This window comes from Chlamydotis macqueenii, chromosome Z (assembly GCF_036417535.1).
Source record: "Chlamydotis macqueenii isolate bChlMac1 chromosome Z, bChlMac1.mat, whole genome shotgun sequence".
Classification (NCBI taxonomy): Eukaryota; Metazoa; Chordata; class Aves; order Otidiformes; family Otididae; genus Chlamydotis; species Chlamydotis macqueenii.
Genome location: NC_141593.1, coordinates 63,124,921 through 63,185,868, shown reverse-complemented (window position 1 = coordinate 63,185,868; position 60,948 = coordinate 63,124,921). Strand labels below are relative to the sequence as shown.

The 60,948-nt window shown below is 37.6% G+C and overlaps 1 protein-coding gene across 6 annotated transcripts; it reads right to left on the bottom strand.

Annotated features, from left to right (window-relative positions):
* Positions 1-15,382: 15,382 nt before the first annotated feature.
* Positions 15,383-55,496, bottom strand: CEP120 (centrosomal protein 120). Of its 6 annotated transcripts, XM_086770261.1 has the most exons (23): positions 55,284-55,496; positions 53,830-53,986; positions 52,792-52,906; positions 51,742-51,883; positions 49,424-49,572; positions 48,032-48,229; positions 45,694-45,921; positions 45,237-45,441; positions 43,958-44,071; positions 42,532-42,709; positions 39,993-40,142; positions 38,951-39,133; positions 37,528-37,624; positions 37,293-37,445; positions 36,458-36,547; positions 35,874-35,966; positions 34,086-34,247; positions 30,294-30,416; positions 28,733-28,831; positions 22,082-22,201; positions 18,190-18,335; positions 17,313-17,493; positions 15,383-16,913 (listed from the first exon to the last, which is right to left on the bottom strand). In XM_086770261.1, the coding sequence occupies exons 1-23, from the start codon at positions 55,333-55,335 to the stop codon at positions 16,905-16,907; spliced, it is 3,144 nt and encodes a 1,047-aa protein (XP_086626387.1). In that variant the 5' UTR covers positions 55,336-55,496; the 3' UTR covers positions 15,383-16,904. The 6 variants fall into 6 exon arrangements, with proteins under 6 accessions (XP_086626387.1, XP_086626386.1, XP_086626389.1 ...); XM_086770260.1 differs by having other exon boundaries at positions 15,383-17,493; XM_086770263.1 differs by lacking the exon at positions 22,082-22,201 and having other exon boundaries at positions 15,383-17,493.
* Positions 55,497-60,948: the final 5,452 nt, after the last annotated feature.

Genomic DNA, 60,948 nt, shown 5'->3' with positions numbered 1-60,948 from the left:
AAAGAGGCTACTGGGCCCCATCCAGACATAGCTGGATGAAATGTAAAGCCCTCCAAAACACAAAAATGAGATTGCATGATCTAACGGTCCCTTCTGGACTCAAACATTCCACCAAAACTGGCGTATTTAGTGGGTTCTTTTCTGTTTATCAGATGCACTGTTAAGTGGAATAGTTCTACAAGGAATAGGAGTAAACTATGAACATAGGATTTTGCCCTGAGCAAAGCAGATTTGTATTTGATTTCTCAGCTTTGTTCTTGTATCTGATATCCGTCCAAAAGAATTTCATGGGGCCTGCAGGAGTTGTGCTAATCAATGGGCAGTAAATACGCTTTTAAACAGCTTTGTTGTCCCCATACCCAGCGCAGTCTTCACTTACGTCAGCATGCACAGGAGTGGTTTTGGCACAACCTCTTTTTCAGGAAAGCCCTGGAAGTAGGTTGCTATTGTTAAATGTATAGTCCCAGTTTGTTTCAGAGCAGAACAGAAATACAGATACCCAGCAGGACAAGCAGCTCCTCGAGGTCGCAGGGAAACATCTTTGCATCTCATTGAGTTGCACTGATTTCTGTTCCCTCAGTCAGGAATACAGGCAAGTGGTTTTTAGTGAGACTAATTATGTTTGGCTTGTAACAGCATCTGCTCATTCCTGATTGCTGCTTTCTGCCTTTCTTTCACTTGAAATTGCTGAGCTTTCCTGCTTCTCTTTATATGTACTGAGCTCATACTTTTAGTTTAGATGGGGGGGGAAACACTTTTCAAAACCTACTCCTCCCCTCTAATGAAAGCCCCGAGTTTGGTGCTGTATCTAAAATTTCTAAGAGCACATTTCCTGTGCTGTGAAGACAGAGACTTTATTAACTGTGGAAGAGGTACCTTCTGCCAAAAGTCCCTAGGGAATCTCTCAGAAGGGCTGACATAGCTCAGATCAAGGGTTTTCTATGAGAATTTCTTAAAATAACCCTGGTGACTCTCAGAAATCATTCACCTGGGTCCCTTCAGCTGCAAGAGGTATTACTGTGTATGACTTATTTCTCTCTTCTGCATTTGTTCTACTGGGCCTGTTTAGCACCCATTTGTTTCCCAACATCATGTCCCTAGGACTCAAACTACTAGAGGAGGATCTTGCTGCATTGACAACAATGCAAACCTAGTTTTCTAGGGTTTTTTTCCTATCGAGAGACTGATCATTGCACTGATAAAAAGCAGCTGCTGGTTCCTTCCATGCAAAATGACATCCTGTTTGTATCCTTGGACGTGTAGAGGGAGCTGTAGGGTGCTGCAAGCACCATACCAGTATGAGTTACCAGGGTCTTATCTCATTCTTTCCTCATTTTTTTTTCTGAAATTCTCCAGGTGGCACGAAATCAGCAAGGAGCATCTAAGTTGCAGATATTTGTACTTGTTTAACCAGACAAAGTGCTAGCAGCACTGAGCAAACAGCCTGGCATCTCTCACCAGCCTGGCCTGCACTCCTGTGAGGGATGTAAACTACTGAACATTTTGTTTAATGCTCAGCTTAGTGTGCAAAGGAGGTTCTGTAAATGATAAGGTTTTCACCCGGGGTGTCACCAAAGTACCTTGGGCTTTTCACACTGACCATAGTCTAAAGGGGCCTCCTAGGAACTCAAAGAAGCCTCTAGGGGGGTAAGACACTGGCACTTGAGCTATAGACTTCTGCTGCAGTCCAAGAAAAAGTCATTTAATGCTCAACCTCCACTTCTCTGTCATAAAAAGCTTACTCTCCTCTGACCGTGGGCAGGATGCAAAAATACAGCAGAGAGGAACCACGCGCTATCAGCACAAGGTAACAGGGGTAGTGGGTTCTGAAAACCAAATGTCAGCTGGAGCCACGCTGCCAAAGGCATCCCAATGACAGCTGTGTGGAAGCACTGGTCTTGCTGCATCCCTCACCTCACCTGTGCGACGCTCAGCATCATTTTGGCAACAGGGTCAGCCCCTGCTCTGAGTTTTTAAGAAGATGCAAAGAAGTCAAGACTAATCACTTCCCTCCCCAGCAAACAGTTCCTTGCTGAATAGGAAAGACCCAAGGCAGGAGCACCCTTCCACATGAGTAATCAACCCTAAGCCATGCTGGGCAATCTCTTGAAGCTAATACCTTTTAGCCTAGTGAAGAATAAATGAGACTGTCCCAGCAATGCTCCATATGTTTAAAGTCAGGTGTGCACTTAAGGGGTTTCCTAAATAATGAGTCTTAAGGAGGCTGATAGTGGCTGAAAGATTCATTCGCCAATCACAAGTGTGTTCTGCTAATGCAGTATTTCTTCTCTCCTTGGAAAAAAGGCCTGTCTGATATCACATGAAACTCATTTTAAACCTTTAAACAGTGATAGGCTGATCTGTTGACCATTGTTTTGTACTGAAAAACACAGGCATATCACAGAATTACAGAATCACGGAATTATTATCAAGATTGGAAAAGACCTAAAAGATCATCCAGTCCAACCATCACCAATACTTCTCAGCTAAATCATATCCCTCAACACAACATCCAAACGTTTCTTGAACACCCCCATGGTCGGTGACTCCACCACCCCCCTGGGCAGTGCATTCCAGTGCCTGACTACCCTTTCCGAGAAGTAATATTTCCTAATGTCCAGCCTGAATCTCCCCTGGCGCAGCTTGAAACCATTGCCTCTAGTTCTATCACTGTCTACACGAGAGAAAAGGCCGACCCCTAGCTCACTACAACCTCCCTTCAGGAAGTTATAGAGAGCTATAAGGTCTCCCCTGAGCCTCCTCTTCTCCAGACTGAACAATCCCAGCTCCCTCAGCCGCTCCTCATAAGGCCTGTGCTCCAGACCCCTCACCAGCTTCGTAGCCCTCCTCTGAACGCGTTCCAGGGCCTCAATGTCTTTCTTGCACTGAGGGGCCCAAAACTGAACACAGTACTCGAGGTGAGGCCTCACCAGTGCCGAGTACAGGGGGACAATTACCTCCCTGTTCCTGCTAGTAACACTGTTTTTGATGCAAGCCAGGATGCCGTTGGCCTTCTTGGCCACCCGGGCACACTGTCGGCTCATGCTCAGCCGAGCATCAATCAGTACCCCCAGGTCCGTTTCCTCCGCACAGTCCTCCAGCCACTCCGCCCCAAGCCTATAGCGCTGCCTGGGGTTGTTGTGGCCGAAGTGCAGGACTCGGCATTTGGTCTTGTTGAACCTCATCCCATTGGCTTCAGCCCAGCTCTCCAGCCTGTCCAGATGCCTCTGTAGGGCCTCGCTACCCCCAGGCAGATCCACACTCCCAGCCAATTTGGTGTCATCTGCGAACTTAATGAGGGTGCACTCAATGCCCTCATCCAGATCATCAATAAAGATATTGAAGAGGACAGGGCCCAGCACCGACCCCTGGGGAACACCACTTGTGACTGGTAGCCAGCTGGATTTAACTCCATTCACCACCACTCTCTGAGCCCGGCCCTCCAGCCAGCTCCTTACCCAGCTAAGAGTGTACCCATCCAAGCCATGGGCTGCCAGCTTCTGCAGGAGAATACCGGTGGGAGACAGTGTCAAAGGCTTTGCTGAAGTCTAGGTAGACCACATCAACAGCCTGTATGTACCGTATGTACCATATGTACCTGCAGGACTGTTCTTTCTAATTGATTCTTTCCTAAAGGTATTTCCCACTCCTCCACCTCCTTCTTTCGCTCTGATTAACAATCGTAGCATGATCTCATCAGGCCTCGACAAGTATTGATGGGCTGCAGTATCATGAGGCTAATAAAGTGTGTTACCCAGTATTTTCTGGTGACACATAAAAACTCCCTTATGAAAGATGCAGGAGATGATAGAATATGATATAAATGCCTTTCTAGTAACAGCAGAGTATTGTGGGCCCCGTGGTGCCGGGCGCAAGTGCACTATTTAATGGAGATCAGCGGGGCAGCAGCCTCCCAGCATGTGGCAGGGGGAGGCAGAGGTGACGGTGGGCCCCGGGGCTGGGCACCCTGCTGTGCTGCAGCCATAGCAGAGGGGACAGGGTCCACCAGGACCAGAAACACTTTGTGGGAAAGCAAAATCCCCAGGCACCCTCCTGGTGATGCCCCAGCATGTGAGCAAAGCCCCCTGAGATCAGCAGACCTTTGAGAATCAGTGTGCTGCCTCCACTTGCTGTTGGTGTTTTATTTCCTCTGTTACATCCACATTGCCCTGTTAATACAAGAACATTATTAGTGTACAATGTCAAACATTTGCTGTGTAAGTCCATTCCTTTAAAAAGGATGGATGGAAACATACATCAGGTATTTTGCTCAATTAACCATCCTCTATTTACAGTTATTCCCTGAGTGTGTGTCAAACATTAAACAACAGGAGTTAAAAGGCTGAACTATTTTCCCCTCTCTGCCATGTCAGGACACTAGTGTCAAGCCCAGCAAAGCCACATGGTGTGAGGACAGCAGCGTCACTTCAAGACCATGAGCAAAGCCATGGTCCCAGCTCTGCAGTTCTCTGCTGATGCCTTGGGACCCTCAACTGGTGGATGCTGGTGATGGGGCAGCCCCCCTCCCCCCAAAGACTGGGCGAGCACCTGGTACTTCTGCAGGTGCCCTGTTTGCAACAGCTTCCCTGGGGTGATGTGTTTTGGGGTGATGTGCTCATGGGCTGGGCTGGGCTGGGCTGAGCTGCCCTCCCTGGACCCCCCCTTGGCCAGGAGCCTCGCAGCTCCACCTTGCAGGTAACCCCAACCCTCTCCCTTTCCTTCCCTTCATTTGCCCCTGAACAGATTGCTCCTTATTTTAAAAAAGTGCAGATTCTGAAATTCCCGCGGCTGAGTGGAAGGCGGAGGAAAGTCACAAGGTTAACAACTCAGGGGGCTTGCTGGGGCCACTCTTGTAATGGAAGAAAAGAGAAAAAAAATCCAACAAGAGGTGCAGCAACAAAGAAAATCCCTTTTCTATCTATCAAGCCCTCTTTCCCCAGCCTCTGTGAATGCCTCACCTCCTGCACAGTCTCCAAATATAAACTTTGCTCAGCACACTCAGGGTAATCTTTTCACATCATAAAACTTATAATCCTCCTAAAGTGGTTTCCTAGGGTTTGAGGTATGATGCACTTATCAAATAACTGAAACAAATAAATCAGCTTATTTAGGCTGTGGTCAGTGTGTGTGTAGCTCTGTGTACGCAGGGAGGAAGCCAGCGCCATACCAGCATTTGTATACATTAGCAACAAAGCTGTCTGTGACAAGCTGTCCTCTGCACAACTAAATATTTAGTTGCGTATCATAAGTAACCTCTTAAGCGATTAAAGCAGGAGGGTGCTCTCTGTCCGCGCCGGCGCGGGGAGCTGGGGTATGGGGGTGAGCAGCGTGGCAGGCTGGGGAGGAGAGCCCTTGGCACTGGGATGTGGATGCAGGAAGGTTGCCCATGGCGGCCTCCGTGCCCCTGCGCGGGACCTGGGGTGCAGCTGTGATGCGTAGGACAACCCCGGCTCTGGCTGTGGGCACGCTCTGGTGTCACTTGTCTCTGCCTAGAAGCTGGCCCCAACCAGGGTCCATGCGGCTTCCTTGCATATTTGTAGAGGGTTCAAGTTTTGAAATATTTGTTGTTAGCTTTTATTGGTGTTAGAGCAAAGTTTATTTTTAACTGGGCCTGTATTTATGGATTCCCGCGGTTGCATATTTTTTGCATGTGCAAAATTGAACTAATAAAACAATTTCATATTTAAGAATTATAGAAAAAATGCTTCCCATTCACTATAAACACATTGTTAATAAACTGAAAACCCATTAGTTTGTAAGGACAAACTTTAAACAACAACAAAAAAAGCTATCCTAAACTTGCTCCCTCTGTTTTAGTACGTATACAATAAATGCTTTCATCAGGGTTCAAGTACCATCACAACAGTGTTCACTTAAAATGTTAGGGTCCTTGTGTTTTACACAGGCACTTAACAGTATATTTTTAATTTGTTATTTTACCTAGGGAAAAAGAGAAGGAAACCAGCCTGCGTTGGGGACATAGGCCCAGTTTTTGGATGTGGGGGTCCCTCCTCTTCCTGCTGCCTCCCGCCCCTTCCCCCAGGCCATTGCTGCCTGGCTTTTGCTCTCTGGAAGGTATTTCAGCTTTTCCTTTCTCTGAGGGGGGAAAATGCAGGGGCAATCTGAACTATTTTCAAGAATACTGACGTTTCTATTTCAGTATGTGTGATGTGCAGGCAAAGGGCAGAGCAGGATGGGGCTGTTGCCCCCCGTAGATGAACCATGTATATGAAGAAGGTTGGAGGGGTCCGATGGCTATGGTGCCTGGGGAGCAGGGATGGGGCTCCCCTGCACCCTCTGGTACCTGGTACATCATCCTGGCTCCCAGCCACCCCCAGAGTGGACCCCTTTCCCATCCCAGCCCTCCCTCGGGTGCCTCAGCCACCAAGGATGCTGCAGCTGTGCCAGGGCCGTCCTGGGCACCTGGGGTGCATTTTGTAAGGGTCAGTCTGGGGTTTTGTTTGCAGATCCCACAGGGAGAGCAGAAACCCAACCCTCTCTGTTCCTTGTAGATGTGTTTGTTTACAGCCAGATGCTGGACTGACAAAATGGTTTCAGATACTAAAAAAAAATGCCAGGAGTTTGCTCTGATGCCGATGGTGTGGAGAAACGCTTAAGACTTTGCTTCCATGAAATGTTTCTCAGAGATTTTGTTACTTGCATTCATCTGGCAGAGCAGCTTGAGGAAGATAGTAGCATCACAATCTTCTTTTCTAGAACATACTGGGTTAATAAGAAAATTAAAGCTCAAATAAATATTCACCAGAAAGTAATTTCAGTCTGTCATGGAAATAATCTACATTTATAAGTTATCTAAAGTAAAGCGAGCCATACTAGCCTCCAGCAGCTCTGAAACCATTATGAATTATTGAATAAGTCATCTTTTTTTTATTGTTATTGACATAATAAATATATTTGCTTGAAAACATCCGGAGCTGCATAGGCATATTTATGAGCCTGTGCTCTTTACAGCACTGTTTTACAGGGTGCTGTCAACTGGGGAGGGGAAACAGAAAGGGAGAAGGTTTCACCTCTGACGTTCTTCTCACCAGATATCATGCTTCAGTCAGCCCCATCTCTACAGGCCCTTGTCCACATGGGCCACAAAATAAAATTTGTTAAAAAAAATCCAGGTGCCATTCATGTGTCTGGATTTACTACTTTTTTAATAGTTAATTCTTGAACCTCTGACAAATCCGTGGTCCTGCAAACTGAAATAATACTGTTTTGAGTAACAGAACAGTTTAGGCTTTAAGTTGCCATGAGCTCAGCTCTGGAAGTCATAAAAAATTAGAGAGCTTGAGACTTAAATGCACTGTCAAAGTGATGGGAGGTTTGTCAGGCAGTGTTGAAGATACTTGCATGCAGCAACTGGGGAGAGGGACTGCATCTGCAGCCAGAGCAGAAGCTGCCACTGCCAAAGACACAGGAGATCTCCTGTGCCACAGACGTGCTTTTCCACAGGGGAAGATCTGCCCAGATGACACCGAAGCGCTAGGTAAAAAACACTGCAGTGGGAATTGCTGTGCGAAAGAGCACGCCCACGCACAGTGAAGGCTGAATCTGTCCTGGTGGGGCACATTTGCAATTGGGACATTGTAGCTAAACTCTGTCCCAGCACCTGATGGGTGCTTGGCCATCCCTGGGGCCAAAAGCTGACATCGTCTGGGAGACTATGGGCTCTACTCTGGACAATCCAGGGTGCAAAGAACTTGGGGAAAAGAACTCCTTCTGCAGTTAAAACTGCATTATATTTTTTGTTTGTCTCCTTAGGTAGTAAATATATCGTTAGTGGCTCTTCAATTTCCTGTAAGTAAAAAAAATTAGCAATTACTAGCCATGAATTCACTGCAGTGCTTGCTATAAGTGAGAAAAAACAGCAGCATATTTTAAAAAGCGCTTCTCCCTGGAATGCAAGCCCAGACGAAGATTTAGCCTGGTTTTTTTTTTTTAATTTAAGTCTGGTGGAGCAACATGTCATACCTCGGACGTTGACAACAAATCAGCCTTTATTCAAGTGTGAAAATTAAGGCATAAATTGCTGGCTGCTTAGCTCTCAAAACAATGTCACATTACAAGAAATGTGATATTTTGAAGAGAAACAGGAAAAAATTTATCAAAGTTTTTGTTATTATTGCATTACCCTCCCGCTTGATCTACTAGCTATAGATACTTGGTGTCTGCTTAAGTGCTTTCCATTCTTCCCATAAGCAAATTCTGGTTAAGAACTATATATCATTTTACTCTTGATCACTGCTAGTCGCAGTACCTCATTACAACAGAGCACTTTTTGAAACTGAGCTATAGCCCAGATAAATGATTGTATAAAGTTTTAAATAAACATACAACATTTATGTTATGTTGTTTCACAGGGATGATTTATAGTCATTTTCTTCTTCCAGTCCTGAGCTCTGGACATAAAAGACACTGAGCTCTCTGCTGTTTATCCAAGCTAAATCCTCTGTTTGTTCTGCATAAGCGTTCTTGATTCTTTAATATATTGCAGGCTTTAGCTTCAGGTTTATTCCCTCTGGGATGGTGGAATTAGATACATTAACTGACAAAGATAAGGTACGGACATTGTAGCTTAATAGCCATTAAAATAGATACTGTGATAACAAAAATGGAGCTGGAAAAGGGAGTTGAGCCTGTGATATTTTAAAAATATGTATTTATGAGACTTAGATGAATAAATCCAAGGTTTCAGAAATCTCCATCAGGAAACCCCCAAATGACAGTGGGATTTTGTTTGGTTGGTTTTTTGTTTTGAAAGGATAAGAGAAACAGAAATGGAAGATATTGTGGACCAGGTTACACGTTGCCTCTCATGTCCCCAAAGACAATTTTATTTCTTCTTATAAAAATGCCATTACGTAATCTGGATGCCGAGCCACTGAAATACCACTCTGTGCTACAGAAGAAAATGAAGAAACTGCCATAAGATAAAGCGAGTCTCCCCGCCCTAAGAAAACCTGGGTGGATTCTGTTAACCGTGTTCATTCTTTCACCAGCGTATTTAAACATACATACATACACATTCAAACCGCATGGGGTAGTCTGTTTATTTCATACTGCTCTTCTTCATTTTAGCCCCCGTTCCTCTGTTAAAAAATCAGACAACACTAAATGCTGATTTTTTTCTTCTTTTGTGAGCTTACATAACACAAATTTTGAGCTAAGCCCACTAAATGTTGCTTTGTAGTTCAACTCAGTATTCATTCTTAAACTCCTGCGTAAAAACACAGTGTTAGCATTTAAAGACCTAATGCTTGACAGAGAAGAAAGATTTTAAGAATTACAGTCTTTAATGTGACATACCCTAAATCATCTCTTACCACAGTACAAAAGTTAAGCTAAGATTTTAGAGGCCCTAAATGGACTTTCATTTTTTTCTAAGTTAGGATTAACTGGTGTATAAGTAACCAACTGGGTGTTTTCACTGCCAAAAATTATCTAACTAAAAGTTTGAATCTGGCAGTATAAACAGCAGCCCTGCCTGTACTTGTACAAGCTTGTTATTTTGTGGTACACAAGTTGGTATGTTGTCCGTGCTCTGTAACAGATTGCATTCCATAAAGCATGAAATGCGTTTTTATCTGAAACTGGAGTGGTAAAATAAGCAGCAAGCAAAATAAAGACACAGGCAGACTTTTTTTTTTTTTTTTTTTTATTCTACAAGCATTTATTTTAGCTAAGATACTTTCCTTTTATAGTGGTGGGATATTTCCAGGAGTAATTGTGCAGATGTTGTGAATGACTTATTCAATGAGCATGAAAGAGCAAAAAAGAAAACTCAAAAAAATCCTCAGCTCTTTGTGAAAGACTGCTTAAGGATCTTAAAAAAAAAAAAAAGATAAAAACTTATTTTCTGTAGATATTGCTTTTTAAAAAAATAATTATCTGATCAAGATTGCTTTCAATAAAAAGTATATAAAGTAACAGGTAATTTGTCTGTATATTTAATTACCAATCTTTTAAAATTGTTTGTTGAAAAAACCCCAGCCCAATGTATTTGTTTCCTGGTGAAATCTGCTATTCTTTCCATTAAGTGTACATGTGAGAACAGGAAAAGCAAAAAAAAAAAAAAATAGAGGGGGGAACAGGGGGCAGAAGAGGGCAAGAGTCCACTCTGGCAAAAAATTGAGAATTTGTACTTATACAGGCAGAGGTTTATGTTTAGGTTTTGTTAGCAGCAGCAATAGCGTCTTTTCCCTATGACGGCAAGCACAGTGGAGGCAAAGCCACTGCTTCCTTCCTCTTCTCCCAGTGCCCTCTGTGGCTCGGTGGCCCCTGAGTTTTCCTGCTGAGCTCCAGACCTGGATGGAGAATTTGTGACCATCTTGTGGGCACAACCACATTTGGCATGGGAGCGCAGGCGTCCTGCTTGGTGGCGGCCAGCTGGTTTCACCGCATTGGAGAATTACTTTGCTAAGAGTTGGCCTCCCCTACCTTCAAGACTCATTACCAACAGTATCTGTCATGTTTGTTAGGATAATAGGGATTTGCTTTTATTAGTATTTCAATACTAATAAGTTACAAAATGATTTTCCTATAAAAGTTTTCACTAAAACCCTTGCAATTACTTATTTGCTCGATAGATGGGATATGGCAAACAATGCTTGACCTTTTCTTTTCCGAACAGCTGTACCAACAAAGAATGAATTAGCTATTCATCAAAGCATCAGTATAATGAGGAATCACCTTTATCTTACCAAGAAAGAGACAAAAGTAAACAGTACTGCCCCATGCTACTTACAGTCTTGTGTGGGACAGGCCCAAAACCTCAGATATTTTGCCTTTTTTTTCTGCCCTCACCAAGTGATTTTATTTAATTCATCTCTTTGCAAGAAGATTAACCTAGGCTTTATTGGAAGGCTGCAGCCTTGGACTCCCTGAATTTCCCTAGAAATCAGATAGTTATACATAGGGATTAAAGTATTTTTGGTTTTTGCTAAAGCTTGTGGAAGAAGTGGTAATTAACCAGAAAAATGAAAGGAAATACTTTGCTCTTTTCCAGTAGATGAATCAGTAAACAGCTTGTACTCATTTGCTGAAGAAGCATCCTGGTAGAAGCTAGTAACTACCCCTTTTAGGGCATTAAGACAACTATATCCAGCACAGATAGTCTGAGTTTAAAGCAGTTTGTGAACCACTTACACAGAAAAGCTTTTCCCACATTATTCTTATTTTGCTGATAGGAAGTGGAGGCCCAGAGCCCTGCTCAACATCACTCAACGCCCCTGTAACCAAGATGGGCAGAGAAACCACAGACTTTGTGCCCAACCCTCAGCCTACCAGTGGGAGCCCCTTCACAAGTGATTTAGGAGAGATTTTGACGCGTTGCTCCAAGTACTGCAACACAAGCTTTTGGTTAGGATGGCAAAGCATCGCTTTTCTCTTATACAGCATTAGAGAGACTGCCTTCTAAGTTGCCCTCTTGCTAAGCCTACCTATTTCTACTCAGGCTATTACAAGCCACCTGCACTGATGATGATGACATATGTAAATGAAATAGCAATCAGTAGCATAAAAATATTTATTCTCATTAAGACCATTTTAATGATTTGCTGTATTTATGCAGTAAGATACAGTCATAAACTAAAAAAAGGTAAATTCATCTGCTCTGCAAAATGTAGTAGCATGGGACAGGTAAAACTCACTGCAGAGACACACAGGCATGTTTCTGAGGTGTGCAAGTTTTTCTACAAATAGCAGTGTCCTCTCATGGAGACATACCTACAGAAATATACTTACCAATTCCTTCTGGTAGTGGTGTGGTCTTATTTTTTGACATCCTGCTTAATTTTTTCATTTATTTTGGGTTATTAGCTCAATTTCTTCAGTGTAATAATGGGATGATAATCAGAAAAGTCAAGATAAATCAATAAGCTAAAATATTTAAAACATATGCATCCACATTCAGAAAAATTACAGTAAAAAAATACTATTGCTATACAAGCATAAAAATGTTATATAGTACAAACAACATACCCTCTACATCATCTGAATGGTTCCTGGAGAAGCAGGAATGCTCTGCAGTTTACACCAAATATGCACCCCCATTCATGAAAACATGCCTACAATATTGGCTTAAAGGGCTGGCTATAAGAACAAACTATTAAGTTGTCCTGTTTATTTGGAGGAGAATCATCATGTCAACCTCATGTGTGGTACAAATGGGACTCAACCTTCACATGTGTGCGTCTGATTATAAAGCAAATAATAGCTTCGGGTGCCTTTCAGCCTCGATCTGGATTGCGTTATATTTATTTTGTTGCCAAAAATAGCTTTCTCAGGCAAACATACTGATGGTCTGGTGTCCTGTATAACCAACATCTCATAACACAAGATCAATAAAATTGTTTTCTGTATCTCCAGAGGTGAAAAACAAAACAAAAAAATCCCCCTCACCTACGCCAAGCTATTAAGCAAATACAAAAACGTTGAAGTCTTACCATTGCCACTTAAACCTAAATTCTACAAAACATTTAGTAGCTTGACTGCCTGCTCAACTCAAAACCAAATGATTTCATTTTGCTGCCCTATTTACATCTGTATTTGTAAAACAAAATTTATATTACTCATAGTATATCATAGTCCTCAGATAACTATTTTTACAGGTTTTTTTGGTAGTACAGTTAAAGAGACAAGCAGCAACTGCGGGTTGTTCCCACTAGACTACATCTGCCCCAGTTCACCCACTCCAAATGTCAATGTCATATTATTTTGTCAACATAGTTATGGCCTTGTAACTGTATCAAAACCCTTTGGTCAAACAGTCAGTAACACTACACTTCCATAATCATCTACTCTTTATGTATATTGTTAGAACAAAACTTTTTGTAGTAATACATAAACTGTTTAAAATGCTGTCAAACTACTGCAAGTATTTCACTTGGAAGAAAAAAAAAAATAAAAAAAAAAAAGACTACTGAACTACAAAGCAATGGGTGTCACTTTTCCAGAAGCATTATTAACAGAGACTATTTTAGTCTTCAGTGACGGGGAATGTCAGGCTGTAGCATTTCTTCAAGTTAAGAATAGAAAATAACTGTACTTGCAAGAATTCAATTACTCTACATTAAAGCCGCCATGGGGTTACTGTACATTTATACATCAGAAAGTCAGTAAATTATTTTTCTATAAATTAGTCCCTCAAAGTTGACTTTTTTTTTTCTTTCTGTTCTGAATGCCAAACTCCTGACTGCTTCTCCACCACAGAGACTTCATATCTGGATAGCCGACATCTGTAAAAACATTTCTAATGAAAACACTACTAATACAACCCCCTGGAGAAACAAATGAAATGAGATCTAAGTATGCAGCCGCCTTTCTACAGTTGTGTCTTTAACAATAGCGGGGCTAAGGCTTCCTATCCAAAACTTGACACAGGTCGTGATCATTCAGGCACAGTAGCAGCAAAATAAATAATTGCGTAAATATATAATAAGTGGTAAAAATACTTCAGTAGCACTTAGAAGATACGATAAAGGACTTCTGTCTTTAGTTGTGCATTAAGGTTTATCTCAGCGGATGGAAGGGAGAAGCATTTGAACTGCAGCAAAGGAGAACTATGAATTGAATACTTGAAAGCTCAGTGCTAGACATAACATTGTTTCTTTTTCCACAACAGCAGTCTTGAAAGTGTATTAGTGTTAAGTGTTGGATAACTGCTAAAATATTATAGAAATAGTGGTTATAGCTTGACCCCCAAAAAGCAATATACTGTAAAGATCAATATGAAACTGTGTTTTAAATAATCCAGATCCAAAGCAAAACAGTGCTGTCTTAAAATAATTTGTCATATTTTTTCACAATGCATTCCACTGCCAAAGTAAATAAGAATTTAGAGACAATTTTTCTGATAAACACTAACAATTAACAGGGAAAAAGGTCCATTTCTTCATAACAGTTCTCAAAATCTTATCTAGTGCTCCAAATCAAGCTGTATAAACATATACATCCAGATTTGCTGCCTTACTTTTGAACTTGTAGTAAATACTCTGAAGCAACTCTTTGGTAGTAAAGATCAGTAATACCAAATCCCCACTACTACTACGAATAATCAGCACATACAAAGACAGGAGGGGATGCTCTGGCTCAAGATTATCAGAAAAAAAGAACAGTGTCTTTAAATACCCTCATTTTTAGATGGGCTAATGCCTTTCCTTTAAAAGACTATATTGGACAAATACAGGATATAATGGAAGTTCCCTAATCCAAAGCCAACTGCAAGCTCTGGGCCTGAACTGTAGGACAGATGAAAGCTGGAACTGATTTGGCCACTGAACAGAACCCCCCCTCCACCCATCCTCCGCTCCCATTTAGTCATTTTTACAGGCATTTGGGTTCACAGAAACATACTGGTAAGAGTATTTGTTTTGAAATAATTCCATCAACTTCCCTAGCAAAATCTAGATGCATAAAAATCAACAGCAGGAGTTTGCCAGAATGCCAGGAGAGTTGCTCCTCTTCCCACTCCCTTTTCTAAGGTGTTTGAAACGAGAACTGAACCTGCAAGCACAGGTTTCATTCCCAGTAGTTTTTTTATGCTGGGTGAATTAAAATAAGCTTATTATCTTAAGCATCTCTTTCAAATGATATTTCTTTCGCCATGAAGAGAGATTAAGATAAAAATTAAAAGATTTTGTATTTAAAAATGGTATTTGGTCTTTCTACTCAATAGCTATAACCTTTAAAATGGGTTTTGAGGCAATAAAAAGGCAAACAATTGAACATAAAAATACTGTTTTAAAAAAAGAGTAATATTGAGCTCATCTCTGCTACAGATATCTACTACAAACTCGGATTTTTTTTCTAGAGTACTTCAGATGGAAGCACATAGACAAATCATGCTGGAAAAAAGAAATTGAAACAAAGATTAAAGTATAATTAACTTCCTCATTCTAATGCAAACAATGAACACTAAGGGTAATGAATATAAAAATGCTAAATAAGTTTTTTAACAAAATTAATGCTTCTCGCCTTGTAAGTAGTGATCTTCAAATGACAAAACAGACCCAAATAGCTTAAATTATCAGTCTTTTAAATGTTTGGGTTTTGTAAAAAAAAAAAAACCAAACACAAAAAAAAACCCCAAAAAACCCAGAAGTATCCTACCCTTTATTTTACTCAATACTTTGATATACTAAAAAGAAAATTGACCCAAGCAGTTTCTTTTTAAACCTCACAGCAACATGACTGTTGCAGTCTTTACAAGCCACGGAAAAGACTCAATTAGAAACTAAAGTGAAAGCAACTTCAAAAGTGAACTTGTCAATTTTATGGATTCAAGCACTTAAAGACTGCTATATCACCAACAAAGAGTAAACAAGAGTTTTTTGTTCAAATAGTCAAAAAATACACACAAAACCCTTAGTACTTACGTAAAATTTCAATTTTATTAAATAAAGTAACACACCTGAAAAGTCACAGAATACCAGTTAAAAAATTTTAGAGATTTAGTCAACACCATCTTTGTGATCTTTAAGTCTAAGGCACCCTCCAGCGTTTGAAGAAGAAACTACACTTCTAGCAAGTGAGCAAGCATTTGAAAAACAGCACGAGCAAGTCTTCCTCTCAAGACAGAAGCTCCCCGATTCATTTACAGTAATTGCATATGATCATGCATCTGTGATATGACAAAGTCATGATATAAAAAAAACTGTAAAATTACTTTCATGGATTAGTATTGGATTTATGAAGGTGTTCTCTGCTTTGCTAGTGGAGAGGGATATCTTCAAGCACACTAATTTGAAAAGTACAATAGACTGTGCAAAGTACTACAAAAGCACTTCTTACAAAGCCTGGTATTGATAAGTGATAATTCCTCACAGAATATGAACTTTGTTTCTTTAACTTGTTTAAGACTTTTCTAAGGAGCGTAAACTAATAGTTTATTTAGCAGGAGATAGGCTCATGGTAAGGAGGAGGAAAAACAATGCACCTAGAGGTAAAGCCAGCCAATATATAAAAAAAATCCCACTTCATAGTTAACACCACACAAAACAGGAAGGCTGCATGTATATAGTCATGTCCATGGAAGTTCACTCATTTTATGTTAAAAAAAAAAAGGAATTTTTGCATTTGTATATTAGTTCATTCCAAAAGTAGCAAATCCTAAGATGTTTTCAGTAGAGATTCAAATAGAGAAACATTTGTGCCTACAGAACAGGCAAAAATGCCTATAGAAAGGACAGTGTTGTAGGTTAATGTTATGCTTTTAAAATTACTAAAATAGAATGAAGGCTGGAAACCAAAACTTTCTCAACTGTGATTATGTACAAACTAACATTTCCTGTGGATTTCTCTTCTGGCATTTAACACCTTGAGACTGTGCCCTGCTCATACTTCCACAATCAAACAAAACCTTACGTAAAATTTAAGTGGTAATGAGATAACATCCCTAAAAACAGACATTAAATAACTGCAAAGTGGTTAGGTCTTGATTAAGGAAAACATCTTTCCTTAGAAAAGCTTTTATTTTACGTATGTGTTCAGAATTTAAAGTGTATAAATTCACTGAATTAGTGCTTCAAGTATCTTTCCTTATTAGGGATGGATAGAAGAATGCACACATATGTCTGCAGTAGGTCTTTACCCTCCTGGGTTCACCCTTACAGGCTTATGTGCAAAACTGCTAGGGCAACAAAAGGATTTTAATTGTGTACAATCAGGCTAGTTAATTAATAATTGATTCAGTTTCATTTTCATACTGTTTGAGAGTTTTTCCCCCCATACAAAACCTTGTATCTTGTTTACTATAAAACTTAGATATCTTAACTACAGCTGAAGAATCAAAAACTCGTTACCTTTCTGACTTAGTAAAGTGGCATTTGGTCAGTGCTGCACTTTGGCTCAGAATTAAGAGTTCTATCAGGGAAAACAGTTGATGTCACTTTTCCCTAGTATAGCTGAAGAAGTCTTCAGAAATTGAAAGAAATTATTACAATATTGACCAAAAATCTTAGAATGAGTATTAAAAATATTACAAATAAACCTAGCCAGAGTGATGCAAAAAGAGGTACAAAACATTTCAGAAGAAAGTACACAAGATAAATATATTTACATATATATACATGAGTATAAAAATATTTTAAAAGTCACTGTCCCCATAAAACTTACAACTGTGCTTAACTTCACATTGCAAATATTTACACTGACTTCAAAAGGCTAACAACAGTGTGCAAAATTAAGCATGACCTTACATATTTTGCAAAGTAAGGCTCTTTTAAACAACTTTTTGTATGCTTTTATTTTGTGATGTTCCTTTTTGCAATAGCTTCTCTGATTTGACGATCAAGTTCACTTACAATATGGTCTTCATGATTATATACTCCTGTTCTCAACAGGGTATCCCTCTCTTCTATCAGACGAGAGAGATAATCATCCATGTTCTCGTTTACTTTTCTAGAATGAAGACTATCCACTCCACCAGCAGAATGATCTCTAATCTCTTGCAACTGCTTTCTCTCTTCTTCTTGTTGCTTTAGCCTGATGTTAATAAAATTGAAAGAATCAGAGGATGAGACATATGAAAAACCACTCTGATTACTTTCATATTAAGTCTTTATCTACTGAAGTAGTTAGTAAAAGAAAGAAATATATAAAAGGTAACAAATTATCCTCTCCCTAGGGAAGAGCAACTATAAGTAAAAGGAATGTTGATACAATACTTAAATTCAAACAATATCATTTCTATAAGCATATGTAAGTATAATACTTGCTACCAAGGCTCCTATTTTGAGAACGTAAACAGCTCTCAAATTAATGGTTCAACATACAGAACCACTGCAGACAGTTTTTTGACAACATTAGATAGATTTAAAATTTTAATGCATCCAAATATGAACAGTGCATGCCTTTCTTTTCTTAATGCACCAGCTATCCTTAGAACTGAAGGTTTAAAATAGAAAAGAGCCTAGCGCTGCACAATTATGACCATAACAAAAAAAAGGTACAGTAGCCTTAAACATATATTTTCTACATTGTAGTACTATTTTCTATATTGTAGTTGCATTTTATAAATGTGCAATCTTTAACTAAGGGACACTAAACTGTGTTCTTTCACTGGACTGAAAGCCGATTATAATCTTGATTTAACTGAACGTTCTCCTATTTTGAGGCACATGGCAAGAAAAGAGGGGAAGGGAAGAAAAAAAAAAAGGAATCTTATGAATGCTTTTATACCTGTTAAGTTCATTTCTGATATCCTCCAGCTCTTGTCTGTCTGTTTTCCCCAGCTCTTTTTCTTCTGCTGCCAAATAGCGCAACCTCATGTGCTCCAACTCTTGTTGCTGCTTTTTAAGGTGAGCCATTGCATTTTCTTGTTCACGCTACATGGGAAAGGGTAAAAATAGTTGACTACATGACTGCATATAGAAGTGCTAATTACAGTGATATGAGCAAAACTTCAGGAATGAAGTAATGATAATTAAGTCTCCAGCAGTATTAGAAATGCAGGAGTTAAAAATAAAGTCTTAGCTGTTGATATCTATAATCCAGAAAGACCAGTGACTATCACACTTGCAGTAGACCTGTTCAGGCTGGATCAGCTGAAGCCTAGTCACAGATATCTTCCCGTTAACAAAATAGCAAAAATTATACAAACCATTTTACCAACTCTGGCTTAAGCTAGTAAACATAAAACTTATACTTGTGGAATTGCTCAAGATACTCAGATTTATTCCTTTGCTATACAGTATTTTTAATTATAACTTTTTTTTTTCCAGAAATAAAAACCAGAAGAATACTAAATAGCTGCAGAAAAGTTCCATCAGCCCCATAGTGCCTAGTGTCAAAACTTCAAGAACTACTTTTTGAAATTGCAACTTGTGGTTAAAAAAAAAAAAACCTTGAAAACAAATCTCTGGTGAGGTTTCTCTTCACATTTGTCTAGCTATATGGGAAACCTTAGATAACTTATTCTGTGGATTTAATACCCTGTTATAAAACTACAGTTTCTGTCCACTACGACTTTGTGACATTAGAGTGTCTTAATGAGAAGTGCAGTTCTTTCTCCACTTATTTTCCTCCCAGTCATTTTCTATATGACCTTGTGCTCTAACTCAATACAGCCAGTCTTATACTCTGAATGATACAGAAGACTTGAGGTAAAATGGCTTTTCTTCCTGTAGTTAAAAAATAAGGCAGGGGGTTACACAAACATCCTGGATCTAGACATATTGTGAAGTGCAAGCTTACCTTTGCAATTTTGACATTGCTTTCATCTGAAATATTTGATTGTTAATACAATCAGTTTTATATTTATTATAAGGGTAAAAAAGATAATTTTGTTTTATATGTGTGAGTGTATTCATTATACAGTCAATCTAATAATATTTGGAAGAGTCTAGTCAGGCAGTTTCCTGCATCTCAGTTCCCAGAATCTTAAGCACTCCCTGTTGATGACCAATAAGTGGTAAGAAAATCTGAATTTCACAAGAAGTTAGTATAAACAAAGAGTCCTAATTGTTAACATGAACAGGCAATTCAATAGATAAGTACTTGACAAGAAATCATAACATGTACGTAACCCTCAAATATTTCATTTTTATACTAAATCCAATACATCAGCCAGGCAAATTAAATGTTAGAGCTACAGAGACAGGCTAAAAAGACTTCAGACCAACTTGTTAAAGGTATATATACTACTAATAAAACCAGAAGCAGGAAACTATTTCCTCATTTTTTTTTACTTTATTCTTTCTTTAAACAGGGGCCTAAGAAATATCCAGGAACTACCAGCAGGACTTACTTCTACAGTGGCCAAATTGGTTGAAACTGTAACTAAACCCAAAACTAACAGAATTGTATGGGTGCACCAGGAAGAATGAATTCAGCCTTTGTAGAAAAGTTTCACTTCCAACTAGTCTTAGGAAACCAAACACCTCACAACAAAACACCACATTAAAGAAACCACCCAGAACCAAATACAAAACTAAACTGTCATGGAGAAAGTCCGCTCAGATGACCCAAGGTTTAGCAGATCAGAAGAAGGATAGCAATTGATCATTTCCACGATAGCAAGAAGGTAACACTGGATTCCACAGGAATCTACTCTTTGATATATTCATAAATGAGGGAGTCACTCTGGAATAAACATTTTGCTGCCAATACAAAATTATTTAGTGGGGAAAAAGTGAATGTGAAAGAGTGGGATATGATGCAGACAAAAATATGAATTAATTTGAAAAGGAAACAGATAAATTAAGAATACATCCACTGATGTCTGTTAAACATGACACCCTGAATGCAACCACTGGCTCATGATGTAGTTAACTAATTGACCAAGGGCAGCTAAAGGATATTCAAAGATATCCAAACTGAGTTTCTAGGTCTTGTGCATCTACTGCTGGCCTTTGTATGGGATAGATTGGTATTCCATATCAGTTGGCTAGGTTGTTTTTTTTTCCACCCAATGAAAAGCACTGGCTGGAAGTCAAAACTAAGTAAATTCCAACTAGAGACGTGACTCAAGTTACTAAAACAGTGGAAATTAATCACTTAAGCAATATACCAAACATTTTTGGAGCTTCTTAATGTTCCCAATTAAGATAGATATTTGTATTTTAAGAAATATTACAATAATAAAAGCATTACTGTTTAAGTATTTCACAAAGAAAAGACTGAGGGTACTTTTTTTTTTTGCCAATAAAGTCCCAGAGAATATCACACTGGTATTCTTTGGTTTCTAAATATCTGGATAGGCAATAGCATCCAGACAGTAAAATCAAATTTCAAGTATACAATGGACGATGAAGAGGAATGGAATGATCATAACTATTTTGATAGCTGCCTTATCTTCAGTGGTTTGCTTCACTATAAAATGTCATAGATCATATAACATGATCTAGTCTTAAATAGGGTGGCATAAAAATAGTACAACTTAAGTTATAGTACAAGTAAATAAATGGACAGCAAATCTAATTACCTTAATCACCCAAAATCTAGAAGTATAAGGACAGACTAATATTTACTTCTTTTCGAGACCATCACTGTTCTTGGTGCTCTCATTAGATCTCCTAAATGAAATCCTTTCCAAAACAAAGCAAGTTAAAATATCGCTGTGTTTCAGAGAAAAAAAAAAAAAGTTGAGATTAATATCTTAAGGCAAACATGTGACCTAAGGTTTCAAGTATGTTAAATCTCCTTTGTAAACTTCTGTTTAGCCTCAGGAGAGGAGTTGTTGCCCTGTACATGTAGAACAAGTCTAGAAATTTCTACGTGTCTGCCCCTACAGGTAAAGAATCCAGTAATTCAGTTTGGTGACTAGCTACTTCTCCTGATTAGAAAAGTCTAAAGAAACTTGCTACACATATCCCTGTAGTAGATATTCTACAGCCTGCATATCCAAATTCTGGTTTTGGAATTAATTTGTCTAGTACAACCTGATTTTCCTGTTGACATTATCTAAAAGTGGTTGTCTTGGAGGCCAGACAATAAATCATGTAATAATGCAACATACAAGCAAGTTGCCTCATCTGTAGGAAAAAAAATCCTCATTATTGTGGAGGATAAGGCTGACATCTTTCTCCTAGATGATGTCAAAAATCTAAACCTTTTACAGAAGAGAGGACATTTTCTCCTTTTCTAGCCTTTCTACCTATGCTGATTTGCAGATATGCATGCTTCAGTACAATGGACTGTTGCAGATAGTGAGGAAAGGATTAACTTTGGAAAAAAATCTCCTTGCTTTGTAGTTCACTTTATTCATGTTCTAATTGTCCCATTTTAAACTAGGACTGCTGTCGTGGGAAGCTGTGATATTAGCATCTGTCAAATTTGAGTATCTCAGTAATTCAGAGATTTTCTTTTAAAGATATGTTGGGCAAATATCACCTGAAAATTAAGCACTGGAAAACTAATGCAAAACAGCACTTACTACTAGCATAGCACAACTTTAACAGGCCAGCAGAAAACAATATCCCTGCCTACCAATGAAAGGTTATAATGAGACACATCGTACACACAAATAATCAAATAGCTGTGACTAGACTGAACAGAAGTCTTCTAATCCAGTCCTTCTGTTTGTGGAGTGTCTTCGTCAGATCTGTAAGGAAAATTTTGAAAGTGTTCTTACAATTGCAGCTTCAGAGAAAACTCTGCGCTGGCATTTGGGGCTGCAAATTTCGTGATAAGTTGATACATTACCAAAGATCCAGAGTTTTCTGCTGTACAGTAATGTGCTTGCAACAGCAAACTGATAGCAAAAAAAAAAAAAAAAAAAAAAAAAAAAGATATTTTAAACAAACTCAACGAAAAAGTAGACATTAGAAGAAGTACACATACTGAAGGTTAATAGAACAAAGTCTGAAGCTCAATCAGGCCAGAAAGAAGACAGAATATTCCTAATGCTTTCCTATTGACCAGAACTGATCTCATTTAATACCTTGGTCCTTTATGCCTTCATCAAACTAATTAGTTTCAGAACTATAAGTTTTTTGATTAAGAAACAGCTTTAGTGATGTTTAATAAAATCAAGAAACAGACAAAAGAAAATGATGCAAAAGCCAAGGGGGATGTAGAAAAAGCAAGGCTTTTCTGAAGAATGCTTTGTTCAGGTCTTATTCCTTTTGATGTTTCTCTCTGGTAAGAAAGTCTAACAAAAAAGAATTTAAATCCAGCAAAACAGTTTCACTAGTGAGCATGCTCGTTGCTCAGGATAATATCCTTAGATCTGCAGGGAAGTAATGAATATAGAGAGTCCTAAGGTCTCCTTTTCTCCATAGAGGAGAAAAAACTATCAGTACCTTTTCTTTCCAAGTTAATGTTGGATAGGACTTCCTTTTACACAAATATGATTAGAAATTTAATTCAATTACTAACACAATTGTGATATAAAAATGACAAATATTTGGCATTTCCTTGTTTGGGAAAAGACAGAATTCCTTTTAGTCTTGTAACAGGGAAAGTCAAGAATTTCTATACTGCGCCATGGCATGACTCTGAATAATGACATTTAAGCACAGTCATTTTAAATTAAAAGTAAAAATCAACATTTTCTCAGGCAAGATTTCCCTAGCAATCAGTTTAAGACAGTCCAACTTGGAAAAAAAACATGAAAGCAAGTAAGAAGGGATTTTGCAGATTTATTTGATAGATCCTGTGTGGAATTTAAGTTACACATCTCATACTCTGATTTTCAAATAATCTTTCCCAACGTTAGTCTTTGACTCCTTTAAAAGTCTGTCATAACAATTTTCAGGGTATGTAACAGCAAACTTGCTCTCACAGCAGAGCAACAGAAACCCATTTCCTAATAATACATCAATACAAGAAGATGGCAAAGAATTTACAACAATTTGATAAGAAGTGAGGCATACTGATTTTGAATTAATTTATAAACAATCTTGTAATGATATGTTGAGCTGCCATAAAAAGACTGTCTTTTGTTAACATGAGAGAGAAGGAAGGATTTCTTATTCATCACACTGATGAAGCTGGTGTCACTTTATCAGAGCCATTCAGGTGTGCAATCCACTTTTTCCAATCACAGTTTAACAATCCATTGGGCAACAAGCCTTTTTTTTTAAGCCAGAGAAGGAACCAAAGTCTACTGCATATTAGTACTTGAAGCATAGCAGAATTTACCATGAGATCTTCCAAAATTAGAAAAACAATGGTAATAAAACAAATTGCGCAAATTTATGGTACTAACAGAGCAAAGTCCAGCATCCCAGGCACAAATAGAGGCTGGGTGGAGAATGGATCGAGACCAGCCCTGAGGAGAAGGACTTGGGAGTGCTGGTGGATGAGAAGCTTAACATGAGCAGGCAATGCGCCCTTGCAGCCCAGAAAGACAACCACATCTTGGGCTGCATCAAAAGAAGCGTGGCCAACAGGTCGAGGGAGGTGATTCTGCCCCTCTACTCTGCCCTGGTGAGACCCCACCTGCAGTACTGTGTCCAGTTCTGGAGCCCCCAACATAAGAAGGACCTGGACCTGTTGTCCAGAGGAGGGCCACGAAGATGATGAGAGGGCTGGAGCACCTCTCCTCTGAGGACAGGCTGAGAGAGATGGGGCTGTTCAGCCCCAGGGTGATCTTACAGCAGCCCTCCAGTAACTAAAGGGGGCTTATAAGAAAGATGGGCAGAAACTCTTCAGTAGGGCCTGTTGTGATAAGACAAGGGATAACGGTTTTAAAATAGGAGGCAGACTCAGACTGGACATTAGGAAAAAATTTTTACAATGAGGGTGGTGGAACACTGCAAAAGGTTGCCCAGAGAGGTGGTGAATGCCCCGTTCCTGGAAATATTCAAGACCAGGTTGGATGCGGCTCTGAGCAATGTGATCTGGTTGAAGATGTCCCTACTCCTTGCAGGGGTGTTGGAGTAGATGACCTTTAAAGGTCCCTTCCAACTCAAACTATTCTGTGATTCTACGATTTCTAAATCCACTTGAAGTATCTTCATTTTATTCTGTGTATACTTAAAAACTAAGCTATAATTGAATACAAAGCATTTTAAAGTGTGCCTCAGTGCACACAAGTTTATACATACATATTTACATGCTTAAAATTATCAGTAAAGACTTTCGGCAAACTTTACATTTCCAAAGTGAATAAGGTCCCATAATATATCCTGAAATAAGGAACATTTCAGATTTATTCCCAACTGCTGATTGTAGTCAGTGAGGCTGTTTTATGCCTCAGTAAGAACTATTAGAATTTTAAATTTTAAACTTTTAGAATTTTTCATTTTTAAGTTTCAGGTAAGAGAACATGCCAGAATCATCAGCTGCTGGGCTAAAGGCAGCTTTTTGGATAGAAGGTAAGACCCACTAGAAACTCAAAACACTTCGAAACTTTACTCTTGCATCTCTACCTAATTACCATCAGCCACTATCTCATAGTGAGGCAGCCATAGTTAAACCAACAGTACCATGTCCAAAATACTCTGAAAATTATTTTTGCAATATACTCTTAGTTGGCCCAGGTACCTTCTCCTTCACTACTTTCTCAGCACTGCTAGTCATGCTTTCACTAATTTTCTTTCTTTTTTTTTTTTCCTTCAATAAAACTTATCACCAATATTCCTTTCTTTTATTAATTTGATTTTTTGCCATCCTCCTCTTACATCCCCGTGAACAAAACAAATTCAATCCAAACAAAGCCACACACTAGTTATCAGATCATTTACTTCAATGTTTTACTACGTCTCTTCTCTAGTTTGCATCTCCATAATGTAGTGCTTGAGACATGGAATACTGTTTTAAGAGCTCACACACTAGGAACTTCAATCACATTTTGAAACCTATGGTACTACAACAATACCAGCATTAAATAAAAATTAACTGGTAATTAAAAAAAACCTCAAAATTTCAATTATAACCAGATCATAAAAGAATCCCTGTATGCCGCCAGGTGCTCTAGTTAAGAGGCTCTTCAATCAAGGAAGCACAATCTTTATTTTGCCATAGCTGCCTATAAATCCAAAAGGGAGATGTAAACATACATACACTAGACTAAACAATGGCTAAATAGCAGCCACTATTCACTCTCCCACTCACACATACCACGCAAGTCTGTGGGAAAAACTTATGATCGAAGCTAAGGAACTCAAGTAAAGTTTTCTGAAAATAACACAGAGCTGACAAGTCAGTAGGAGGGCCTGGATGGTTTCAAGACACAGTTTTTAACCAAGACTTGGACCTCCAACCGTTTTTTTTTTTGTGTTTTTTTTAAACAAAGATTTACATCCCATCCTTGGCTAAATTACTTATAAATTAATAAAATTAATTACTGAGTGGATAAGCAAGACACTAGACAAGACAGAGTGAATGTCAGCCAGCCAATACAATCTGTGTTGTTTTAAACAAATGCATCAGTGCTGGTTTTAACAGATTTGTAGGGCACAAACACATTAAAAGACTTAAAAAACATTTCTCCCGGAACACTGAATAATGCATGCATGTACCTTTTCAGATTTTAGTTTTCTAGATTATAAGAGATTATCAACTGCTGAAAATTACATATCTGCCAGCTTTGATTTTTGCTTTGGTACTCAGACAGGTAATGAATTTAGCATCTAAGAACTCAGTAAGGTTACATGTAATTTTTTGTAAATGGTTTGATTGCTCTCAGAAATAATGCTCACATACATAAAAGCTACAGAAGTCTCATCTGTGTAGCACTGAAATCTCCCAGTCAGTAAACTTTGAAAGACAGTTTTTGAAACCTCTGCAAATGATAGAATCTACCTGGCTGCACAGACACATAGCTAACTTGTTGACATTTTCATCTTCCTAAAGCTGAACAAGGGTATAATAAATGAAGTTTTGATACAGACTTCCATTTAGTAACAAAGAGGGAAGTAAAGTAAGCTAGGTGAAGTCTATTTTCACTCCGCTTTATAAACCGTGTTTAAATTCAGCTAACTTCTGTATTTTGGTAAGTACAGGTAAGCACGATGTATGTGTCCTCATGTACTTCAGATTTTTATTTTTTTTTTGTTACCACTGGCACTGTATTTAGTATTCAAAATTCCGGATATGGAGAAGTTTAGAGCATTTTCTGTAACAGTCTCATACTTTTCTAAGTTATGTACTGCATATCTCATATTCCGCAAAATATAAAACCATCACAGATGTGTGCTAAGAACTAGTTCCAAAGCAAAAGGAAACTTCTTAATTAAAGAAACATTGACTTTTATGATTTCAAATCAGAAGAGCATTTTATTAAATGCTTAGCCTGTAGATTATGCTTCTTTAATTCACAAATTGACTGTACTAGGTCACCTTTGAGTAATGGAAATCTCTGTTTAAACATTTTTTTGGCAATGGGCACAAAGCATTAGATCTCATTTCCAAGACTTACCAGCTGGGTTTTGTCATTAACATTTATTAACAATCTAAGATACGGCTTTCAGCGTCTAATCCTCACTACACAAATGTTTTGTATAGTTCTCTAGAGAGCTTTGGTGTGACAAATTTCTGGCACAGATTACAGCCCTGTGGCTATTCACCAGAGGCAATGCAAAATTAACATGGTACTAATCCAATTTAAACAAGAAATTGGTCACACTATGCACAATTGCACAAATCATCTGAACTAAAGCAAATCTAGAATTCCTGAAGCAACAGTGTCCAAATTTATATTTAAAACACAGTAAATGGTTTTTGATCAGCTCTGCTTCAACTTTTATTTGGCTCTTTAAAGTCACTCAAATCCTTTATCAATAGATTAAGTATAAGATGAAGCACAGGAGTATAAAAACCACATGAAACTACTTTGAAAGAGTTTGCTCTGTAGTAGAAAAGCTTTAAGTAGCCTAAATCATTGTACATGCCAACTTATTTTATGGTTCTCACTTTCAGTAAAAGAGTCATCTGAAACCATCTACTTATGTAAATAAATTAAGATAGTCAGGTCTACAGTGACGAAATTTATAATAAAAACCTCATAGTGATATACACTAGTGTTAATCTGGCAAGCAACAATCTTCTCTTTTATTCTACAGGGATTTTTTTAATATGGCAGTAAGGAAAAATAGCCTGGACATTTCACGACTGTTGAAGGAATCTTAATCAGAGAGATAAGATTTATATTCTTCCTTCTATCACCTTGTCAAGCATAGATGTTTCAGAAAATTGGAGACGAGAATTCATGACTCCTTTTATCATTAGGCAAAAAAGAACCAATGTGAAGACAGCAAATAAAAATGAAGTTTTAATTATTAATAGTGATTACACAGTACACTCACTCTCTTCAAAGAGAAATACACATTTTAAAAGGTTATAAATTAGGAGGATGCGGGCTTAGCTTCTTACTCGCCAAAAAAGGAATACGCTAGCATCACGAATGAAGTTGGAAGTATAATTCTTAAAAGAAATCCACCACGCTTTTCCTCAAGCAGGAAGTAGGAGTGGATACAGGTAATAAAAACCTTTCACTCAACTTGAATTCTGAACCTTTATGTCTGTGTCAAGGTTTGTTCAGCAACTGGGCTTGATTGTTCATCAAGACCAACAGAAATGTTTGCCACTCTTAATTATACTGTTTAGCTAGTGTTTACTGTAATTCATAAAAAACAAGTGATAACAAATAACAGAGGCATAACAGTGAGGATGAAGCTGCTACTCCTGCAAGTTTGAACAGAGTATTTTCAAGTCATGTGTGTATGACTCTATATACATATATATACACGCATACACACGAGGTCCGTTAAAACACAGTAGTAAAAAACCACAGCACATCTGTATGTGACTAGGATTTCCAAAAGCAGGACAAAAGTTTAACTCCCAGTTTAAATTTTCAGCAAGCTTACTTTGTTTCACAGCATTCAGCAAACCTTAAACCATTGTTTCTAAAAGCTAAGATTTGTTTTTCATTCATTTCATTTTTTATCCTTCACTCATTTTACATTAAAATGCAGAACAGTTAGGACTGTAACTGACCAAGAGGGCTTGGATGGGAACAAAGTGTTTTCTCTGGAAGTGCTGACTAAGCATTACTGTGAATGAGATAAATAAAATTTTTTGGTTTTGAATCATGCCTGCTTTTAGCCATGCTAACCATCTTCACAGACCTGAGCATTCATCTTTCCCAAGTCCAGCATCAAACTCTCATCAGTTTTGTTGTTCTCATTTTTGTAAAAAGCATAGATCAGAGCTTTAGTTTTGCAAAGACAAACAGTAATAAAATGAAAACTGCCAGTAGTTAACAGTAATTATAAGTAGCTTCCAACATAACATTAACTTGGTTGTCCCATATGACAAAAGAAGACCTGCATACCTGTTTTAACCTTGCAAGTTCTTTCAAAGCCCTTGTCCACTGTTGTTTGTAGTGGAGCTTTGACTTGGTAGCTGACTCTAACTTTCTTTCAAGTTCAACCTAAAAGCAATTAAAATCATATCAGCTGAAGCAATAACAGCAATAACAATCACTGAAAGATGTATATATACAAAGCGTCTGGTTTAAGAAAAGTGTTTATGTAGTGTAATATACAACATCATCTAAAGCTGTTATATAATATAACATAAATATTTTGGCACATGAACATTTTCTTGTTTAAAATATAGCCTTATTTTTATTGGATAGCCGTCTATACAAAAAAGAAAAGATTAGTTTTTAGCACTAAAGCTGCTGATGTAACCTTTAAGTTAAAAATTTTCAAATTAGCAACCTCCTCCTTTTTTTTTTTCAGACTAAGATTATAAACACTAATTTAACAGAAACACTGACGGACAAATCTTGCCTTTAAAAGGTGTGTAGATTCTTTTATTCTTTCCTGCAGCTCATGGAAGCTATGTCCTACAGAATTTTCTCCAAAACAGAAATCTGTTCAAATGATTCTTTAAAATCTACATATCTAGTGTGAATCTTTGATCTTACCATCTAAATAAATCTTAAAAGTGTTACACACTAAAAAAAATTCACTGTATTCTGTGAAAAAAAAATTAGCATTAAAATGCAAATGAAAACAGTTATGAAGCACATAGAATACAGTAACCTGAAAAATTAGGGGTTTTTAATTAACAACTCTGAGGTTGTGATATTTTCTTTTAATTAGACAAAAATTATTTACCATTAAATTTGTAAAGAGATAAAAAAAAAGTGTTTTACAATAACAAAACCAGAAAACCTAAAAATATTTAAGCTAAGAGTTTTTAAAAGTCTGTATAGACAAACACTTTGAATCATTTGCTTAAATTGTTAGAAGTTATTCAAGCATACAGTAACATGCAGACTGGTCATATAACTGTGAGTGCATCTTGTGCCAAGAAGCCTGGTCCATATTTTTCAGCTTATTTGGTTATATAATTTGACTAAAGTATCACAATAATTCTGAGCATAAAATGCCTGTATCTGTGGTTTTAATTAAGTAAAATATACTCTGAATGCATGTACAGTTCCTAAGAAATCAATTTACGACAGCGACTCCATTCCACTGATAAGTAATACAACCTCTTTTCAGAAGTACTTAATAAAAAAAACACTAATGCACATAATGGAATATCAGTCTAAATTAATCCTCTCAAAAAAATCTTACTCTTTATTTAATTTTATAAACAGAATGCTTAGAGTTCCCAACATAAATCAAGATGGCAGCAATTTAACTATGTAGGTTAGTATTTTTCCTGCCTTAGCCTCTAACACTACTGCTTTCTCAATAGATATAAGACTACTGTTGGGTCTTATTCGTGTCTGAATATATAAAGTTTGAAGAAATTGCTGGACAAAGTAAAACTAAATGGACAAATTAACCAGTTTATGTTGTAAGATTATTCTACATCTCCCTTATCAGTGAACAGACCATTGTGACATTTTTAGAGACTAGGAAAATCCAAGATACCTTTTCTAAAGTGAGAAGATTTATTTCTGATTGTAGCTGGATTTCTGGTTTGCTACTTTGCTGTTCTTTGTATTGCTGGAACTCCTTCTCCAAAATTTTATGCTTATTTTCTGCTTCACAAAGCTGTGTTAAAGATATCAAGATATAATGCAAGTTAACAGAAAAATCCATTCATAGACAAAGAATCAGGTTACAGAACTTAAGTTACTCCTTAGTCCCTAGAACAAACATCTTACTGTCAATTATCTGATATAAAACAGACACTGAAAGCTACACATTTATAATTAATGATTTCTTGATGATGGCATACAGCAATGTTTTAATAGGAAGAATTTTAAATAGCATCTTTTCTCAGTACTGGAAAGAAAAAAGAAGTCTGTCCTCATATATGGAAAATCAAGATTTATAAACATTGCTGTTCACATTTCTAAAACAACTGGCAGAAGAAACACAGAAAACAAAACTATTTAGATTTACACATATCTTTTAAAAGAAAGCCAACAGTGTTATCTACTACATGAAGTCTTATTACTTACTCAATTTCACCAGCATAACTTGTTTCGGAATGTCTGGAAGAGGAAACAACTAATACTTTGTACAGTCAAATAATGATTTAGAAGAAAGGCTGAAGAAGAAAGACTTCAGTGACTAATGACTTCATGCTATGCTACTCTGCCCTCACTGTGTAATTCCACAGTTTCATGTAGATATTACAAAAAGCAAGCTTTGCTTCTCATCTTAAAATGGGGTAATTTGAAAAACTATGCCAATACACAATTACTTTGCTACAAAGAAACTAAGCAAGTCAAATATTTAATAGCTTTTTTATTATGTCATATTTAAAACATCAAGAATTTTTATAAGATGTTTTCTAAGAGTTGCTTATGTTGTTGTTCTTCTATTAAACACTACTCAACCATAAATACCTTAATATATCTGATGGAACTGATGCATTCCATCACAGAATAGGATCCTAAATGCTGCACTTGTATTTACGTCCAACTAGTTAATGCAAGTATTTCCATGAATTGCATCCAATAGTTTAGAATAGTGGGTGAAAATGCTTCTGAGAATTAATTTCTGTTGCAAAGCCTAGAACTTCTGTTATTAGTACAGCAATATTTTCATTCTTTGGATCTCCTAATTGGGTCACTTCTATTTTTCTTCAATAATTTAACTTTTTGCATCCATTATTTTTACAGAACTACGTAACAAAGCAAAGATGCTTCCTAAGAAGTCATACAAAGATTTAGTTCATAAATGCAGTTACTTTTCACATATAACCACAATAACAAACTTTGACAAAAGACATTATTGTTCATCACCTTTCCATGTTTACCAATAGACATACAGACATTATGACGATGATAAAGACAGTAACTAATTTCTTTGGCTATGAAAAATGTCAGCTCTCCCTAGAAGTTTACTAGAAGTGTTTCACTTTCAAAAATTTAGTTTCTCATGAGACTTCAATCTGTGGACTGTTAGGGAACTGCACAAATCATACAAATAAAGCACAGTTTCCTTATTCAGGAAGTAAGAGTGACATTCTTCAAAGTGGATGCTTCAAGGACATTCTCTTGCATGTAGTGGGGCTTACCCTCCAAACAAGTCAGACATTCAGAGAACTCTACAACTGAAGTGTGAAAACATGTGTTGACGTGTCTCAATAAAACACAAGGAATAAGTCAAAGCATATTGTTTAGAAGTATTATAATTTCCTCCAGAAAATTCCTTGAAAAAAAACAAAAAAAAACCCACAAAAAACCCACAAAAAACACACACACACAAACACCTCACAGTTACAATGGTTAAAAAAACAGGTGCATCAAAGTTGATAGCAAAGGAAACCTATTGCCTGTGCACATTACTAAGGGAATCACCCTACAGTGAGACTCCAAAACAAACAAAAACCCACCCCACTCCACCCAAGCAAAACAAAAAAGCTTGTCTTGAGCAGAACATGTGGTAACAACCCCCTCATATTGAACCAAGAGAGAAATTCAAAATAGCAGGAACAGCACACAGAAAGACAGCCAGGATGTTCAGCTGAAGGCAGGAATGGCCTTCATACAAAGCAAGACAAAATATAGTGGGGCTTCTGTTTGTAAGACAGACAGTATGACAGACATCTTAGCAATCAGGAATGGTATATAGCACAGGCATTAAAGAATTCTTCAAAATTATTAAGCAACAAGCTTAAAATGAACAAAAAGAAGTTTTAAAATATGCAACACATAATTAAATTTTAGAACTCACTGCCACAGGATATTGCAATGCTAAAAACAGAAATACTTTTTAAAGGGGATCAGATGAGTTCATGAAGAATACTTTCACTGACGGCTAGCAAGTATGAAATCCTGCCTCTTACTGAGGGTACATGTAACTCTTGACAGTATTGCTGGACATACCAAAATTGTATTTTTTCATTGTCTTATTTCTCATTTTCTTGCCCTCTAAATCCAGCCATTGTTGCAACAGAATGCTGAGCTAACTGGTTCTTTGTTCCAATACAGTATGTTTGTTTAGAACAGGAAAAATAAAGTGATTGTGATGGTATTGCAACCTAGCTAAAAGAAGTCAGCGGGAGTCAAAAGAACGAATTTCAAAGAGGACTCCTAGGTGGTGGCATTTGGCTGCTTGACCCTGAAGAACCACTGGCTATCTTGTCTGGACTGATACAGCGTTGGTAGCTGCCAACAACACAGCTATGATACAGAAGTGATCCACTTATCACTTTCAGGTAGACTGCATTCTGCAGTTTGAAACTGCTCATCTCAGTTCAATGGTTGTTCAGTAGAACAGCCAAGATTAGCATCTTTTAGATATGCAGCATTTTTTGTATTAGCTGTATTTCAGAACACTGTACTGTGGTTAACATACACTGACGTGAGAAGAGGTAGGTTAATCCTATATTTATCCTATATTTACTAGTAAACTAAAACTAAACTAAAAACCCACAAAAACCTAGCACAACTCTTCCTAATACAAAAATATGCCTTTAGCTGATAAAGTTCTTCAATTACTCAAAGCTATCGTGGGATTATTACTACCACATACTTCCTTTGATGCTTTTGATTTCTGGTAATTAATCTACATAAAGTAAGTACTTTAAATCTTAGTAACACACGTTTTTCAATCTACTTAGTTTGTTGTTAAGTGTCTAGTATTGTAACTACTCAAACAAACTAGTGCTGACTTTTAAAATCTTACAGTATGCTTTAACAATCAAGAAAAATAGCTAGACTACCCTTGTTAGTGCAAAAACTAGCTTACAGAACAAAAGAATGTTGTCTAAATTCTCAGTTTAATACCTACTACTACTTGCAGAACAGAAGATCACAATATCAAGTTAATTGCCCCGAAACCCAAGCCCCAATAAGGACAATAGACATACTTTTTTGCAATGCAATAGTAAAACAAATTGCAGAGTCAAGCTACTTAGATGTTTTGCTAGATGTTAATTGCTAGCAGTTTATTGTTACTGAAATGTATATCACTGTTCAGGTCCTGCATATAATGTATGCTTGTAATTGCAGTTTGAATTTCAGTGTTGAAAAAAAAAAAAAAAAAATTACAGCCACTGCATTGCAAACTGGCCCTACTACTAAGCAAGACTGATAAAAGATGGATCCCAGCACATCGCTCATGAAATAACAGAGATAAAATGTTTATTACAAAGTTGCCAGCATGTGCTTGCCTGAAAATCATTGCTCAATTTAGTATACTTATTTTACCAAATACTTACTTAAATAAGTAAATGGCTGAGGTAGACAATTTAAATGTACTTACCTGTTGCTGTAAGTGAAGCTTATCTCCTTCCAGTTGTTTGATTTTTGACCTTTCTAGCTCAACCTGATGTGCACATTCTTCTCTGGCTCGCCGCACTGAATCCTGTAGCTCCTGTAGATTTCGTTCGTGCTCTGCTTGCAACTCCTTTTTCATTCGCTGAAGCTTAAAAGTGATACATATTTATATTAATCTATAGATGCAAGATCTTTATTTTAAGAGTCTTTCTTACCACTATTATTACTATTCATGACAAAAAATTGTTATCCATTTTAGAAATTAAACAATAGAAATTCCATTGTTATCTATGTTTGCCATATATTCTTTTATTGGCTTTCAGTTAAACTAATGACCTGCAAATTACATTTGGGCTACAAATATACTCTTGCTTGACTACTGTAAAAACTGAACTACCTGTATCTCTACTGTACATTCTACAGGGGATAGCTGAAGGCAAATTTTATATCCACCTTTCTACTACAAACTAAAAAGCTAAAGATATCCTTTCACTGCAGAAACAGTGAAGTCACAGCGACAACCAAGATGCCTGTAGATCAGTAAGGCTGCATGCTTCAAACTGAGCATATTGAGAGAATTTCTCATTGAGCTAAACAGGAAAATAGTCCTTGACACGTTTGAACTTTCTTGAAAGATGTTACTGGCCCAGATAACTGCTAGCTGAATAGAAACCTCTCCAAACAGCCCATTTCTCAAACTGTGTAATTGCTAAATGGACCTTACATCATTTTGTCTAGATACTTTTGGAATCCACTGATCTTTATTATCTCTAAACCCTCAGGTCAGAATCTCACTAAATTTAGAGCAAGTTTTGAGACAAACACATATGATATTCAAAATAAATATTTTTACTCAGACTGAAATGGATTTGGCAAAACCTAATCACCAGATTTTTTTGCATAGATGCTAAAGGTCAAGTCAGACACTATTTACAGCACAAACTGCATCTTGATGGATATAGAGAGCCTGAGTACAGAACAGGACACAGGCTCAACCAGACAGTCCCTGTGTTGGGAGCTTTCTTAACCTTGTTCACAAGCCCAGAAGGAATTGATATAATAAAAACATTAATCCGAGCTACAGGAGGAAAGGGAGAGTTTGTTGGACTGCTAAACGACCACAGCAATTTACCTATGCAATTGTGAGTTTGTTTTGAAGCACAAAAATAAGCAGTTAATTTTCTTTTTCTCTTTCTATATGACTAGCTTCCCTGAGGACCTGCATTTTGGGAGTGTTCAGTGAGATTCAGAAACAATGGTAGCAACTGGTTTCTCCCGCATCTTCTTTGGCCCTATCACTATAAAAAAGTACAGAATAGGAACTCTCTCAAATTATTGGATAACAAAACCTGGACAACTGCAGTTTCTCTCAGCTCTCCTTGTTACCTTCTCCTATTTCAATGGTTAATCCAGCAATTACTGTTTGAAGTAAAGCAGTCTTGTACACATGTACAATGTTCACCTGACAGCACTAAGCTTAAAATTGAGATATGCTAATGTTTTATAAGCCTTTCCACTATTCTGCTAAGAATAGAAAATTTACAGTTCTGTAATTCTAGCAACCCATTTAAAAGTTCACTGCATTTCCATTTCAGTAAAAAAGTGTAGTTGTAACAAAACTTGGCTTAAATTTATGAGTGCTCCTCTATGTATCAGTATGAATGCAGTTACTTCAGTTCTTATACACAATCACAATTGTCTCTATATGAAAACTCAAACCTTACAGAAATAGCTCATCCAATTGCACTGTTTAAAATGACCAAAAATTTTTTACCTCTGATTCAGCACTAAAAAGCTGTCGTTCTCGCTTATCTAGGTCTCTCAGGGTTTTCTGAAGTTGTTCTTCCAAAACAGTATATTCTGCTACCTAAAAGAATTTTAAAAGGTTTTTTTTTTTTTCTTGCAATAAACAATATTTAAAGCAGATAACGAATTTACTCTTGCTATAACGTAAAGTATTGACAATTTTTGTTTGGAAATTTACATATCTGAAAGTCTCCAGTTCTTAATGAAGAAGTCACTATGGAGAGCTCTTCTTTCTAACACAATAAAGGCTAAAAGGTTACCATGCCCAGCTGGGCTGGAGAAGTGCTTTTTGACCATGCAAGTGAAAGGCAACTAAAAGTTAAAAAGCCCTCAGAGAAAGCAAGCTAACCTAAAGGATTTTTAAGAAGTATTTTATGATTAAGGGCTACTTTTATTTTTCTGCACTGTTATAGACTAAATGCATGCATACCAGTAGATGTGAAGACTAATCTCAGATCCTTTGTTCTACATTATAGTTATGAAATATCTTGTCAAATTTTATAGTGATATGAGATTTAAAATGAGACTTTCAGTAAGTACAAGTTTCCTTACCTTTTTCTTCACTAATGCTTCTCTCTCTTTATCTCTTTTCTTCCATTCTTCTGCAAGTGCTTGCATATGGGCCATTTCCTTTTTTTTAAGCTTTTAGAAGCAAAAAAGGAACAAAAACTTCAAACCAAAATTGCTGGAAGTGCAACTGTAAGGAGAGAGTACTAGCAGAACTAACATCTCTGGAGGGTTGGACTAGATGACATTTAAGGGTTCCTTCCAACCCTAGCTATTCTATGATTCCAACCAAGCTTTGAAGGAAAATCATTAAAAACTAAGTTTAGTACACTGATTTACATAACTCAAGGTATGATTGTGACAGTGAAAGATATTTCTTACCCTTACATACAAAATGCAAAGTAAGCCCAAGTTTGAGAAAAATATCTTAATAAATAGACACTAGATTCTCAGTATCTTTTAAAAAATAAGCATGTGATTAAGAACACCTAGAATGACTTCAAGACTAGAAACATTGCAATAGATTTTGACTGAGACTAAAGAAATACAATGTTAATATTTAACACCAATAATTTTAATCTTGAGTATCTACTGTACTTCATAAACAATAAGGGAAAATCATGAAGGGGGTATTCTGTATTTCACTACCTAGCACCTACTTCAGTTACTTAACAGAGAAAATAATTAATCTTTTTCCTTAAACATATGGAAGATATTAGTGTACATTTAAAGCTTTAATATCCTATATATGTAAAATTTAGTTCTTACTTGAAACACTGGCAAAGTTTAAGAAAAAAGCAGTTAATATTCCTCTAAGCAATTCTGCTAAAGCTTCTCTGGCAGTCATACTGTTTAGGAAATAAACAGAAAAAGTAAAAACCTGATTTTCAAAAATGTCTTCTTGCATTTCCTTCCACATTTCTAACTCCAGTGCTGCTTTGTATTCAAGAGTTTCTCGAGGTTCTGGATGGTTTTCTGGGGCACAACGAGGCTGAGTGTGAGGGACACGCTGCTGCTGACCAGCACCTACGCACTTATATAACAACAGTGAATTTTTAACTGGGAATCCAGTTTTTTGAAGAAGCGTTAAATGAAAAACTGTAAGATTTATTTACTTGAGAAGAATCTGACACCAGAACTTCTTGCATTTTCACAAGCCCATAGTCTTCCAAAGTGATAGCATACGAAAGCTCTGCTATTCTGTTGCCTGACCTATAAATAGTATTAGAACATTATTTTAATGAAAATTGTCTTAAAAATACAGAAAGTGAACTACACAGTTATTGGCAAGGGAAAAAATAAACCACAACAAACATTTGTACTTCACATAAGTTAAATCAGTGCATTAAATTCTTACAACTTTCTGTCAGTCACTGGTTAAAAAACAAAACAAGATTTAAGGTTGTGGACCTAAAAATCTGAGTAACTAAGGCAGTTTAACATACCAGTGTTAAAAGAACGTCACACCAACAACAGCAAAGCTATGAAGGCATCAGCACAGCAATGTGTAGAGACCTGACAACATTTTGAGAATGCCATCTAGTGGTTATTGTTTTGTGCAAAACCAGGTTTCATTTTAACAAACTTACTATTAGCGAAAGCGCGAACCTTAACATATAGTGAGATCAAACTAACTCTCCACAGAATCAGGTCATGCTGGCTTTCACACAAAAAAGTTTAACAGAGATCAATTTTCTATTAATTTGGGAGAGAGGATATCAGTCTTTGTGTCAGTAACCTGAGGTTTCCATGTGTCAAATATAGCACGTTTTACTTATTTCTAAGATTAGAAGTTTAAAACTGATCTCAGTCTTAATACCAATTATATTTATTTTCAAAGGCATAATCAAGCTCCATTACTACATAGAAAAAGATGAGGATCTAGACACTAATTGCTAGTACAGTTCACATCTTCAAAGATGCAGGACAGAAATTACTATAAATTAAGTTTCTTCATACAGATAAAAAAAATAATGCCCCTCCTCTATGTAAACAAACATTTATCTCCAGAGTATTAACTAATAACACTGCTCCCTCTGATGCACACAAGCTCAAACCCCTGCTACTATCTCAGGGTATAATCCTGGAAGAGGAAACCTCTCCGCTTTATGGATGTATTTGTCCTCCTAACTTTCACTATTTCAATGAAGTCAGTTCCATCTAAAAGCATACTATGGACAAACAATCTTAACTTTTTTTTCTGGAACATCAGCAGCTTTTGGTAATTACTGACTAACTTACTCAGGAAAGTGCCTCAATAACATTTTCCAATTATTTATGTATTTAATCTGTCTGTAAAGTTTATCCAAGATCATGATTATATAAAGGCTTATTATGATGACCCTGGTAGTGGTGCTGGACTATACAATAAGCCTGTGGCAATCTAAATTAGATGTCTATTTCCATTCCCGTATTGCAGTACTATGCAGCCTGTTTGCCTGTTCAAAACGATAAACAGCAAGACCTTGCCCTTTTTCAGGGAAATACTAAACGAACCTTCAAAGCTTGCTACGGAGTAATTTTTTAAAACAGTTTTACCCTTGTGCTTCTGTGACACTGACTGTTTCATTACAAGACTGACGCCAGCATTGTTCACCATTACCACCCAAGAATCGGGTTTTTTCTGAAGCAAACACATTTGAAAGCTGAAGTCTCGCCATCCCTAGAAGTAAGTCTTTAGCTGTTTTATCCTTGTGCCACAATTCAACCAGCAGAGGTAATCTGAAACAAAGAAGTGATTTTAGTGTCAAACATCAACACAGAAGAGGAAGCATTCCTATTCATTTGGGAAAAGGATCTCATATTCTATAAGTAACTTCTCAAACCAGTGATAGTCACAATTGTCAAACCATGAAATGGATTTCCTGCCTCTCACTCACAGAAGAATGAAACTGACCGACTTTACCTTCTCCATCACTTACTCACTTTGGTCAGATTATCATTCCTTTCTCCAATTATTAGAAAAAACAATGTTGCAGTGAAAGTGACTGACTTAATCTTAACAGACCTAGATCATCTTCATTTATAAATACCTATAAATTATAAATACCTACAAATACCCACTCCACCATTTCTTTCAAAATATAACTATTTTGAGGATTCTTCATTACACATCTTAATCAGTTATTGAAAGCTAGTGAGTCTACTGGGAAAATTGTGCCACAGCTCTTAATACTGCACTCAGCTTCCTAGGTACTTGCTGTATTTTCAAAGATATTGGAAAGTCATGATGTATTAAAGAGAAAAATGAAAAAGACTTACCTATCTCATCTGAAGTAATGTTTTGTTAAAACTATACTATCAACCTTTAATTTAAGAACGTACAGCAACAGCACTTGTTTCTGTAAGCAATGATCCCTGTATAAGCACTCAAGACAAAGAATTTTAGAGTCTGTCTTTAAATGTACATAGTAGAGAAACTGGAAAAGCAGTGTATTAAATATTCATTGGCAGTAGTGCCTGGATTCTTTACTAAGTTCTCAAACTGATGATCTTAAGCAAAAAATTTGAACTTGGGATTGCATTCTCAAAGAAAAATAGAGAAAGTGTAATTAAGATTAAAAACAATGCAAGTTATCACCTGAAGAATGTTTCCTGAAGCTGATGAGGTATAGTTGCAAAGTCAAACGCGCAGTAGGACTGTGGAAGAAAGACTTCCATGTTCTTTCTGACTTCTACAGGTGGGCTTGTCATAATAGGTGCTGCACTGCCAAAAAATGGATACGAGTACCTAATAAAAACAGTCACAGAATTAATCAAATAATAAATAGATTCTTATACTTTCTGCAACAACAGTTTACACACCTTTTACTGAAGCATGACTTGTATCACTGATCAAAATCTGCACAAATACATCCAACAACAGAATTTAGTCCTCAAATGAGAACATGAATTTTTATTTCAGCACTGATCCAACTTCATTTATATTTGCTGTTACTTGGACAAAAAAGCTTTAATAATCAGTATGTTCACAACAATATGAATTAATATTTTATTAAAATTATGCAATTATTATATAAAGTGAGCAGAGAAATAGAAGAAAGGAGTATTATATTCAGAGGTAGATTGCTACTTGAGAACTATATTTATATAACTATTAACTATATTTACAGCTAAGGCTGGTCTAGCATGTAGTAATTGATAACTAAGTATACATATACACAGCATCAGAACCATTTGAAAATTTCAGTCACATTTGAAGAATCAGGTTTTTAATTACTATAGTTTAATTCACCAAAGGAAAGTCAAATCATTTTACCAATGTTTTATAATGTGGCCTAAGACTACTCTACTGGCACAATTCAGTGTATGATAAACTACAAAGGGGAGGCCAAGAATCTCTTGAACTTTGCTTTGCTCAAACTGATCATGTCAGCTGTCACCCAAGTTACTAATAAAATAAACGCTGCCAATTACAAAATCCCATACTTCAGCTGCTTACGCAAAACTCCTTAAACAGCTTGTGTAGATCTGAATGAAATAATGCTCCCAATATACACTGAAAATGCAATTTGTTACCCCGCAACTTTTCTTAGCATTTGTGTCTTTGGGTGTTTTTCCTCTTCAGTTTCTTGCCATATTCATCACTGACTGTAAAAACTGAAGCGTATGAAACAGCAAAACCTATCTATTGTCTCTGTTCTGAAGAAAATAATTTTTGAAACACTATGTGAAAAAGCTTTTATATGATAAAATTCCATCCACTGTAGATTGTTTCCCTATACTATTTGAAAACCATTAATGATGCAATCTACACTAGTTGTGTTTTAAAATGCAAGTGCAACTCCATAGACACAAATATTCAACCCTTTCAAACCACATCACCATTTAAAGATATGCTTCATCATGTGCACCAAAAGGGCCCTAACAGAAACCAGAAGGCAAACTAAAAGCTGGATGAACCACTGAATTCATATACGCCATCAATAACGAATATCCCACAAGTAGGAATATATTTTTTAAAACAAAAATCATCCTTGTACTCATGAAGTCTCAGTTCTAAACTCTAGTTCTTATTCCTCCAACTTAGCATTCTCTTCCCAGGTTAACAACTGCTAATGCTCCAAAAGTGCTTCCACACTTCTCTTCTATGTTGGCATCAAAACTAATCACTAAGCAATTGTTCCAAACTAGCACTGGTAGTCTTCTACTTTTACTTCAGGTACAAAACTCATGCATTCAAAAAGCTTGTCTTTTTTTCTAACTCCACAATGTAACAAAAGATGCAACTTCTCCCTACTAAGCTTTTCTTCTTGTATGCAAAGACTATCAATAACCCCTTATGCTACCTCTCAGATTTAATATATTTACTACACTGATTCTTCACTTTAAGACTAGAATGTCCTTCCTTTAGATTCACTGTCATACACAAACCAGGTGATCTCTCTCTTACTAAAACACAAAGAGTTCTCAGTGGAGACGTGTAAAGCTACAGAAATCACTCCTTTGAGCTGGAAAGGCAGTCGGAATGTCAGGAGGCAAGTAATCCTCCTTTTCGTCCAAGGACTGAATGATCATAGAATGGCTAGGGTTGGAAGGGACCTTTAAAGGTCATCCAGTCCAACCCCCTGCAAGGAGCAGGGATATTGTCAACCAGATCAGGTTGCTCAGAGCCCTTGAATGTTTCCAGGGATGGGGCTTCCACCACCTCTCTGGGCAACCTCTTCCAGTGCTTCACCACCTTCATCGTCAAAGATTATTTTCCTTATGTCTAGTCTAAATCTACTCTCTTTTAGTTTAAAACCATTACCCCTTGTCCTGTTGCCACAGGCCCTGCTAAAAAGGTTGTCCCCATCTTTCTTATAGGCCCACTTTAAGCACTGAAAGGTTGCAATAATGTTGTCCTGGAGCCTCCTCTTCTGAGATCAGATATTCAAGTGAAATTCAATAAAAATTACAATGCAGGTGAAGTGCTGCATACTATCTTTAACAACGTAATGTTGATAAGTTTAGTGATGAACTAAACGAACACTACAGAGTATTTTGCTACTGAAAATCAGCTACATAAAGGTAAAAGGCATCAGGAAGCACAATGCCAGCAATCACTGAGATTATGAAGGCTTTGTACTAAAAAGAAAGGTATTGTTATTACCAAAAATAAGATCAAAAATAAATCGTACCTTAAAATGCAATTTATTGGAAAACCAACTTCCAGACCACGTATACTTCGTAAGTCTATTGAAAAGCAAAAATGGTGAGAGGCTGCTGGAATAACAATTTTCTGTGCTGAGACAGGCTCAGAAGAACTGGATGGACCCACAAGGTTGGGTTGAGAGGCAGCTACTGGACCATTATCAGCTGAAAACACAGAAGAGAATTTCCGACATTTTTAATAATTTGTTCTGCCCAAAATAACAAAATATATTAAAGATAAGTTTCACATTTTAAACACAAGTACAGATATATTGCTTCCTCAAGAGATTTTAATTCCTTATAATGTAAACTAAAACTATGAAAAATAGCCACTCTATTTGTAAGTTACTGCTTCCATAGAAACAAAATACCAAAAAAACCAATACACTTTAAGTCTTCTTAAAAGATTCCATAATATCTTTCCTTTTTTAAAGTAATCTTCAAAGTTATGGAAGTTTCTCTCACTGAAGAAAAGTTTAGACTAAGATCCAAGATATAAATTCTTCAGAGGGATGCTGTAAGACTTCAGTTCAAGAGTTTACATAGTTATTCCTAGCCAACTTGAGGGTACCCAGAAGAGGTGGGCTTACAAAAAATCATTTGTAGTAACCTAGTTTGTTTTGAGTTAAGTAATCTTTTAAGTTCAGGACTGCAAAAGATAAAGCACCAGGTCAATTACAGTGTTTATGTAAGGAAGCATCAACTATTGGTACCAAGCTGAGGTTTAACTATTTAAATAAACTAAAATCCTCTAGCTAGGTCTGTCAAGCACGTCTGCTTATGCCCTTTGACAAAAATCCACCTACTGTGACATTCATTTTATAATTTAGGAAGCAGAGGCTACAGTGAGTGCCTGTCCAACTGCATGCAGGCTTATCAAGTCCTCACGCAGGGATGGAACACTGCCTTCAAAGAGTAACAAGCCAAACCACAAGTTTTATAGACAAGGTCTCTAAAAGGTATCTTCCAACAATGTTTAAGATAATAAAGCAGCGAAAGAGGCAAAGGAATAGTCAGAAGAATTCAACTGCCTTTTGTAAATGCCAGTTGTTCTAATACTCCTTCATAATTGCCTAAAATGTTTTTGTAATTTTTAAAGACATACATAATTGTTAGCATTGACTTTATTTTTTCCTTCTTTTTTTAGTGTTTTATTTACATTAACAGTACAAAAAAATCTCAATATTACTTCACCATCAGGTAATCAGCAAAACATAGGAATGAAATAATTTTCAGTCATTCAGGCAAGATGTCACTAAATTGCTTGGTGCAATGAAATGGCTGAATAGAAATTTAAGGCTGTCACAGACAAGAGAACATAAATTGAGGTACGGCCTACTGTTAAAATTAATTTAAGTTGCTACTATATTCAACTTTCATTCAATGTACTAAACGAAAGAAGTTTTGCATTACTGGAATTTTGCAGATCTGACAACAGAGGTGACTTTGCTCGGCTCTGCGATTTGAAAACCGGAAGCTCTTCAGTATGCTGGTTGTTAACCTCTTGGCAAGACTTGACAACCAGCCCTGAAAGATAAACATGAAATTACATGTTTCACATCTTGCCAAAACAGAGTTAAAAATATATTTTTACTATTAATAAAAAGCATAATCCTGGATTTCTTAACTGCTGATTCAAACTAGTTGCTGGGTTCACAATACTTCTTGATACATTCCATATAAAGGATTTAATCCTTGCTTAGGTAGGATCAGTCAGGATTAAAAGAAAGTTTGGCCCAATTAGCACACAAATCCTGAGAGCACATTCTAGGACACAGATTCTCCTCTGCAGAACTGAGTGTCTTTTTGACCAATCTCAAAAGAACAGTAATTCATATATAATTAGAAAAATAATCAGCTTTATTTATAAATCATCTCTTAAAAAAAAAAAAAAGCATGTTCAGATATTTAGCAAACTAACATTTTTTCTTCTGAACTTTATCATTACAGTATTTCTTCCTCTCTCTTCTCTGCTCCTCTTCCATTTCTTCCCAACCCTGTCCTCAAATCAAAAAACAGAACAAGGGCAGTCTTAGAAGGCTATGTGGGGTATTGAGTCCCTACAAAAGGACAGTATAAAAACAAACAAAAAAGTGGCTTGGTTTTGTCCAGGAATCAGCACAGTACAAATGTTTGTTTTCACAATTTATTATCCACATAGTAAATTCCGTAGAAATCTTAAGTCCCACATTTCCCCTGCCTTTCTATTTAATAAGTTTGAACATTAGACCATTTCATCTCCTCACGGAGCAAGTCCATTTCTTCATGGGTATTGTATTGAACGTTCCCATTCAGGGAATCACAAACACTTCTAGTATTCTTTTTCAAGCTGATGACCACCCATATCACTTGTGATCTATACACTATCAAACCCCCAATCTCTTCAAGCATTTTCAGCAACCACCATGTTCAAATTACATTTATTTTCCTCCTGTTATTTGTTTTATGTAAATCATAGAATAGTTTGGGTTGGAAGGGACCTTTAGAGATCACCCAGACCAACCTCCCTGCAAGAAGCAGGGACATTTCAGACCAGATCGGGTTGCTCAGAGCCTCATCCAACCTGGCCTTGAATGTTTCCAAGGATGGGGCATCCACCACCTCTCTGAGCTCTTTGAAATTTATTACTACAAATTAGTAGGTGATCCAAGACCACACTTGACAACTGGGGAGGAAAATATATTCCACATACCTGTTTTTAGTTTTGTGCCTTTTTCAAACTTAAGACTTTCCACTTCACTTTCTGTTGCTCCATCTTCTGTTGAAGAAGAGAGGGCAGCCTGAGATAGGGCTTTCTGTGATCTCTGCTGCAGGGCCTCTGTTTTTCCACCAACAGGTGAAAGAAGTTTCTCCTCTGTCTGTTTAGGTTCAGTTGGAGCATTTAAGGGAATCAAAGGCTGAATAAAGTGACATAGTTTTCTTATTGATCATGACTTACACTGAAAAATTCTGTCTACAACATTTCTACAGTTTGAAATTATTTTTCTGACATAGAAAAATGAAGCAATAAAAGGATTATTCATATAAAGCAACTTGTTCTTTCATGTTCTCTTTTACACACTTAACTCAAATATGACTTAGAAATACCATTTTTTTAACATGCAACTATACAACAGCATCTAAATCAGCAATAAATGTGTAAGCTATACCTGAGCACTCAAGCTCTCCCTTTGCAGAATTACAGATACCCCAACAGTAGGAGCCATATCCAAAGGCAACTGTGGCAGTTTCTGCTTAGCTCTATTTGGCGGAACAAGGACAAACACTCCTTCCAGTGCCACAGGATGCTGACCGATTTCCACATTTCCTTTCTTCAGTAGTCCAGACAGGGGTATTTCAGTGCTTCCAAGAGACTGGTCCCCACAGCAAAGATGGATCTATATACATACAAGAGTGCTAGAAAGTAACTGGCACGTGCATTTCCATTTGAACTGTCTGTTCGCCCTCTACTAAAGGTAGCATAATACAAAAAGATGAAAGAAATCATCCCTAGTGTAGTCCTGCATGCTGAGAACACGTGTTTTGAGCAGTATAAGAAAAGCTATGAAATTTCAGTGTTAAGCAAGTAGGATTTGCCCAGTAGCACAGTAGCAGATCACTGCACTGTCCTTCTGAGGGTCTGTCATATCACTCCTTCTGGAAGACAAATTCAACAGTCTGTGGCTTCTAAACACAGTACAGATTCTTGCTGTTACTGTGTAAGTACATAAAATGCATGACTGCAAGGTAAAGAAGAAAAAAAGTTATCAGAAATCTCGACCTTTGCGCATATATTTAGACACCACTGAAATTGCAAGGAGTTTTGGGATTAAGTAACTGTGTTCTTAATCCCTGGTAAGAGTCTTTACTCCTTTTCCAAAACTTGACTCAATTCTTTCTTTCTTCCACAGCTTAATATTTATACACTTAAGTAAAAGATGGATTTTAAAAAACCAACACACTTTAAGGTAATTTATTTTCCTACCTGAAGCTTATATACCAGCTTGCTCTTTCCCAAATAAGTCACTTCTGTTCTGTATTAGCAGATCAGAACACTGTATTCAAATCCTTAGTATTTATTACACTTAATGAAGACTTTAATGCTAAAAGGTATCAGCTGCCGATATACACACCTAGGTTTCATATATGTGTATATACATACACACACATATATACAAATACAATATATACAATATATATACACACACACATACACCCTTCCCTTGTCTGGCAGCTAGCACCTTCTACAACTAAAGTCTTCACTTCTGGGAAAAAAGTTATTAACTATCAAGGATCAGAATACAGTGCTCTGATTCTATATCCTTAAAATTAAGAAGCTGAGTGAGAAGTCAGAGAAAGAAAAAACTGTAAATCAAGATGTGGATCTGACCTCTTGACAACTCTTGTTCAAAAAGTCATTAACATGATGAAAACACATATAATTCTTCGTACATGTAGATATAATATATGCTGTATTTAATACTTTGTTTCAAGACCATAGACTAAGATTAAATTCCAAACACATCAGTGTTTCTCCAAAAACCGTCATTAGAAAAATATTTCAAGGAGAGACAAAAAAAATCTGAACAATATAAAATTAAACAGAAACATTCTTAAACTAACTGGATAACAAAACTAGAATGGGCTGTACAGGTTTAAAGAAAAATAACTTTAAGAGGGTCCATATCCAAGACTTACACTGTATAACTAACACTGTCTTATTTACCAACTATGCTGTTAGAAACTCTATACTACCCTCAACTAAACAGTCTCCTGTTTTGTAATGAGTTAAGCGTGAGCCAGACACAGATTGCAATAAACACATTCAGTACTACCCAATATTTAGAGTTATAGAACCACTTAGGTGGGAAAAGACCCTTAAGATCATGAAGGCCAACTGTAAATCTAACACTGTCAAGTCCACCACTTGAACCATGAAACCATGTCCCCCATTTAAAGGCATAGCTAAAGATAAGCAATATCCCATAACAGTCCAAATATGGCTGTAGTATATCTAAAAATAGCTAAGGAGTAGGAAAAAAGCCAGACCTTCCTTATTACTCAAAGAGTGCTGAGGACAATGATTTTAGAACTTAGGCAAGAGTGACCAAAGCAGCTGGTGTGGGTGAGGTTATCACAGGCAGCACAAAGCAGGACTGTGGGTTGCAGATGGTCCGATGGCAGAGCAGGTCCCAGAGCTCAGAGCTCTTGAGAATGCCACATTAGCTCTTTTGGAATATCATGTTTCAGCAATACCTTTCATCATGACATGTAACCCAGCTCGCTCTAGCGACTGTACTAAAGAGGCTGCACCCCAACTGAGCTGGGAAATTCGCTGCTAGGGTTTCCCTCACATTAACAAAAGAATCAACTTATACTTGAGCCAAAATACTGTAATACGATCTAGTTTTGGAAAAAGAAATGTCTTCCAGTTTCAGCCCAAGCCATATTCTATTTATTTTATTCTCATTATTTATTTTAATTCACATTTGAGAAGAAACAGCTTACCTGCAATTTTGACTGTGCGCAAAGATAAGCTTGAAGGACATCAACTGTACTACGTATTCGAACTGAAGCTCTTTCTGGCTCAAAGTTTGGATTAATTAAATCAGTGAAAGGTTCATTTGTAACATCATTTCCCAGCAATGAGTAGTAGAAAAAAAACTCAGGCTGTTGTTCAGGAAGCTTCATAGTACTAGGAACTAACTAAAACAGAAGAAAAGAAGAATGTATCACTTTCATTAATGTACAGTTAATGAAATTAACAATCCTTAAGCATTAGATAATAAATTAAAGAGCTTAAAGTGATCTCAAACAACGCAAAAGCAGACCTAGATCTTAGCTCATACTACACACATAATAAAACTTTTCTATTAATACTCAAATCAAATTGTTTAAAAATATTGCTTTACAAGCACACCAATGATTGGCAAATAGACCCATTTGGAATTACCTTTAAGATTCATCAGCACCAAGGGCTGTAACTGACATCATATATTCAATGATGTCAGGCACTGCACAAATATTCAGAAAAAAGCAGGGCCTCCACGAAATATTTGTAGTATAAACAAACAACGCAGATTAGATACTGAGCTACATAATAACTTATGTGATTTAATAAAAGACTGGAACAGCCAGAAACAGCTACTTCATTCTGCAGCCACTGCAGCTGTGAGTTTAATGCCTAAAAAGACAAGCTACCCCAGAGTGATCACAGTAAATTTACTTCACAAGGTCCTATAATTCTGACATGGAAAATTCTCTTCTCTGAAAAGAGACAGGACTGAGAAGAGTTTATCACACCAGGAGTTACAGATGAATTACAATCATGCTGGCTTGGAGTTGTGACTTGTACAGTAACTTGGGCATACCTATCTTTTTTTAATCAAACAATCTGTATCTGTGTGGTACAGTACAGCAGCTGAGGTGTAAAGCTGAAACAATTACATTAGCACAGGACTTAATCCAAGCTAATAAGTCCTTCCCTTAGGCAACATATGAACTCTACTGTTTCATATATCTTATGGATCTGAAAGGTATTTAGTCTTGTTTGAACTTCAGCACACGGGCACCACATTGAAGACGTATTACCACAAATACAGTTTTTATACTATATGGTAATATAAAAGTATGCATGTCATAAAAGTGTATAAATTAAAGTAAATGCAATTCTAGTGCTCCAAAAGAATTCTGATCTTTCATCTGTAATTTGACATTTAAGCACTACACAAAGTTTTAAAATTCAAACTAATGTATATTAATTCAAAACGGGACAAAGCTATTTATTGCAAGAAACTTACAAGACAATAAAAAAATCTAACTAGAAATAAGGCATAGGAGGGCAAAAATACAAATACAGGACAGTACTTCTTAAAGACTACACATAGCAAGGAAACCCACCTGTTCCAACTGTGTGGCAAATGCAATGGTTACAGACAAGACAAAGTAGTCTCTGCAATACTCTGCTGGTCCAATTTGATGATAGCCCTCTTCTTCATTCAAAACTGGCACAAAACTTCTAGGGTCTAGCCCAGAAAGAAGGGCAGATGCTAAGAGATAAGAAAAAAATTAAGTAACTCATGACCTTATTAATTGCTGCAGGAATTCTACACGTAATTGTAATTTTTCCTTTCATTATTATACATGTGCAAAGAAAAATTACAAATAAAGATCTTGATGCTTGGGTCAATGTATTTAAAAAAAAATCCCTAAGTATACTTAGGTATAGCTACAAAAAAAACTCTGACATTAATTTCTATTCAGTGGGCTCAGATGTGATTTTGAACACTACACTAGACAGAATGCTAGCGCACATTTTTAATGTTACAGTGAGTAACATTACAGTGACTGGAACTTTACTTCATTAGGTTAGAGTCTACCATGTTGTTTATTTTACTCATTAAAGGAAACGCAAAACAGTAACTGCATATGGCAACCTGTTCACTTGTTGAAAGAAGTGTGATGTCTCATTCCACAGATCTTTGCAATGTTTAATTTGAAGATTTTTCATATGAAGTCTTCAACACATAAAACACTACGTATTCTGGTTTACTAGCTTTTACTCTATAGGGCCAGTAATTTAATACATTTCAAAGCACCTCAGGTTACACCAAATAGTAATAATCACATGGCACTTTTGGTTGTGAACCTAAAGGCTCCATTTCAAACAGTAGAAACTTTAGACTCCTTAGGTTAGCGAAGCAAATTAAAAAAAAAAAGGTATGAATCCTAAAAGGAAAAACATCTCCTTAACTATATGACTAGACTAGAACTGGGTAGTCTAGCTTTGTCATACCTAATGCTTGAAGCATTAACTTTATACTTGCAAAAATCTACATGTTTGCTTTCCTCCATCACCTAAATACGGTATTGACTACTCTTGAGATAACAGAAGAAAGGGAAAAGCTGACAAACTTGTTTGTATCAATTATTCCACAGAAAGTATGAAGTGATAGACTGCGCTGGGTGAAGGCAGAAGAAATTTCTTGTATTTTTCTACTAGTGTCACAAGGGGTAGGAGAACTTGTGGACAGAAAAATCACAAGGGAAGTGCAGATCAACAAATCATTTACAGTAGTTCCTTGCCTCCTTTACAGTATGCAAATTTCTGTGTTTTTTGTGAACCTGAAAGGATGGAGTAAGCTCAGTGATTACACTGGAACTTCAATACTGCCTTAACCACTCTTGCAGTGCAGCCAAGCCATTGAAGTCTGAGCCAGAAACCTTGTAAAACACTACTGCCACTGACCACTTTGTTTTCACAAAACCAGTCACAGAACATGATAACCAGACAATGAACTCAGAATTAGTAAAAGCAACCCCCAACCCCCAAGGCAAGAACACAACGTACTGTAAGGTAAGTAGGAGAAAATCCACTAGTTTTAACAGAGGCACAGTTTTTAGAAGTGGATAGGCTTTTGAGTGGGGGATGAGGGGAGGAGGCAAATCTGGGTTTGTTTTAGGGGTCATCTTTTCATCATCAAGGGGTCATCAAGTTTTGAGGGTTTGGTTTTTTTTGAACTGCTAACTTACATTAAAAAAACTACTGAACAGCACAGCACATAGACACCTACTAGCATTAATATTTGAGTTCTGATAAGATTTTTTACACATTTCACTAATTACTTTTGAGAGGAATCTACAAGGCAATCTAGAAGTGGAATGAGTTCCAACAGTTAAAGTAGATGTTACTACAAAAACGGATCAGTAGAACATGATTTAACTACTGAATGACTTAGAAGAAAAACCCATTAGAAAAAAGAGAAGTAGCCTACCCAAAAAATGAAATATTGCACTACTATAGAAATCCAAGCCCAAACTACTGAAACTGCATTCTGTGAAGAAACTCTTTTCTTATTTCTTTCATTAGGGAACTTTCTAAAGCCTTGAAATAGGAGTAAAATGCCCACAGGAGTAAATTACGAGTCCTTGATTCTGATTTTAAAGATCAGTTGGTTTTCAACTTTGTCCACATAAGCCACACAATTACCACCGTAAAGCATCCTTGTGAAGTTATTACCATAAGGTACATTAATCAGCTGTAAATTATTTGCATAACATGAAATTAAAATTCTCTTGAGATTTAAAACAATACATTTGCAGCAAGTGAGTTGCACTTGTACAAGTACAAGTGCAGCTTGCAAGTATATTTGCTCATTTGGCACAGAAGCATTTTTAATTCAAAGTGAGTGGAGTGATACTCTTATTAGGTTACTTACCCTTCCCTTCTCTAGGGGGTGCCTCCTTTGCTTTAAAACCATCAACCAGTGCTTTTGAATCAGCCTCCAACACAACACCTACTTGTATTTCAGATTTAAATTTAGTGTACTTGTTACTAAGCAAAGGATACCATTTTGGTGCCTGCAAAATTAAAAACAAAAATAAAAAATCAAAAGCACTTAAAATCCAGGAAAATAATATTTTTTTTTTACAGAAAAATTAGACTTACTTTAGCATTTCTACTTCATCACCTACAGAAATATACCTTGATTTTTATTTCCAAAAATCTGGTCTATTTTAAGTACATAGTAGATCATACTAAGAGATTCTATGGAATCATTTCTGGAAGACTAGCTGACCATACTCTTTTCCACTGATTTGTACAGTAAACAAGTAAGCAAGAAACTTGTTTAAGGATTTACATCATAAATCCTTAATTAGAAGATAAAATCTTCAAGCTCTCAACTGAAAGTGCACAGTAAATTACATGTACCATAAATTCTTAAGAAGTGTAATGTCAAAATAAGATGCCAGGGTTCTGTTACGATCCATATCCAAGTTATGTTTTGATCAAGCACAATATAGAATTTTGATTAATTAATTTTATATAAATAACTATATTATGTTTACTCTACGCTGTGTTAAGGGGCTAGAGTTTCTGATTGCCTAACACACCTTCCAGAGGCCCATTAAAAAACAAACTTAAGACTTGATTCAATGATAGAGACTCAATTCAATTGCTCAGTATCAACTGGTTTGATAAGTTTTTCCATGCAATTAAATAATGGACTTGCCTAAAAGTATTGCTTACAAATGTTCCAATTCTCAAATTTAGAAATGCAAGATTAGAACAAAAGTATTTTCACTTGCTCATGTTCTTGTATAGAGTCAAGATGTCTCCCATCAAAAAAAAAAAGTACATGATCCCCTGGGAATCATACTCCAAATCAAGACTTGAAAGTTATGCCTGTGCCTTAGTTCAAATTCTGCTATCTGTAACAGTAACATTGTCAAAACACAAATTTTAAGCTTTATACCCTACAACATACCTGTTTCTTTTCCTGTGCAGCCCTTAAATCAAGTACAATATAGCCTATATTCTCTTTAGCTGAAGATACAGGATCCAATGCAAAACACTGGAGTTTAATAGGTGTACGCTGCAGCCTGAAAGAACAACTCAGTTGAAATCCAAAATGTAAACGTTATCTCTGCAACTAGTTCACAAAATAATTCATAAGTTTCAAGCATACTAATGATACAAAAATTTATTTCATAATTGATTTTAGTAGTTCAGAAGCTGAGTTTCTGGACATCTAGAAATTCATCATTAAGTGAGACACTGAACAAGTGGATTCATTCTGTAAGAGGAGTGTACTGGCGTGTCACAGAGCCTCTGGTGCTATTAAAGACACATTACTGACAAACACATTCAGTCTCCTCCACATAAAAGAAACAAGCACTGCATCTCACATGAAATTGAAATTTCACTTGTGAAGATATTGTAAAAACAGGACTCATGCGAAAGATTTTTGTACAAAGAACTTACAACAGTTAGAGGCATCTAAGGTGTCTAGTGTACTTTAAGATGTTTTTATGTTGTCAAACATTAAAGATAGTATGGCCTTTTTAACTTCTTTGAAAACACAGAGGTAGTACTATAATCTATCAGCCAAAACCAAATGACAGTTACAGAAACCTTATTCAATTTCTCACCTCTGCTACTGAACTTTTTCAAAAATATTTTATGTAGGCTTTTCAGGCTTGAACTTAAGCTAATTCTGTGTCACAGTGTACATTAAAAAAGCTTGAATGCTTGAACTACTGCATTATTGATTTGCTGTAAGCTCTTGAGTTTTTTTCCAGTAATGTAAAAACATACCCTTTAGAATTTTTAAACATCACTTATCTTGCCACATAGTACTTTTGTTTGTTATGGCAACATGATAGTAGATCAGTGTACAGCTAAAAGAAAGTGTCTAAAAAAAATAAATCAGACAACAGTAACAAAAAAACCCCTATATTTCAGTAGCTGAAAATACAAGAAAATTAAATTTTAGCTCAGATTAGCCTTAACTTTCTAATTTTACCTGTGCTGATGAAGTGCTTTCCTATCAAGTTCCCAAGCCAATTCCGTAGCAAATTCTGGCTGATCAGTATGCTCTACAGGATCAGTAGCTAACTGCTCACCATCAAACTTTGCTTCGACTACAAGCATATGCTTGGGTCGTTTTGGAAAATAGCGCCCTGTAAAAAAGTGTAATTGTCATGCACCACCACTAAAAAAGAAGTGAGAGCTCAGATTTATGCCATAAACCAAATACATAAAAATACATTTCCTGTATCATCTTCCCTGCACTTACTCTAAAGCTATGCTTTTCCTAAAAAAAATAAGTCTTTTCACTATGCAGAAGTAAGAAAGAAGAACATAACATGAACCAAACTATTTGTGAAGCATCCAGAAATAGCAAGACATTAAGTAATAAGGAAAGAAAGAAACTAGGCAACTAGTATGCTTTAATTTTGAGAAATCTATGATTGGGAATAGATCAAGTGAATGAGTAAGAGACAGAGACTGAATCTTTTGCCTGTAGATTTTACCACTGTCCCACATCAAAGCAACAAAACATAACCTAATGAAATGTACATGTATGACAGGGGGAAGAGGAACTACATGCATGTTGGAGTACACGATCTTATTTTAAAGCTACCACGGCAAACTACATAAATGAATAGAGGATAATACGATTTACTTGACAAGGACAAAGCATTCAGCCAAAAACACACTTAAACAACTCAAAACAGGAAAATACACCCAAACAAAAACTCTACACTCACGCATTAATTACACCTCAGTAAATGTAATCTGTAGAAATACAAGATGAGGAACTATTAGCTAGGTATTTTAGTCAACACTAAAAAAAAAAAAAGAAGCTTACAGCAGATTGCTAATAACGGATAGAAGAGTACTTAAAAAAAAAAAAAAAAAAAAAAAAGAGAGGCAGACACGTGAAAAGATCCTGATCGTCGTAAGACAGCGGGTGGACTCCATTGTTTTGGTGCAAAGCTTTCCTGAAGGGCAGCCCCGCTGAAGAGAGTCCCCGGCGGGTAAGGAAGGGCCAGCAAGAGACGGGGCCAGCGCGCTGCGCGGCTGTCCCTGCTCAGGCGCAGGCGGGATGCCGAGGGAACGGGGCCAAACGATCTCCTGCACCCGCCGGTTTAAAGGACAGCACAGGCTGGGACAGCTTTGCAGAGCAAGAAGACGGAATTTATTTCAGGAAAGGAAGGATGCTTTAATTACTCATTTTAAATAACACATTGGGTAAGTACCTCCAGAAACAATTGGGTGAGCTGTGTCCTGGCTTGAAAGTATGCACGTCCACTGCTTTAACAGAAACAGTTTATTAAACACAGCCTGGCTTATCCGGCTCAGAGCCTCAGAGAAAACACACCCGGAGGCGGTGACCACCCTCCATTTTCCGTCCAGGGCGGAGACGACCACCAGCAGCCGGGAGGCCGCGACCCCTCCCGTGCCCGCCTTTACCTTCCAGGACGGAGACGACGATCAGCAGCCGATCGGTGGCTCTGGAGACCATCTCCCCGCTCCGCCCGCGGGCTGCTTGGGCGAGGGGGGCCAGGCACTGCAGCCACTCCCGAAATGGACCTAGAACCCCACTGACCGTCCCGTCCTGCCGCCGCTCGCCGCCCCTTTACCGCCTCGGAGCCTTTAAACGCCAACCGCCGCCCGCCGCCGCACTTCCGCCTAGCAACGGCGGCCCCGCCCACCGCACAGCATGCCGCTTCCGGCGTGGGACGCGCCCGCCCCGCCCCGCCCCGCCGCGCCGCAGGCCCCGCCCCCACCGCAGTCACCTGCCGCCGGCGCAGCTGGTTGGCGCGCGCGGCTCCGCGCAGGGTTACGTGGGGCTGCGTTGCGTCATTTGTCTGTTTGCTGGGCGGGGATCGGGGCGTTTCGGGAAAGGGCGGAGGTGGCGCCGGGCGGGTGCGGGGTCGAGTCGGGCTGGGCTGGGCTGGGCTGGGCTGGGCTGGGCTGTGCGCGGGGCGCGCTAGGGCGGTGCGGGCGGTAAAACGGTGCGGAACGCGCGTGGTGCGTGGTGTCGGCTCGAACGTCACAGACAGAACAACACAAACCCGGCACTGCGGTTGTCACAGGCACCTCGCATCGCCAGCCGGCAAGTACCAGCTGCTCTAAAGACATCCTCCCTGTTACAACAGCGAATTTTTATTGTTTTTTTTTTCCCCTGCGAGGAGTGGCAGGGCAGGGCAGTCTGAAACGCAGTCTGCAAAACGCAGCTCTGTCGTTTTTAAGGTACTCCGTCTTCCATACAAAGAATCAGTTAAGCGGTAACAGCAGGAATTGGCGTCCCCCGGCATCCCAAATTACATTTATGCCTTGACTGTGAGGTAAAAGAAGCCAGTTTTATGTTTAGAATCTTTTGTTTATTTGATAGCCTAGCAGAAACTTTGCACTGTCATAAAATCCTTGCGCTTCGGTAGTGCACATGTTCCGGAAAGATACCGAGTCACGATCTGCACGCATCAGGAGAGGGAGAACTCCCTTCCTTTTGCAGGAGTTTGTTCTGGTTCTGAAACACTGTTAAATGCATTCTCCTATTTACAGTCTGAGTTTTTAAATGCCTGTCAATGTCAGCTTCTGAAAACCAGGTTGGACGCACTTTTTCAAGAAGACCTAGAGGTCTTCTGGAGGTGAGTCGTTTTGGCTGGGGAGGGAACACGAGGACAGAAGCTGAGAAAAACACACAATTTACCTGGTGGCTTTTTTAACTTGAAAATTGATTTATCTTGGTGTGATTCCTGGAAGTAGTGTCTTCTTCTGATGACTTACGTGACTTCATTCCATATCAGAGTGCTGCAGTTTGTAATCAGAATAAACTACAGTAAACAAAGATGTCTTTAAAAATAGTGTAGCCTAGAAATTAAAGCTCATAGTGCTTTCTGGCTGAAAAAGCTAATTAAAAATTATCCCTCATTGAGTCGCTCCTTTTCCTTATAATAGTCAGCTATGTTTCATCACTTTTTGTTCCCATCTATTTTTGGCCTTCGTTAATTTCATATTTTCCCCTACTTTGTCTCTCTAGCCTTCCTAATTCTGTGAATGATTTTTCCACTTCTGTTCTTACCTTCTTTGCAGATCAATGCCCTGGGCTGATATCTTCCTCTAGGGACAGTCTTCATAGTCAGCTTCTTGCCTTTTAACTCCTTTTGCTTTATTATGTACTGCCTACCTGAATGAAGACTTGTAATTTTTCTTATCACTCTTCTTTTTTTTTTTTTGAATAAATAATCTCAAGTCCTAGAATTCTTTCTGTTAGTCCTGTTTTCTGTGATTTTATTTATTCCTGTTGCCCTTCTCAGAACTTTCAATTAGCCCTCACCCTTCTTCATTAACAGTGGCTGTAGCTGGATAGACTACGTGAGACTACAAATGCCAGAGCCAGCACAAAAGAATAATAGCACGTGGCTAACAACACTGGTTTATGGGTGTTTGCGTCTGCACATGGCAAAGCATGCAGGATCTCCACTTCTGGCAACAGCAAGCCATTAAATCAGGTCACCTACGCACGAAACTTTATCCTCAGACATTCTCTACCTGCCCTAGCCTGACTTTTATGTTAGAGGTATTCAGTGTGCCAAAAGCCTCATCACCATTAACCTTTTCCAGTAAAGACTTTTTTTAAAAGTGGGAGGGAAGAGGAGAGAGAAAAAAAGACACTAAGAAGACATTAGGACCTTCTTGGTCCTCTCAGCTTCGTTTCTTTTTCAGTCCACCAAGTTTTTCTCTAATCTTCCTACCACCACTAAAGACTATTTTTTTATTATGCTTTCATAGTCTTGCCTAGCCGCAGCTCATCTTGTGCGTTTGCCTGCCCAGGTGCCAGGCCCAGCCTGGCCAAGAGGAGAGAAGAATATATACAGACAATGTTTGCATTGGAATTATTTTTAATAATATATGTTTATATTAAAAATGCCAAGGGGATGAGCTTTCAAATAAGGCAAGAGGGTGATGAAATTGGTAAGTGTTCTATATCACTTGCAGGCTCACCCCACTCAAGGCAATCATTCCCTTCACATCAAGCATGCCTTCTATTGCTTTGCTCAAATTTGGAACATTGTATTTCCCATTACAGATCAGATGAGCAGTCAATCGGCTGCAGAATAGCATTACTGAGGTTTCACAGCATGTTGTGGTTGCTTCAGAGATTCCTTGCCACCTCTGACAGGCTAGAATAGCATTGTCTTCTGCATAGCTGAGAGCAGGACATATACAATTCAAGCAGTAATGGATGATCCTCTCTGTTCAGGCATGTTGTTTCATGGTAGCTTAGTCCTGAAGATATTTCTGCTTGGAAGCTTCTATTCTGTCATTCACGATTTATGTTGGAGGGGGTTCTATAAGTATAATCCCGATTTAAAAAAATGACTGGTGCATTTAACTTCATGTTGTTTCCAGGATTTTCAACTCAAAATGCATCATATTTGTTTTTCAATTAATTAATTAATAACCTTAGAGTAGCTATTAGTTGACTTAGAATTATTTATTTAGTTCTTATTTGATCTGTCTTGCATCTCTTAACATTTGCAGATTGTTCATGCACAGAGTGTGGTAAATTGTTGTAACCTTTTGGAGTAGGGATTTAAATTGCACATTAAGTATAATGCGTGTTCTAAAAGGGTAACTTGAATTACTCTTCTTGTGGTCATTTTGTTACTTTGCAATACCTTTAAGAATTCTTAAATTTTTGTTGTTGTTGTTGTTTTACCATAAAACAGAACTTCATGAGGTTGAATATGAGAAAAGGACATAAAAGACTGTCTTTAAGGCAAAATTTAGAATTGGAATCACTAATCCTCAGTGCATGACCTGGTATGTTCAGGAAGAGCAAAACCATCATCGAAAAAAAGGAAATTTAAATTTAAGAAAAGGGGCAGCTGGAGGTTCTTTTTAAAGATTAGATTAGAAAGCAATAACCTTTATCCTTCTGCAAGAGGGAGAACAGAATGGTGAAATATATTTCTTCAGAATAAGTAGGGAAAGATTATTTCTTATCCACTGGCAGCTGTAGTACATGTAACCAAACAGTATAGATGTCACTGGCAAGTTTATTGTAATGCGTAATTCACAAAAGCTGTATTGATGACTAGTGCTATCAATGAAAACGAGAAAATTGTTAGAAGAATTGGATCTGAGAAGGAAATGGAGAGTTACATATATGAGACATTAATGCAAAGTATCCGGTGGATATTCCCAAATTAGGTACAAAAGCAGTAGCTTTGTTGTCTCCCAAATCTAGGATTATTAGAACTACATGATAAAAAATTAGAGCATCCTGAAGAATATCAGAATATATACTGGATCTCCCTTAAGTGCACCTGTGCTATACCACTTCCAGGACTGTTCATGTAACTTACCAGGTTGTTCCTGTTTCTTTCCAGATCTTTTCAGTAAATGTATCAGGTCAGATTCTGTATGAAAATGTCTAGGATAGGAATTCCTAAGACTGAAGAAGGCTAATGGCTTTTAAAATCTAAAAATGCCATCAATGGATACATTCCTGATGGTCTTTCGTCACATGGCCTCCTGTTATTTGGCTGCTCATTCCTCATGTCAAGAATTTCCAAACTCTAATTGTTTGGAAGGAGGAAAACATTCAGTCAGCATTTCTGGAAAAAAAAAAAAAAGACTTAGCAATAGTGAGCATATTTTACAGGCTGTATTTTTCAGTGTTCTGGTATTCTTACAGACATTTACATTTTTCAAAGTCTTGACACACTTTTCAAGAGGTAAGATGTCTTAGAGGTTACAGTGTGACTGAAATTTAAACTGAAATAATTTCAGTAAATGGCATTTCCTCCTGATTAATGATGAAGGGAATCTCTGATATCATCAGTTTCCCCTCCTCACTCATTTATTCCCAGGAAACTTCTTGCATCTTGAGAGCACTAGTACATTCAACTTAAAGACCAAGTTAAACTAAGGGCCTGATTCAAAACCTACGTGAATCAGTGAGAAGGTTTCTTTGAAGGGATAACTTTAGTGGATTTTGGCTCTTGACCCAGGAGATCAGCAACATACTCCTACATCTCTGCAAGCAGAAAGGTCATCCACGCAGCTCAGGTCCTATTTGAACAGCAAACACAGTAGATTTTTGTCATTTAACCAAATATAATGTTATAATTTTGGCTAGTGTAACCTGGCAGGTCAGTGAAAAGCTGAGAACCTTGATTTCCTGAATCTTAGTTTTTTTACTATACAGTAGGTCTTACTGGTGTTAATATAAATGTAGACATTATCTTTCTTTTTCAAAGAGACCACTTGTGAAGCTGAACATGCTGTGTAATATAAAAAAGGAGAAATTAAGGACAAAACCATCAAAATAATTCTTTAGTCTGGAATCAGTGACAACAAAGATGCTAAAATGAGAGCATTTTAAGAAAAAGTCACTTGAGTCAGATATTCCAGTATGAGTTGCTACCGGATCCACTGTTGATAATAAGAGTGCTGGTTTTGTATAGCGGGGCGGGGGGGGGGGGGGGGGCACAGTGGCAGCTTCTGCAAGAAGCTGTTAGAAGTTTCCCCTCCGTCTGGTGGACTTGGCTGGGTCTACAGTGGACTCACTGCTGGCCAGGGCCAAGCCAATTGGTTACAGTGATAACGCTTCTGTGATAACGCCTCTGTGATAACGTATTTAAGAAGGGGAAAATAAAAAAAAATAAAGAAGAAGCAGAAGTGGGGGCAGAGAGGGCGAGGCGTGCGTCTTGTGGGCCTTGCGGCCCTCACCCTCTGGGCTCCCGCTGGGCAGCCGACTGGGCCCAACTCGGCCCGGCCCAGCTGCAAGAAGTGGAGAGGAGATGAGAAGTGAATAAGTTGTAAAAAAGATCCTGAGAGGCGTCTGCCAGCCTGTTGTGAGGAACGGCTGCAGACGCCAAGGTCAGTGAAGAAGGAGGGGGAGGAGTAATATGGCTCCTGGCCAAGATTCCTCTGCAACTCGTGGTGAAGACCATGGTGGAGCGGGTTGTCCCCCTGCAGCCCATGGAGGTCCACGGAGGGGCAGAGATCCACCTGCAGCCCGTGGAGGACCCCACGCCAGAGCAGGTGGAGGCCTGAAGGAGGCTGTGGCCCATGGAGGGCCCGCTGGGACAGCTGTTCAGGAGGGACTGCACCCCGTGGA

Excerpts from the sequence above, each read along its gene's own strand:
- CEP120 (XM_086770260.1), bottom strand. The coding sequence starts at position 55,335 with ATGGTCTCCAGAGCCACCGATCGGCTGCTGATCGTCGTCTCCGTCCTG. Across the intron at positions 44,072-45,236 it reads AGGCACAAAACTAAAAACAG|GGCTGGTTGTCAAGTCTTGC; the intron begins GTATGTGGAATA and ends TTTATCTTTCAG. Across the intron at positions 42,710-43,957 it reads GTCAGATCTGCAAAATTCCA|CTGATAATGGTCCAGTAGCT; the intron begins GTAATGCAAAAC and ends CTGTGTTTTCAG.